The sequence below is a fragment of the Pan troglodytes genome, chromosome 15 (assembly GCF_028858775.2).
Source record: "Pan troglodytes isolate AG18354 chromosome 15, NHGRI_mPanTro3-v2.0_pri, whole genome shotgun sequence".
Classification (NCBI taxonomy): Eukaryota; Metazoa; Chordata; class Mammalia; order Primates; family Hominidae; genus Pan; species Pan troglodytes.
In genome coordinates, this window is record NC_072413.2 from 19,350,784 (window position 1) to 19,411,731 (window position 60,948).

Sequence of the window (60,948 nt, forward strand, 5' to 3'; positions counted from 1 at the left end):
TAGTAACTAATCCAGTACTAGGAAAACTAACCCAGTCTTCCAAAAATGCATTCATTCGTTTATGAGAGTGGGGCTCCCATGACCCAAATATTTCTTAAAAGATCCACTACCTCTCTATACTGTTAAAATTGTAATTAAATTTCAACATGAGTTTTAGCAGGAATAAACCACATCCAAACCATACCAACCTCTCCCTCTATGTGGTCTCTCCAGTAACAGAGCCCAATCTTCCTTTACATGCTGCTCAAGGCTCCAAGGCAGCTTGGAATAGTCCAAGCAGCAGCAAGGACTATACTTAGGGGTGTACATGGTCACCCTTTACTGAAGTCAAAGTAACTCCAAAGTCTTTGGGTCCGAGTAAGTCACAAAGTCAAGCCAGGGTCACTGTAACAAGGGAATTACAGAAAGGGATGGATGATAGGAGGCATTAATGATTGGGGCCATTCTGTAATAATTTGCAACAAACTAAGTCAACTTCATGGATGTGTGAACAGTGAAGTCACACGGGGCTCCAGACTTAGAAGGAGCCCATGCTTGATTTAATGTTTCAATGTCATCATCTGAAATTTCGAAACACTTTTTGAAGAAGAGAACCCACATTTTCATTCTGCACTAGGTCCAACCAATTGTTTAGCATGTCTGACCACGGATATGTTATTATGCATTACCCTAGGTGCACCCCACCCCTACATTATGGGTCCTTCTCAACACAGGCTCTATTCATGGTTCTCTTGTCAATGAAGGATGGATGTAGCATAGGGCAAGAATACTGATTCTGGCTGCAGGAACCTGGAGGCCAGCCTGCTTGAGTTCAACTCTTGTCACTAAAGACTCCACCCTCACTTTTTTGATCCCAGTCAAGCAGGAGATTCCTATTGACAGATGCTCTGAACCACCTGATGTTACAAGTTATAACAGGGCTGACTCATCATATAGAAAATATATTAAAATCAAAGCCATGATTGAAAAAGGGAGCATAGGCTGGGCACAGTGGCTCACGCCTATAATCTCAGCACTTTGGGAGGCTGGGCGGGGGTGGTGGATCACGAGGTCAGGAGTTCGAGACCAGCCTTACCAACATGGTGAAACCCCATCTTTACTAAAAATACAAAAATTAGCCGGGCGTGGTGGTGGGCATCTGTAATCCCAGCTACTCAGGAGGCTGAGGCAGGAGAATCAGTTGAACCCGGGAGGCAGAGGTTGCAGTGACCTGAGATTGTGCCATTGCATTCCAGCCTGGGCGACAGTGCCAGACTCTGTCTCAAAAAAAAAAAAAAAAAAGAAAAGAAAAAGAAAAAGAAAGAAAGAAAAGAAAAAGAAAACAGAAAAAAAAGAAAAAGGGGGCATCATAAATGAGATGTCTCTCATAGTTAGAGATGGCAGGGCAATAACAGAAAATACTTCTGTGGATCTCAAATCTGCAGTTTGCTAAAGGCAAACGCATAGGCAAGATTCACTGAGTTGGACACAAGAATGAGGCATCAGTGATCACCACATAGGCTTAGTTTCTTCTAAGGCATCTTAATAGACAACACAGAAAATCCTCACTCAATATGACCTTATGGGACTGCTCAGTACAAGAGCCCCATTCTGAGATTCTGAGGAATCATTCTGGGTCATTGATTGAGGGACCAAATGTAGATGTTTTGACATGACAAATCAGCTCCAACCAACATCCCCTTCCCACTGCCTAGGATATTAGCCTGATACTGGGACAATCCGTCACAAAGTCAAAGCACAGCAGTAGCTGCAGGGTGAGTAAGAACTCTGTTTCAGCAGGGGACAAACCCCATCTCATCCACACACCCTGACCCTCCACCCAGTGTTCTTTAGGATCAGGTGAGTAAGAACTCTGTTTCAGCGGGGGACAAACCCCATCTCATCCACACACCCCCACCCTCCACCCAGTGTTCTTTAGGATCACTTTACCACCTGAAAGTTTCTAAGAACCATAAAAAACCTTTGTTTATGTTGATTATTCATATTTATTTATCTCATTAGAAATTAGAACTAAAATATTTTTTAAATAACTATTAATCATAAACCGGTTAATACAATCATTACGTGTAAATATAAAGATCATACTTTTTGAAAAGTAACTCTGTTTTTTAAAACAAAAAAAATTAAAAGGAATGGCATTGTTTTACATTTTCAAAATTTCTTTAATGTCTGAGTCTATATAGACATCTGGACACTCATGTCTGCCTGGCGTTCGGTCTGTTACACTATGTTGTTTTGCTGAATTGTATAAAGAGAATCTAGCCTCACACAAATGGGTGGTTAGGGAGGAAACACCCCATGGATACCCCAAAAAGGGTTTGAAGACCACCAGCATTCTTGGGCCACACTTGACCTAATCAGAGCATTCATCCCATTTCAGAGGTCCTGGTGGGTTATGAGATGGGCCCTCGAAACAATCAGACATTGGCTGGGAATGTTGGGGGAAGAAGGCAGGAGACTTTTTCTCCTCTGCTTATTTCTGAGATAATATAAGGTTTTGGGGCTGTTGCAACCATCTTGCCAATATGTAAAGGACGTATGCCTGAAAAGTGAACTAAGATAGAGCATAGAGGGGTATGGAGAAAGAGTGTATAACTGGTTTCTCTTTTCATCATCTGAGTTCTGATAAGCTGCTCATTAAGCCATAACTGTCCCGTATTGTTTATAACAGTTTAACTATACTTTCAGATTCTTAGATCATGAGAAAGACCAAGTACTTGGAGGGAAGGTGTTTCAGGGTACTAAAAAGCAGCAAAGAAATTATAAAGAATTTAAGATATAAATCCATGCTCTGTTATTTGTTCATTTTAATATGACAATCATTTTATATAGGTATCCTTGAGAAAATTACTTTTGAGCAAAGACAGGGGATGAAGAACTTAGCCCGGCACATGCAGGTGGGGTGGGACTAAAGTAGCCATGAAGCAGGCACATGCCAGGTGTCCTCAAGGAACAGTAAAAGGTCAGGAAACTAGAGAGGAGTGACTGAGAGGCAAAAGAGTAGAAGGTGTGTCCTGAAAAGTGCATAGGAGGACACATTACATTAGGGCACAGGAGATTGTAGGGATCCCAGCTTTTACTTAGTGAAATGTGGAAGCTCTATGGGGTTCTGAGCACAGCAGCAGGACCTGAGTTATGGTGTAAAAGGATCACTGTGCCCGCTGTGGTTGATGAAGGTGGAAGGGCACAGTGACGGGGTTTTGCAGTTCTGCCAGTGGGAGGTGTTGGTGTCTCAGACTTGGCGGTTGTAGGGGAACCAGGAATCAGTAATCAGATCCAGGCATGTTTTGAAGGTAGAAACAACAGTATTTTCCCATAGATTAGTTGGAGTATGTTAGAGAATGAAAGCGTAAAGAATTATTTCAAACCACTTTGGTTTTCACTGAAAACGATGGAGTTATCTTCAACTGAGATAGGAATTCCGAGGAAGGAACTGGTAGATGAGGGGATCTGGGGAGATGATCAGTGTTTCCACTTGGGATGTAAAAAGTCTGCAACATACATGATACATCCATGTGGTGTTATCAAATAACAAATTGGATGCAAGAGTCTACAGTTCAACCAAGAGAGCTGGGCTGAAGACTGGTTTGGGAGTTGATGGCATTTCATCTATTGATCCCACTGATGAAAACCAAGAGATGTCATGTGGATCAAGAAGAAGCCCACCACTGACCCTTAGGGAGCTCCAACAACAAAATTCCAGGGGGAAGAGGAGGGACTCACATAGGAGACTGAGAATGAAAGCCCTTGTAGGGTAGGGGACAGGCCAGGAGACAGCAGTGTCCTACACACTGAGAGGCAGCCTGACTATCTGCCTTGAGGGCACCACGACTGAACTTGATGCTTTTCATCCCTGTTTCTATCACAGGAAGCTCATTCCCAGATCATCCCAGGTGGAAGCAGTGATACTATGTTAAATGCTTCTGATAGATCAGTAAAGTAAGAGTGGAAAATTGACCCAGACAGAGGCTGGGGCTGTGGGGAATTGTCTCATTCCAAATGTCAGGGATCCCCATGACCCAAACTGTTGGAGGACAGGAGTCTGGGCAGTGGATTGAGGAGACTTTTCCAAGTTCTTGACCTAGAGAAGACAGTCTCCTCCAGGAGGTGAGAAGAAAGAGCGTCCACACTGGAGTCATATTTTCCTCCCAGAGGAGGGAATGAAAAGGAGGAGAGTAGAGCATGTATGTCTCCCTTCCCCTGAGACGCTGGTCCTCCTTTTCCATTACCCCGGCCCTCCATACTTCACATGAACTGTTTTTGTCTCCATCTCTCCTCACTCTTCTACAGACTCATCAGATCAACTCACTTGACAATTCCTCCCTCCCTCTGAAGCACCCATCTCCAGTACCTTCCTTCTCTCTAATCCCCCTCTTCTGCCCTGCCCTTTCTTGTGGAGACCTCTACAGATTACCCATTCTATTTCCTTCCTGGGGCTGCTAGAATGAAATACCACAGACTAGGTGGCTTATACAAGAGAAACTTATTTTTTCACAGTTCTAGAAACCAGAAATCCAAGGTGTATTAGACAGGGTTCTCTAGAGGGACAGAATATTAAGGATATATATATATATTTATGTATATATCTGACCCACCCCACCTTCCATGTCCATGCTAATGGCAGGGTGACCTACTCAGAGCAGTCTTCAGTAAGTGACTACTTGAAATGCCTTACTGCAGTTCTCCTCAGTGACCTGTAAGAGGGATTAAGGGACTCCCCTGTGGCTGCATCCACAGCCATCAAACCTACCTTCGCTGGGCCTCACCAGTCTCTGCTTGGCCTTTCCAGATGGTCATGGCCCCAGGCTTGTGAATCATGTCTGAGTTCCTCTGTTGTTTTTCCAGGAAGCTGGCATCCTAAGGCTAGTCCCTGTCTGACAAACTAACCCCTCCAGTCACCTCCCTGGATATGCCTTTCCATCCCTGCACTGACATCCCAGGCCCAGACCAGAGCTTCACCCTCAGTCCGTTGCACCCTACCTGATTATAAAGGTTGACTAACTGACTTGTATCATACACTTAGAGTTAGGACTGGTACCCTCAAAATGCTGTCCGCAGTCTAAGCACTGTGCCAAGGAACTTTTGTTTACAGAAATGCAAACGTACAGATGTACGAACTCTCAGGAGAGAGCTCGCTGTCCCGTGAGCTCTCAGGTCTCAATGGCCACCTTCAATATAACTGTTACATGCACTGGGAAACAAAAAAATGTGTGTTTTAAAAAATAAAAATTGTGGCCGGGCGCGGTGGCTCACGCCTGTAATCCCAGCACTTTGGCAGGCCGAGGCGGGCAGATCACGAGGTCAGGAGATCGAGCCCATCCTGGCTAACATGGTGAAACCCCGTCTCTACTAAAAATACAAAAAATTAGCCGGGCGTGGTAGCGGGCGCCTGTAGTCTCAGCTACTCAGGAGGCTGAGGCAGGAGAATGGCGGGAACCCGGGAGGCGGAGCTTGCAGTGAGCAGAGATCGCGCCACTGCACTCCAGCCTGGGCGACAGAGCGAGACTCCGTCTCAAAATAAATAAATAAATAAAAATAAAAATTGCAGTGGTCTAGTACCAAACCCACAACATCTCTGAGGTATGCCTGTAGTATGCAGACATCAAAATAGAATGAGGTATACTCTTGCTACTAGCGTGAAATATGTCTAAAATACATTGTTAGTGGAAAAGAGGTGTAGAACGTTGTGTATAGAATGTTACTATTTGTGGGGGGGGGAATAGGAAATAAACACTCATGTATACACATGTCAATGAGCTTATGAATATAACATGTAGATATGCATAGACAGTAAAAGGATATAAACAAACTGCAAATTGTTGCATCTGGAAAAGAAAAGTAGGATGTCTTCATCCTTTTCGCTACATTTGCCCTCCTAATATTTGAATTTACCTCTGCCATTTGCATTTACAACGTATCTGTATATGTAAAAGAAAAATCAAACAGCCTACCTCATTGTAGCCCTTTCTGAGCCTACTGAGGAATGGTCCCTGGTAATAGAAAGTTTAAGAACGAAGCTGTGAATTTCAATTTACAGTTGAATTTCACAACTGTAAACTACTCTAGCGATGCAGCATAGACTTGACCTCCAAACCCCAAGCCTGCAGCCCGCGGCAGACAGGCCGAGAGTGGGGCAGCCGTCTCTCCTTCCTCGCCCTGCCCTCCTTCTGCACATCCAGCCACCTCCGCAATGGAAAGCTCGTGGCATAGAGCAGGCGCTCATTATTTGAAGCCTGTTCATTCTCCTGCTTCCTCGGTGGTTAAGGAGGCTTTTGGAAGTTCAAGTCCGTCTCAGCTAAGAACCAGGAGACAGGGCTTTGGTGCCTCTCGGCCCGCTGCGTCTCGGGGGCGCAGCGTCCCCTGCCGGCTACTGTGGCGGCGGCTGGAATCAGCCTCAGCGCTTAAGGTGCCGCGCGGGAGGAGTTGCCCCACCTCGGCGTCCTCCCTCCAGGCATCTCTTTCCAGCGCAGCGAGGGCAAGTCTGGGGATTATCTCCATAAAGGAAACGAGGTGGCTCGGTGGAGGGGCTTCAGATCCCCTTCCCAGGAGCCTGTGACCCGCCATCGGAAGAGAGTGGACCTCATTCTATTTCAATGTCTGCATAGTACAGACATTTGCTGTGGGCAAATCGGACCCGTGAACCCAGAGAGCATCATCCCGGGAAAGCTTTCCCGAAGCACATGCTTCCCTGCACCACCATACACGCGCACACCCGCACGCGCTCACTCCCCTAGCCCTCCTCCCCTCCCTCACTCCCGCCCTGGAAGAAGCGGGGAGCTGAGGGGAGAGGTGGAACCAGCAGAGAAACCCGCCGGGCAGGAGCCCGCACGAGCCCGGCTTGGGACACCGCAGCCGCTCCTGCCCTCTGCTGGCTGGAAGGCGCACTTACACATTGCGGTCATCGCGGATCGCCGAGGGCCGCTGGTGCGGCTCTGCCGCCAAGGACGCTCAGCCATTGGGGTAGCTGTGAGAGAGGCCGCGGGCTGAGTAGAGAGGGGTGAGGATTCCGGAAAGGAAGCATCGTCAGGAAGGGCTGAAGTTCCCACTGATAAAGAGGGGTTGGGCCACCAGCAACTTGTCACATGAGGAGTGGGGGTGTCTGCACACCTTAGTGAACCTATCAGCCTAGGACTCGTGGATGGAGACTCGGCCACACCAGCAGCTGGTAAAGGCTGTCCTGGGGCCCAAATCCGTCAGTGACTCTGACATCTCAGGGACAGTGTGTGGTGGCTATAGTGCTTTGCGAAGTTGCTGCCGGGAGTTAGGCAGAAACCTCTTAGGCTGTTCAGATCCCTCTTAACTAAGGGGTTTTAGTGCTGTGAGTATTCCCACAAATGGGTCCCTGTAGTACAATTATCTTGCAGCATTCATACGGCCTACTGGGGCTCTTGATTTGAGGAGCCTTATTCAGCAAACATTTCTTGAGTACCTATGTGCCAGGCACGGTTAGAGGTATGTGGGAGTCATCAGAGAACGCAGGACATACGTACAAAAAAAATCTCTGCTTTCACGGAGGTCACATTCTAGTGACCTAGACACATAATGTATACTCACAGACAATAAACATGTATGTAAATTACACAGACTGTTAAGGTGATAAGCTCTATGGAAAAAATAAAGCAGGAAGGAGAATGGGGGAAGCAATGGGTAGCTTTTTTTTTTTTTCTCTTTGAGACAGTCTGGCTCTGTCACCCAGGCTGGAGTGCAGTGCAATCTCGGCTCACTGCAACCTCCACCTCCCGGGTTCAAGCGATTGTTGTGCCTCAGCCTCCCAAGTAGCTGGTGTTACAGGCGTGTGCCACCACACCCAGCTAATGTGGGACATGTTAAGTCTGAAGGGTCTATTAGACCTCCAAGTGAAGATGTCAAATAGACAGTCCGATGTACTAGTCCAAAGCAAAAGAGCTGGGCTGGAAGTATGTATTTGGGAGTTGTTAGAGAATCAACAGCATTTAAAACCTTGAGACTGGATAAGATCACCAAAGGATAGTGTGCAGATAGAGAAGAAGACCTATGACTGACTCCTGGGGACCTCTAACATCAAGTTACCAGAGGCAAGAGGAAAAACGTGTGAGGAGCCTAAGAATGAAAGGCCTGGATGGTAAGGAAAGAGCCAGGAGACAGGGGCATCCCAGAGACCATCACGCAGCCTCGACATGACTGCCTGCGTTGAGGAACCAGGACTGATCTCACAACGCTTTTCGTCCCTATTCCTGTCACAAGAAGCCCCATTCTCAGGTCATCCTCATCAAAAAGAAGGGAATTATCCACTGTGCCTAATACTGCTGAGTGGAAAATTAATCTGTTTGGGTGGGAGGTGTTACTTCCAGTGCAAGGAGTGCCCCCATAACCCTCATAACTCCTACTGATGGAGCTGAGGAGGCTGAGGAGTCCATTGAGAAGATTTTTTTTTCCAAGATGGAGTCTCGCTTTGTCGCCCAGGCTGGAGTGCAATGGCGCAATCTCAGCTCACTGCAGCCTCCGCCTCCCAGGTTCAAGTGATTCTCCTGCCTCAGCCTCCCCAGTATCTGGGATTACAGGTGTGCGCCACCATGCCTGGCTAATTTTTGTACTTTTAGTAGAGATGGGGTTTCACCGTGTTGGCCAGGCTGATCTCCAACTCCTGACCTCAAGTGATCCACCCGCCTCGGCCTCCCAAAGTGCTGGGATTATAGGCATGAACCAACATGCCCAGCCTGAGAAGGTTTTCTAAGTGCTGGGCCTTAGAAGAAGAGAATCTTGTCCAGGAGATGATTAGAAAGAGGGTCCACCTATGAGCTGTGTTATTTGTTCTAGAGGAGGGAGTGAAGCGATGGACAGGAGAGCATCTACATCCTTCGGATGAAAGGAAGCTCCCTTCCCCTGATCCCAGACCCCAGATCCTCAGGATTTCACATTCTCCCCATCTCTCCTCACTCCTCCAAGTACTCACCTGAGGAACTCACTCTGTCACATCCTTCTTCCTCTGACGCACCCAACACCATTGCCTCCCCGCTCTACCCTGAGTCTGCACATTCTCCTGAAGAGCTCCACAACTTACACACAGACCCACCTCATTTTTTTAACTGCCACATAGTACTAAGGGAATCCCAATAGTAAGGAATTATATGTTTAATTCCCAGTTCTAGCACTAATTTTCTATGAGGACTACCATTCTGGTCCTCAGCTATGAAATGTAGCTTGGAATAAAGGACCTCACAAATTCCTTCCAGCTCGGACTCTTGTAGTTCTTTGAAGCCCTCATAAGGAGTGTGTGTGTGTGTGTGTGTGTGTGTGTGTGTGTGTGTGTGTGTGTGTGTAGAGGAATGTCTACGGAAAATGCAATCTACATTTCTGAAATTTTTTACTATGTAGATCTGTTTTTCTTAAAATACTATACCTAAATCCAGAAAAAAATCACCTGATTAACTAAAATAAAATTATTGTCCTATATATACATGTATGTATGTATGTTATTATTGCTGTTGTTGCTACCTTAAGACTATCAAGAAAAACATTTAACTATTACATTGCAGTCAACACAGAAATCCCTATTTCTTTTCCCTTCTTCAATAGAGCAAGAGAAAATGTTAGCACAGAACACAGTAAGATGATCTTACACCTCTGAGATTATTTAGGTTTGAGGTTAGTACACTGAGGGATATCAATCAGCAAACAGTAATGTGGTCATTCCCATCCTTAGCTGTCTCTATCAGCTTCACCTACCTCATCTAATAGGAAAACAGGAGACCTAAAAGTCATTAAACCTAAGAGGAAACTTTGATGAGTGCTTTACTGCCTAAAATATCTCAGCATCATTCAAAATGTTTATCCCTCATGGTTTTGCAAGGAGTGCTGGAAATAAGGAAGCCACTCCCTCTTTGGCACACCTATTTCACATAAGGTAATTGGGATTAAGCCTCACAACATGGTCCAGTAGGTAACACTCTACATACTTTTCTAGAGCTGTTACAGGCTTTCGTCTGTGTCCACGATCTAAGGTCACCCACCATCAGGCTTATGTTTGCGTATCATGCAGGGTTTTAATGTTTCCCTTGTAGAAAAGAGAAAACGCCAGGCGTGGTGGCTCACGCCTGTAATCCCAGTACTTTGGGAGAACGAGGCGGGTGGATCACCTGAGGTCAGGAGTTTGAGACCAGCCTGGCCAACCTGGTGAAACTCCGTCTCTACTAAAAATACAAAAATTAGCTGGGTGTGTGGTGGTGGGTGCCTGTAATCCCAGCTACTCGGGAGGCTGAGGCAGGAGAATCATTTGAACCCAGGAGGCAGAGGTTGCAGTGAGCAGAGATCACCCCATTGCACTCCAGCCTGGGTGACAGAGCGAGACTCCATCTCAAAAAAAAAAAGAAAGAAAAGAAAAAAAAAAGAAAAGAGAAAACAAGGGCTGAGTCTGAGATCACAAGGTTGGTGAATAGCAGAGCTGTGAGTCAGACTCTGATTTTTTTTTTTTTTTTTTTTTTTGAAACGAGGTCGTGCTCTGTCACCCAGGCTGGAGTGCAGTAGTGGGATCATAGCTCACTGCAGCCTCAACCTCCCAGGCTCAAACAATTCTTCATTTAACCACAGATTTGATGTATTGATTATTCATTTACATTAAAATACATATATAACAATGAACACTTTAAATGTGTATCTGCATACCCTAACATCGGTTATCTCACTTACCATCAGCTGTACACGCTTCATTTTTTCACATACAGCTTTATCTTGAACTTTAACTTAAAAAATTCCACCTGGAAAATGCTTTCACAGTAAAAGACCCAAGGACAGTATAAAAAAATGAATCCCAAGGCCAAAGATTTGGTCATATTTATCCAATTCTGTTCAAAAGAGAGGCCGAACAGGCAGGCTCTATATACTCATCATTGTGAAAATGACAAAATTGTTTACTAGGACAGTTCCTCATATTTTTCATGGAGTTAACAAAAAAAGTAATTCTTGTTTTTTCTCTTTGCTCTGATTCCTTGAATAAAGTAGTATGTTAAAATGTGATTTTCGGCAGGGCATGGTGGCTCGTGCCTGTAATCCTAGCACCCTGGGAGGCTGAGGCAGGAGGATCACCTGAGGTCAGGAGTTTGAGACCACCCTGGCCAACATAGTAAAACCCCGTCTTTACTAAAAATACAAAAACTAGCCGGGTATGGTGGCGGGCGCCTGTAGTCCCAGCTACCTGGGAGCCTGAGGCATGAAGATCACTTGAACCTGGTAGGCGGAGGTTACAGTGAGCCAAGATCATGCCACTGCACTCCAGCCTGGGTGACAGAGTAAGACTCTTTCTCAAAAAAAAACAAAAACAAAACAGGAGGTGATTCTCTGAGAGTCTCTCTGAGCCCACTCTGGTTCAGGAGGCTGCCCAGTTCAAAAACAAACCAAAAAAAGGTGGTTTTCTGTGTCTCAGATTTAGTAAGTGTTCCCAATAAACAGGGCCCAATGGCCGGGCGCGGTGGCTCACACCTGTAATCCCACCACTTTGGGAGGCCGAGACAGGTGGATCACGGGTTCAAGAGATCAAGACCATCTTGGCCAACAGGGTGAAACCCCGTCTCTACTAAAAATACAAAAATTAACTGGGCATGGTGGTATGAGCCTTTAATCCCAGCTACTCAGGAGGCTGAGGCAGGAGAACCACTTGATCCTGGGAGGTGGAGGTTGCAGTAAGCCGAGATGGCACCACTGCACTCCAGCCTGGCAACAGAATAAGACTCCATCTCTAAATAAATAAATAAATAAATAAATAAATAAATAAATAAATAAATGCCAATGACTAACCTATCTCAAGTCAACCAAAGCAGGACTTGGTAAAAAGGAAGGAGATGAAATCTGTTTTGTGACCTTTGCTTGCTAGCCACCCCCAGTCTATAAAAGAGCTTACAAAGGCCTAGACAGAGGTATGATTTTCCTGTCATACCTGATTACATGATAGTTACATTCCCAGCAAACTCTTTGCATTTTAAAACCATGCAAAATAAAAGGAGTTAGGGTAGAAGCTCAGATAATTCTAAGCTGTTTTCTTACCTACATCAGCAGCCAAGAAAACAGTGATAAATTGTGTAGGCCATGCACTAATTCTTTATTTTACTTTGCTATACTCTGAGCACACTTGTTCCCTATCCATTAAATACTAGCACTGATCTCCTCTCCACTTATTATAGTTACCAAAAATATCTCTAGAAATTTCAAAACCACAAAATCACTTAAAAAAAAAACTGTTCTAGAAGTAAGATGAAAATCTGTGTAAAATTACATTTCCATTACTGTGTCGTTATGTGATGAAATAGGAATAGTTCAAATTGTATGTTAGCCATATCCTCACATCCGAACAGTATATATTTGATATCCTAAGTCTTCCTCTTTTTTTTTTTTTTTAAGAGATCGGGTTTGGCTATGTTGCCCAAGCTGGTCTCAAACTCCTGGCCCCAAGCCACCCCTAACCCTGCCCCACCTTGGCCTCCCAAAGTGCTGTGATTACTTGAGCCACTGTGCCTGGCCAATCTTCGTTTACTTTTAAGGGATTCTAACAATGTTCAACTATTTATTTATACAACATACATATTCCAAGTTTAACAATATGCCTGGCTTTCCTCTAGGCACTGGGGATACAAATCTGAATAGGGACAATTTGTGCCCTCCAGCCCTCTCTAATTAGAGGACTGGAAGCTTACAGGCAAATATGATACACAGAGATAAGTGAGCATTCATAGAGTTTTTTAAAACCTAAATGGCATAACACACACAAAATGTTCCTGTAACACAGCGAAGTGAGTTCCTTCCCATTACCTTTTGAATTACATAAAACTGGCAAAGAGATCCCCAGGACATCTCTAACAAGGCCTCCTATGCAACAGCCTTCCTCAATGAGGCCCAGCCACCGACCCATCCCACCTGCCCTGTGCTCAGGGCAGGGGTGACCTGCTCAGTAAGTGATAACCTCAAATACCTTGCTGTAGTCTTGCCTCAGAAGCATCTAAGATGAGGAGGAAAGGACCGCTTTGTGGCCCAGATAGAATCAGACTATCAGTGTTCTTTGGTAGAAGGTGGTGTTGAAGACATTAATGCCTTATTTCCAGAAGAGAGTCCATGTCAGCATTGTTTGAGAGTTGAATTGACACTAGATTGAGGTAGAGCCTCATTTGGCAGGAGTGGAGTCAGGTCATTTGCCTGTTAGTGGGCAACAGAAACACAACTAACACTGATTGGAAGGAAAAAGCAGGGAGAACCAGGACTCTCCTTTCCCCTCTGCCCATTATCCTGATCCTGCTGTCCCAAAGGAATGTCTGATAAGTCATCTTCACAGCAGCCAGACTCAGGGCAGTGAGAGTCCATGAGGGATTCTAAGCTCCTTGTCTTTGAAGGGAGTGTGGGTAATCAAAGGAGAGTAAAAGTCCCTCCTGGAACATATTCTTTCTTGTCAATAACCAAACAGAGGACGCTTCCCCTTTATCACCCCGGCCCAGCTGCTGCTACTCTGAAAAGACCTAGGTGCATCCAGAAAGAAGTCTTTCAATAAACACGGTTTAAATAAATCTCTGATGTTATAATAAGCAGCCTGATGCAGATATCCCCAGTTCTGACTTGTGGTGCTTACTACAATATTATGAAGAGTCTGTAGCTTTGGAAAGGTGATGTGATCCCATTAAGATGTCATGAACTACGGAATTCTTTCCCCTATCTCTTCAGACATCCAGTTCTACAATTTTGCCTTGTTTTTTTGTCTGATGTCCCTCACATCCAACCTGGCCCCCCACAAGGTACTTCTTTCCACTCGGATCACACCAATTAGCCACTGAACTCTACATCTAACTATTCACACTGAGATATAATCAAAGGTTAACTTTTACATGCTTGATTTTACAAGGTCAAGAGGAATTCTTAACCTAGTGATGGCTCGAGTAGCTGAAGTATTTTTGAAAAAGTAGGAGGGAACTTACAAACTCTTCCATTGTCTGCCATATCCATTCACTCACTTAAATTGTTTACAAGACAATAAAACATATAAAAGCAACATTTTCACCAGGCCAATCACCTCTCTCCAGCCTCATAATGATTAGCCTACATCCCTGTATCCAGATTTCCCTAAAATTAATAATGTTGCATTTTTACATTCACCTCTTGATTTTACTCAGCTCCATCCTGGAACATTAAATCTGCCTTGGCTTAGCTATGCTAGTTTGCACTTGGCCCTTCCTGATGGCCATGGTCCAGGCTTGTAAATTATGTCCAAGTTCCTCAGTTGCTGTTCCCGGGCCTGGCTGGCATGGAAGGTCCTGATATCCGCATCAGCCTTAGCTCATGCTGCTCCACATTGCCTGACTCTTTATCTTCAGACCCATCCCTTACTGTCAACTTTCCTATTTAATTCCTGAAACATCATCAAACAGGCCAAGATATGCTTTCATTTGGTACCTTCAGGGAAGATATGCAAAAGGCCCCATACAATAAGGGAGGTCTAGGATCACCTTGCTGAACCCAAGAGACTAGGGAGAAGTCAGTACACCAGGTGTCTTTTTTTTTTTTTTTTAAAGACATGGGGTCTCATTATGTTGCCCAGCTTGGACTCAAACTCCTGAGCTCAATTGATTTTCCCGTGTCAGCCTCTTGCGTAGCTGGGACTAAAGGTGTGTACCACCATGCCTAGCTCCCAAATGTCTTTTGAGCTAAGGTTAGTCAGCTCCCTCCATTCATTGCAATTACATTAACCTGTACCATGTTTTATGAAAAGCCTTCATATGGTACCCGCAAGTAGTATGTATTTGTCATTCCCATAGATAGCCACTGCATTAGGGAAAGCTGTGTGAAAGAAGGTATTGACCGTTGGTACCTGCAGGTTAAGGGCAGATACTGCAAGGGTACTTCACAACTGAAGAAATTTCAAGTGGCAGACATCAAGGTGGCTTTGAGCAACCCTGTGGCCAATGTCCTCAACAGTTGTTTTTACCATAATGCAGAAGATCTTTTCCTGGGACTATATCTTACCATGTCCCTTGATTATAAATAATGGCGTAATGACATTATCTAATAATTTAGAGGCTGCTGTGACACTGATTTGTTGCTAAAGCTAATGAAATAATAGAACAAGCCCACATTTAGCAGCCTTTTGATATTAAAGACAAACTCATGCTGAAAACCCAGGGTACTCTCCTGGGTTTTCAGCATGAGTTTATATTGATTCCTGTGTTTATATTGATTCCTGATTTAAACAAACAGGTCCTTAGCCCAAGATCTTTCCTATCATTTGGATTTAATTTTGAGGCAGTGGAGGGCAGTTAAATATATGCAGAGGGACCTATAAAAGAAACAATCAGCCAGGCAAAGTGGCTCACACCTGTAATCCCAACACTTTGGGAGGCCACGGTGGGAGGATCACTTGAGCCCAGAAGTTCAAGATGAGCCTGGGCAACATAGCAAGATCCTGTCTCTACAAAAATAAAAACTGTAAATTAGCCATGCATGGTGGCATGCACCTATAGTCCCAGCTACTCAGGAGGCTGAGAGGAGAGGATTGCTTGAGCCCAGGAGGTTGAGTCTACAGTGAACCATAATCATGGAACTGCACTCCAGCCTGGGTGACACAGCAAGACCCTGTCTCCAAAAAAAAAAAAAAGGAACAATCAAAAAATCTGTTTGGAGGTGTGCTTTGAACACAATTCAAAGAAGAATGGTCAAGGATCAGGGAGAGTATTATCTGAGTCATTTCTCAGGATGCTATGATAAAAATCTGATGCATCTGGCCGGGTGCGGTGGCTCACGCCTGTAATCCCAGCACTTTGTGAGGCCGAGGTCAGGAGATAGAGACCATCCTGGCTAACATGGTGATACCCCGTCTCTACTAAAAAAACAAAAAAATTAGCTAGGCATGGTGGCGGGCACCTGTAGTCCCAGCTACTCAGGAGGCTGAGGCAGGAGACTGGCGTGAACCTGGGAGGCAGAGCTTGCAGTGAGCCAAGATCACACCACTGCACTCCAGCCTGGGTGACAGAGCAAGACTCCGTCTCAAGAAAACAAAACAAAACAAAAAAAATCTGATGCGTCATAAACAGAAATGTCTCCAGGAGCCAGGTATGTGTTGTCACTGACTGAACGGACAGGAGAGAGGAGTGGAGTCAGTGGAGACCCCTGAGCTTTTGTCTTAAAAGCAGCAGTGGCTACTACTTAAGAAGACATGACTGGCCAGGTGTTGTTGCTCACACCTGTAATCCCAGCACTTTGGGAGGCCAAGGCGGGCAGATTGCTTGAGCCCAGGGGTTTGAGACCAGCCTGTGCAACATGGCAAAACCCCATATCTACAAAAAAATTACTAGTTGGGTGCCACCACACTACATGCCTGTAGTCCCAGCTACTAGGGAGGCTGAGCTGGGAAGATCACTTGAGCCTGGGAGGTGGAGGTTGCAGTAAGCTGAGATTGCACCACTACACTCTAGCCTGGGCAGCAGAGTGGAACTCTGCCTCAAAAGAAAAAAAAAGAAGAAGAAGACACGACTTAAGAAGTAACTGCTATTCAGCTTTAGTTGATCATCACACTGAGCTAATGGTGGCCCAGTATGGCCACATTTTTAGCTATTTTAAAGCAAGTCAGGAATCCAAATTTTTTGGTTTTTTGTTTTTTTGGTTTTTTTCTTTGAGATAGAGTCTCGCTCTGTCCCCCAGGCTGGAGTGCAGTGGCACAATCTCGGCTCACTGCAAGCTCCGCTTCCCAGGTTCACGCCATTCTCCTGACTCAGCGTCCCGAGTAGTTGGGACTACGTGCGCCCACCACCACGCCCGGCTAATTTTTTGTATTTTTAGTAGAGATGGGGTTTCACCTGTTAGCCAGGATGTTCTCAGTCTCCTGACCTTGTGATCTGCCCGCCTCGGCCTCCCAAAGTGCTGGGATTACAGGCGTGAACCACCACACCCGGCCAGGAATCCAAATTTTTTATGTGAAAATCTCCATTTGGAAAGGTTGCCACCACATCCAAAAATTATTTTAAAAAATAAATAAATAAAAGCAAACAAACAAAAAACACTGCATAGGCCAATCAGAATAGGTCTTGAGCCAGATATACCTGCTGTGACTGTAATATGTGAGTTTAGCCTCATGTTATAAACTCTTGAGTACAGCTCGTTCTACCCATTGAGACTATATGCATCACAGAGGGACTACATACACTACACCTCAGTCCTGTTTACATCCTCATCACCTATAAAACTGCATCCCACACAACATATATTTTCAAACTTGCAGCCAGGCATGGTGGCTCACACCTGTAATCCCAGCACTTTGAGAGACTAAGGCAGGAGGATCACTCAAGGCCAGGAGTTTGAGACACACCTGGCAACAAAGAAAGACCCCATTTTTACAAAAAATTAAAAAATTATCCTGGCATGGAGGCATGTTCCTATAGTCCCAGCTACTTGGGAGGCTGAGGCAGGAGGATCACTTGTGCCCAGGAGGTTGAGGCTGCAGTGAACTATGCTTGTGCCACTGTACTCCAGCCCAGGCAACAGGCTGATACCCTGTCTCTAATAAATAAATGAACGAATGAATAAACTAATTAATTAATTAATTAAAACTTGCTTAATAATTTAAGGAATTAAGGAATTCCACAGAATGAGATGGCTAAGTCCTATTAGCTCTACCTTCAGTCCTGTTCAGGTCAATATTTGTGTCCATATTCATTAACAACAACATTGCATTTTCAGATGACAAGAATGTAAAAATATAGTGGAAAATATGTGAATTAATTTTGTTGGAAGATTACATACAGTTCAAGGGTCTAATTCCAATGTTTCTCACCTAGAACTTGACCCAGTGATTTAACACCTCTAACCACTCATGCCTTCCCTACCTTCGATCACAAAAAAAAAAAAATAACAGACTCTGTTTTACTAAACCCTCAGCTGATGTCCCTCCTTCCCAGCTGGGGCTGTGACTGGAGCCCTTTTCCACAGCCTTGCTGCATCTTCTCCTTAGCACCTGTTCCACCTGCCAGGAAGTAGCTAGTTTCCATGTCTCTGTGCTTCAGTTTATGGGCTCCTCCCAGGTCTGACCATCAGCAGCCTCCTCCTCATCTTCCTTTATACATAAGTCCTCAGGAAAAGGTATGCTGGCCTCTGGTTCTGAAGCCACCGTACCCTTATCTGGCTTGCTATCTTGTAGCAGCTTCACGGTTCGTAGCTGCATGTTCAGAAGCTCTTCCGGGGCTCCAGCCAGAGTAGTCACACACTCAAAAAGGGGGTCCAGTTGGGCCACCAGATTGTCCAGGTGCTGCTCTGCCTGGATCAGCTGTTGCTCCAACTGCAATGGGTGCTTCTTGCCTGACTCCTCTTGGAGAACTGCAGCTTCATCTTTCCCCTGTTGTGGAAGAAAAAAAGGGCAATACTGCAGCAAAATTGTTCTGCCCCATCACCTCAGTCTCCAAAGCCAGTAAAGAGAGGGGTGTCATTTAAGGTAGAGAATGCTATTGGGAGTTTACCTCAGAGAATCACAATTACTTCTAGTCTAGTTCCTCACCCAGCACATGAAGCAACATGTCATTGTGTCCCACACATGGTCATTCGGTCTGCTGAAACACCTCCAGGAATGAGCAGCTCTCTCGCGTTTGATTGAGCTCTGGTTGTTAGACAGTTCATATACAAAGCCAGAATTTGTCCTTCATGTATCTTCTTTCCATAGCGCTGATTAGAGCCTTCCAAAATAATGGCTCTTCAACGTGATAGTTCCTCAGGAATTTGAAGACAATGGGCATACCCTTGCTCCCTTTCCTGAGTTTTTTCTGGTTTAATATCTTCGATCTTTTCAGTCAGGGCTCATTTTGCATAGTTTTCTCTGGTTGCTTTACTGAACATATAGTGCTCTTAAGGCAGTTCCGGGAGACGAAAATTCTCCAGGAATGTTCTGATCAGTAGATAAAGCACAACACCTTGTTCCTACCATTGATTTGGGAAGTAGGTTGTCACATCACACCATAAACGTATTAGTCAAAGGGTAGGCCTAAGTCTCTCTCATAAGTGCTGCTGCTCAGAAATATCTTCTTCCAGACTGTGCTCACGCCGAAGGATAGAATTTAGTAAACTATCCTTGTTAAATTTCATTATTAAATCCAGTCACTCATCCTAGCCTGTCATGTCTACCTGGGATCATTATTAGCTATCTCTTCTAGTTTCATACATCAAAATTGGTTCAATTGGTTCTATTTTCTAATGCAAATAAATAATAGGGTCAGGGCTGAAGATACTGTCCTGGAAAGTTTACTTTCCAAAATGTACCGTCAACTCATATTTAAGGGCCTCTCTCCCTAGGAGAACATGAGACCACTTGATGTCTTGAACTCTAGAAACACTATGGTTGCAGCAATCAACCCCCTGTGCCACAGTTGGCCACACTTTAGTAGTATGAACACTAGCTGGGTGTCCAGCTCCACCAGTTGCTGCTCTGGGTGACCTCAAGCAAGTGGCTACTCTTTATTAGATTGTAGGAAAATTAAATGTGATGGTCATTATTCATTTACAGTTTACCACGTGCCTTTCACATTCAGCCTTACCTCGCTGAATCCTTAAAATTACTCTATAATGTTGGAGGCCAATCAACTATTATCTTCATTTTACAGGCAGCGGAAACTGTATCTTGCTCTCAGTACTATGGTGCCCCCATGAGAGATGCAGACTCAGGGCACCCCCACCCCCAGCCATCTCTGCATCTGCAACACTTATACAACACAAAAGCCACAATGGCTGAAGTGTACAGCATTCCCAAAAGCAGCACCCTGGCCCTGGCCCCCTCATGCTGGTCCTTGAACAGCAGTTGCCAGCATTCTGTGGCCCCAGGGCCCACGTGGGCCGGGTTCCCTGTGGAAGGAGGGCAAAGTAGATATTCATTCTTTTACAGATTTTACATAAAGATCTGTGTGTTTTTTTTAGGTTTATGTTAGTTGACATGGAATGGAGGCATTAATCAGGTCAAGACTAAAATCTAGAGAAGATAAATCCAATGCATATGGAGCAGTGGAATCATTTCAGGAGGAACTGAACAGACTGCTTTAATTCACTGCAGAATTTTGAACAGCAAGAAATCCAAAGACTCAAGTCTCCAGCATAGAGGTGTGATGAGATGTAGAATGTTTGTATGAAGAGAGAAACAGGGGTGTTGCTAAAAACAAAAAAGAAGCTGGGTTCCTCCTTGAAATGGCCCTCCCTTGCTCTACTTGTTTTGGGTTTTAGGCCCCCCTTTATACAACATGGCTCTTTGGCGTGCTGGAGTAGGATTAAAAAGAAGAAAGAGGCCAGGCATGGTGGCTCACACCTGTAATCCTAGCACTTTAAGAGGCTGAGGCAGGTGGATCGCCTGAGGTCAGGAGTTCGAGACCAGCCTGGTCAACATAGAAAAACCCCATCTCTACTAAAAATACAAAAAAAAAAAAATTAGCTGGGTATAGTGGCGCACGCCTGTAAACCCAGCTACTCAGGAGGCTGAGGCAGGAGAATCGCTTGAACCCAGAAGGCAGAGGTTGCAGTGAGCCGAGATCATGCCATTGCACTACAGCCTGGGCAACAAGAGTGAAACTCTGTCTTAAAAAAAAAAGAAGAAGAAGAAGAAAGAGGAGGAGGAGGAGGGAGAGGAAGCTGAACTGGCTTGTAGAAGATTTCATAGATGTCTGATGCCCACAGTACTATCAGAGCTTGAACAAAAACAACTCCACCAAATTCAAAGTAGAAATTTGGAACAAGATTTGAACAAGAAAAAAAATACCACTTCCCATAACACAGTCTCCTCCTCTCCTAGCTTTAGCCCTTAACACAGAGTGTGGCACATCTAACATGGTCAGTAAAGAATTCCACCAACTCAAGAACGAAAAATAAACTCCCTATCATGGATAAATGTCTTTTCCCATTATATAACTTTCTTTTCTCTTTATCTTCTCTTTCTTCATCCCTTTCTTCTCACATTTTTTCTTCATTTTCTGTATAATAGCAAGTCTCCTAGGCCAGGTGGCTGTGCTGGCCATTCCCAGTGGTTCTCAAAAACACAAACAGATCCTTCTGGAAAGTTCTGTCTCGAATTGGTCCCTGTTGCAGGACAGTACATTAGAAATGGTATTTCTAGAAGGCTTGGAGAAGTAGATGATAAGCCAGAGTTTCCTTCTTGGGATTCCTCTCCCGAGTCTGAACTGGAAACCACTGACCTAGTTGTTAGACAATGGAGGCCCCCAACCGAGAACATTTTAATGGGATAATTTTTCGATTTTCTTGAGAAACATGAACTGAGAATAGAAAGACTTCTACATTCTCTCACTGCCCTGGCCATTCTGGTCCCTATTTCAGGGTCTCAGTCCCTCAGGAGAGATATACGAGACCCCCAATGGGTGTCCAATCCTTGGATTTTCCTCTAAGACTTTATCCATGTGTTAAGAGTCCACAACGCACCTCCAAAGAAGCTCCTGTGTGACCGCAATTCATCTTCTGAGGATATCAGCGATCCTTTCATGCCATCCCATGCCAAGACTAACACTGCTCTGTGGTGATCCCCCATCCTATATCTGTAGGAAGCCATGCTGGGTCTGCCCGAGCCAGAGTTTTCAAAATCTATAATCCCTCCAGAACCTCCTTGCTTTCCTCAACATAGATTTTTGCCAAAGGAGATCAGATCCAATTGGAAGACCCCTCCCCCGCAGCAGAATACTTTGTAATTGGATTAGTCTCAACAGCAACAGTAGTTCTGGCCTTGAATATGAGTTAATCAGCCAAGTCACAACAGAAGGAAGCTGACTGCACCAGAAAACCCTGTACAATCCGTGAGTTTCTTCATGGTTGAGACTCAGATGAATCATCATGTTGATCTGACTCATGCCTCTCCCTGCCTTAGGCCAAGAGACTGAGGCTTCACCTGGGATCTGCCTCTTTCCCACTCAAGAGTCAAATGAGCCCCCAAGGAGTAAGAAAAAAATGTGATTGATTCTGATTTGCACCCCAGTCTTTTTTAATTAATCATAAAGAATCAAATATTTACATTAGAATATATCTTGTGCTGTGAAAAAAAGGAAGGAATAAAAGAAGGGAGGAAGAAAAGAAGTGGGAGGGTGGGAGAGAAAGGAAACAATAGAATAAGGCAGGCGCGGTGGCTTACGCCTGTAATCCCAACACTTTGGGAGGCCAAGGCCAGAGGATCGCTTGAGCTCAGGAGGTCAAGACCAGCCTGGGCAACATGGAAAGACCCCATCTCTCGAAAAAAATAAAAAATTAGCCAGGCACAGTAGCATACACCTGTCGTCCCCGCTATTCAGGAGGCTGACGTAGGAGAATCGCTTGAACCTAGGATGTGTGGCTGCAGTGAGCCATGTTCTCACCACTGCACTCCAGCCTGGGTGACAGAATGTCACCTGTCTTAAAAAGAAAACAATAGGCTAGAAAAAAAAGAAAAGAAAGCAGTAAGTGACATAAGACCAAGAGGAAAAAGGGAAACTTGAGCATCATCTGTCCTCCCAGTGGCCTACAGAGGGAAAAGAGTAGACACTTAGCTTCACAGCCCGCAGCAAATCAGGCAGGGTCACTTCTGCAAACACTGATAACCTACTAAAACCCAAGCACAGAATAAGACAGACACTGAGATTCAGAGATAAAGTCAAGATGGCTCCTACTGTTGCAGGGGAACTAGAATGACTCAGAATCCCAGACAGGTCATGTTTGAAGAGGCCATTCATTCACTCCCAGTGAGGTGAAAGTTGCATCCCTTTCTCCCTTCTCTCCTTCTCTTATCCTGGAGCGCATACACTGTGTGGAGTGCAAACATTGTGTGGAGCACAAACATTGTGTGAAGCCCCTACGTAGGCGCAGTGGGTTATGCGTTGGAGTTGAACTACTATGAAGGTACGTGAGATCTAGTGATTCCCTTGGATAAATTTCCTACAAGGAATCATTTCACAAAGCTTTATGGGCAGCAAATGCCCATAATTTGGATGGTGGCTTTTGGAGCCGTGACATGATCTCAGCTATATGAATAGAATTATAAGGACAAGATGCTGAGGGATTTACTCAAGAGCCTGACTAGCTGACAGTAGAATCTTGGCAGATCTTCCAACACACACATCTAGTATGGCCCAATCTTCAGAATTATCTTTGCATTTGGGCAAGAATAGGCCCCATCGCCAGCACCCTGGCATTTGGGCAAGACTCGCACAAAAAATGAGGGATGACTTCAGGAGTAAGAACCTTTGAGACGGCCTGGGTTGTAGACTTAATAGTTTGGAGCGATATCAACAGGTATCAATTTAATGGTTCCACTCCTCAGATATCTCTAGGGCAGAGTCCTCAGCCCAGGGCACACACAGAATCACGACTCTGAACGTGAGCATTCTCACTGGAGGGGTAGAGGTCACTGTGGTGACCCTTTTGAGCACCCAGGAAAGATTCCCAGGTAAAAGGAGGACTGAGGAAAAGCTGGAAAAGAGGCAAGTGTCAGCCTAGGATGTGTCAGTGGGCCATGCATTCATCTACAGGAAGGGCGGTTCCGCATGGAAGAGGCAGAGCGGCCCTTCTCCCCTTGTCCACCCATGTCTCCTCACCCCACCTCACCCCGAGATGAGGAGCCCTGAGAGAGCTGGCAGGCTGCAGTCAGTGAGGTCTGCAGATTTGGGGAAGAAGTCGAATAAGGTAGAGAACCACAGAAGGGAAGTCCAATTAGGGCGCTGGGGCCTGAGATCATCAGGCCCTAGCCTGATGACCCAGGAGTCTAGCCCTCCAGATGAACTGGCTGGTTCCACACACAGGTCAAGTGGATGTGCTGGGAGAACATCCTAAACCTGTAACGGAAATTAGGGGGCCAGGAGCCCACAGAAATCACACACTGGGTGAGCTCAAGTGTTTGGAGACTGAGGTAGCAGTTGTCCACTGTCAGATCCCGAAAGTAGATATCGCCTTGCATATGCCATTTATCCTTCTGATGCTCTAGTGAATGAAGGTGTTGATGAGCTTGCAGACTCTGGAGACCATTCCCCTATGCTATATTATCACGTCACAATAGTGGCTGGACCCACCTGAGATTCTGCACCTCAGGTAATCAGACGGCTACTGTCTAAGTCCTGGGCCTGGGGGAAACACTCTGACGTAGCAGCAGACACAGGAGGGTCCCCATCAGAACCATGTTTTCTGTGAAGTGGGGATCAGTCCTTTTCCCTGAAGTACCTAGCACATAGGTGTTCTCAGTGTTATGTTAGCTTACTAAGAAGACTGGTCTCATTTGAAGAGAAATTAACAAATGTAAAAAAATAAATAAACCTATTAACTAGGTTTAATATTTATCAAACTATTAACTATTCAATAATCATTTAACTATTAATTTCTGTTATCTTCAGTCGCTTAAATCTGATTTTTCTCTTCTTTCCGTTACTGCAGTCTCCCTTTTTCACACAGGGAAACAACCCAAGACTCAGAGTTCTCCGCGGAGGAATGCAAAGAACACAGGAATTCAGTACTCCCAGAAACAGTCTTTGCTGGCGCGCTCACACCCAACTCCATCCCGCCCCCGTCCCGTCCCGCCCCGCCCCACCCTCTTGATTTCCGGGGCCGGTGACCAGGCCCAACGCAGCCTTCAAGTCGGCCCAAACACGCTTTCTGCCTCAAGGATTATTTATATAACCATTGCTTATTGGCTGCTGGCAAACACTCGCTCTTCTCGTTGGCTGAAACTGTCGGGAGAAGTTCTGCGAAGGCTGCTCCTTGCGGCGTTGGGACTGAGGGTCACAGGCACCTATATTTCCGTTTCCGGTTCGCCTCCGGAGCCATGGCGGCGGCACTGAAGTGTCTACTGACATTAGGAAGATGGTGCCCCGGCCTTGGAGTAGCTCCCCAGGCCCGGGTGAGTGCCTACATTCCCTGCTGTCGGAGAGACTCTGGATCTGCAGAGACATCTCCGCGCAGAGGAGGAGCGCTCCTGGCAGCCCCCGCCCTAGCGATTGCCAGCAACTTTCCTTTCTGCCAGGAAATCAACCTACCTTTCTCTGCCTGCAGGCGCTCGCCGCCTTAGTACCCGGAGTGACCCAGGTAGATAACAAGTCCGGTTTCCTGCAGAAGAGGCCTCATCGCCAGCACCCTGGCATCCTAAAGCTGCCGCACGTGCGGCTGCCACAGGCACTGGCTAACGGTGCCCAGTTATTGCTACTTGGTGAGTAACGGCGGGAAAGCGAGAAGAAACGGGACTGGACCTACATGCAAGTGATTCCGCTTTTCATCTTTGGCCCATAGGGAGCGCTGGGCCCACTATGGAGAATCAGGTGCAAACACTGACCAGTTATCTCTGGAGCAGACATTTGCCTGTAGAGCCAGAGGAGTTGCAAAGACGGGCTAGGCATCTTGAGAAAAAATTCCTGGAAAACCCAGGTAGGACTTAAGAATAATTAAAAAGCGGGCGAGATTGAAATATCGGTTAGAAATGAAGAGTAAGAAATAATTCTACAATCTCTCAAACAGATACTGAAGTCTCTTATTTGACTTTCTAACCAGAGCAGCAGTTGTTACAATGATGCCTTACTAAAAGAAGGCAGATTATTTTAGAGATTGCTTAGGTAAAGGTCAGAATGTCCCAGTATACTGTTTTTTGTTTGTTTGTTTGTTTTGTTGTTTTGTTTTTGCTTTGAGATAGAGTCTTGCTCTGTCACCCAGGCTGAAGTGTAATGCTCGATCTCGGCTCACTGCAACCTCCACCTCCCGGGTTTAAGTGATTTTCCTGCCTCAGCCTCTTCAGTAGCTGGGATTACAGGCGTGCACCACCACACCCGGCTACTTGTATTTTTAGTAGAGACGGGGTTTCATCATGGTGGCCAGGCTAGTCTCGAACTTCTGACCTCAGGTGATCCGCCCACCTTGGCCTCCCAAAGTGGTAGGATTACAGGCATGAACCACCGCGCCTGGCAACCAATATACTGTTAAAATCTAGATATTTATTTTTTTCTGCAAGTCCACTGGATTAGGACCTTCTAAGTTTTTATTCAGGTAAAATAAAGTCCCTGGATGGTCCCTGCCCAGTACTGAAACCCTCTTCTGGGATAAGAGGGTAAATATAATTCATCAAGTTAGTTTCATGATTGTGAGCTCCTTGACACTACCATTTATTCATCTTGCATTCCCTGCACACCTCACAGTACCTGGCTCACAGTAGGTCAGTAGATACTTGCTAAATAGTACTGAACTGAACAGTCATGAGACGTAGATTTTCAGATTTCTTTCCTCTCCATAGGAATAGTGGAGATCATCAAAACCTTAAATTTTGGAGAAGTGAAGAAATCCAAAAAATAATGTCCTTGGCCTACCCTTTAAAAAAAAAATTTTTTTTTTGAGACAGAGTCTTGCTCTGTTGCCCAAGCTATAGTGCAGTGGTGCGATCTCAGCTCACCACAACCTCTGCCTCCCGGTTTCAAGTGATTCTCCTGCCTCAGCTTCCCAAGTAGCTGGGAATACAGGTGCACGCCACCACGCCTGCCTAATTTTTGTATTTTTCGTAGAGAAAGGTTTTCACCATGTTGGTCAGGCTGTTCTCAAACTCCTGACCTCGTGATCCGCCTGCCTCAGCCTCCCAAAGTGCTGAGCTTACAGGCGTGAGCCACCGCACCCAGCTTACCCTTTAAATTTTTATCACACTTTCCTTTAATGTAAAACAAACCTGTGGGACAGGATTGGTTAAGCTGAATAAACCATTCTTATAAGCAAAATGCTATCTGATACAATCTGTTAGTGGTAGTTGTTACTGTTAATTCTTGCCTGAAACTTTTCTCTAGGTTTGTTGTCTCTCTTGAGCTTTAAGGCTTTTCTTAGGTGGAGTCGGGGAGGACTGGGTGGGCAGTATATTCAGATATTGGATCTGAGCCCTGTTCTCCCTAGGTCCTGACTTCCAGTCCTTGTTCTCACCACAGACTTATCTCAGACAGAGGAGAAACTTCGTGGAGCAGTGCTACATGCACTACGTAAAACTACCTACCATTGGCAAGAACTGAGGTAAGGGGGCCCAGAAGAGGTGCACAAGAAAGAAAGGGTAGACTTTAGAAAGAGAGTTGGGGGAGTAAAATTACACAATCAATTTAGTATTTTCTTTTATATCACCTGACCTTAAAAGGATCAATTTAGTATTTGAAAAAGCTAAAGTACAAAGTTTTGAACACTGAAGTTTGAAAATTTAGTGTTTGTAAGTCTCCCCAGGACCCTTTTGTATTGGGGAGTGAAAGGCCTGAGCTGGAAGAGCCCTTTCCAAGATGTCATTTTCTAAATCTAGAAGGTAATTATGGGATTAAGGTTATTTACTAGTATGTACAACTCTGTGATTTTAATGGCAGCTACACTGAGGGACTGAGCCTGGTGTATATGGCAGCAAGACTGGATGGTGGCTTTGCAGCAGTCTCCAGAGCATTCCATGAGGTGAAAGTCCCTTAACTTCCAACCTGAACTTTTTGACCATCAGTTCCCTATTCATAAAGTAGTTTTCTAGGATGGGGATTCTTGGGACATTGCATATGCATTTTTTTTTTAAAGAGGATCTCCGCTGGACATAGTGGGCTCCTGCCTGCAGTCCCAACTGTTTGGGAGGCTGAGGCAGGAGGATTGCTTGAGCCAGTTTGAGGCTGCAGTGAGCTGTGATCTCCACTGTACTCCAGCCTGGTGACAGAGTGAGACCTCATCTCTTAAAAAAAACACAAAATAAAGACGTTCTCTTTATCCTGTGAAAGCTTTCTGTGACCCAAGAAAGGTTTAGAATCACTATTTTAGGAGATTCTTATCCCATAAGGTATTTGTATTGAATCTCAAAAGGCATTCACATCTCACATCCTCTGTGATAGCCTCCTGATTCACATTTATCAAGGTCCTAAATAAGTATCTAATTACCCTACTGTGGGATGTTGTATATTTCTTCAGATCCGGGCTCGAAATCCAGCATTTCAGCCACAAACTTTGATGGACTTTGGCTCAGGTACTGGTTCTGTCACCTGGTGAGTAACTTTCTTCAGCCCTATCTTGGTCAATTTTAGCTCTAGAAAGCCATACTTACACCACTCCAAAATTAACAGACTGGAAAACCAGAGGGAGAATAGGCAAGTTGGGAATCTATAATGTTTCTTCCATCAGATTAGGCAAGGCAGAAGAAGGTATATGGATTGGGGCCAGAACTTAAAGAAATGTCAAGTAAAAAAAGGCGCATGTGTAGAAAAATTAAAAAGAAAAGGAATTATCAATCAAAGTTGTTTTTGCCTACAAATAGTATTTTGAGTCTACCTTTTTTTTTTCTTTTTTGAAACGGTGTCTCACTCTGTCGCCCAGGCTGGAGTGCAGTGGCACAATCTCGGCTCACTGCAGCCTCCACTCCTGGGTTCAAGTGATTCTCCTGCCTCACCCTCCCGAGTAGCTGGGACTACAGGTGCACGCCACCACACCCAGCTAATTTTTGTATTTTTAGTAGAGACGGGGTTTCACCATATTGGCCAGGTTGGTCTCTAACTCCTGACCTTGTGATCCGCCCACCTTGGCCTCCCAAAGTGCTGGGATTACAAGCATGAGCCACTGTGCCCAGCTGAGTCTACCTTTTTTTTTTTAGGAGTTGTAAATAAAACAAGAAAATAACACTATTAGTTATTTTATTACTAACTATACAACTACTTTAACATAACACTCTCTTTTCCCAGGGGTGGGGTTGGGTGTAAATGGGCCTCTTGTAGAGATGACTCTTGGTCATGGGAATTGGTGATTTATAATAATTTTGCCATCTTAGGGCTGCTCACAGTATTTGGGGCCAGAGCCTACGTGAATATATGTGTGTGGACAGATCAGCTGCCATGTTGGTTTTGGCAGAAAAACTACTGAAAGGTGAGTGCAAGAGCACTTCCAAAGTTGAGGGAGTTAAGAAAGCAAAGGGGTACTAGTAAAAGTGTTTTACTGGGAAGTAGAGAAGAGGGTAAAAATTAAGATGAATCTGGTTTACTTTTAAAGTTATAGTCAAGCAAAGGGTGGTATTAGAGGTTTCTGCTGGACTGAGGATGGGTTGGGTAAGAATCAAAGGACAGGAGGCCTAATATTCTCCCTGCCTTTTTTTTTTTTTTTTTAATTAGAGGTAGGGTCTCCATATGTTACCCAGGCTGGTCTCAAACTCCTGGCCTCAAGCCATCCTCCCACTTCAGCCTCTAGGGTAGCTGGGATTACAGGCACGCACCGCCATACCTGGCTCATCCCTGCCCTTTTTGATATACACTTTACCTATTCTTGGGGCCATGTTTCTTATCTGGATATCTCTTCAGTTTATACCTAACTTCCTACACACTCACAGTTGCCTCTTCTTTTCTCCACAGGTGGTTCAGAATCTGGGGAGCCTTATATTCCAGGTGTCTTTTTCAGACAGTTTCTACCTGTATCACCCAAGGCAAGTGGCAGTGTTTAGAATATTCTAAATGTGGAATGTGGCAGATGGAAAACTATGGCTTGAGCTTTGCAGCCCAGCACTGAGTGTTAGAAGATAAAAGAAATTTAGCGGCTAGGACTTTGTTGTATTCTTGGGATGTAGAGATGTTGAGTCTGTCATGTTCCTTGTCTTGGTCCTCAGGTGCAGTTTGATGTAGTAGTGTCCGCTTTTTCCTTAAGTGAACTGCCCAGCAAGGCTGACCGCACTGAGGTAGTTCAAACCTTATGGCGTAAGACAGGTCATTTCCTGGTGAGTTAAAATTCCTTGTTCTCCTTAAGTCTTGAAGCAGCTTCATGGATTTCATGCCTTTGCTCCTCTCATTGTCTTTATTCTTCACCATTTTTCTCCTTCATGGGTTTCTTTATCCCTCTTTGAGGGTCTCCATCCTGATTATGTAATGCCTATTTCTTTTTAGGACTCCTTCTCCCTCTATGATTGCTCTTACACAGCTGCTGACATTTATACTTTCGTGTAATTCAAGTCTTCTGCATATTTTCCCGTTTTGTGAACAGGTACTGGTGGAGAATGGAACAAAAGCTGGGCACAGCCTTCTCATGGATGCCAGGGATCTGGTCCTTAAGGTAAGGCTTCTTCTTCCCTCACTCCCCCACCCATATGTCACCAATTACTGTTACTCTCTTGAAAACGAAAGAGACTGTCATATATTGACAAGGGTGACTCTCAGGAAACTGGGCATATAAAGTCATTATGATACAGAGCAGTGGTTGGCAAATGAGAGCCTGTGGATCAAATCCGACCTGCCACCTTTTTTATATAAGCCATGCTTAATTGTGCCTCTGTTGTCTGTGACTGCTTTCACACTACAAACAGCAGAGTTGAGTAGTTGGGACAGAGATAGATTTTGCCTACTCTCTGGCCCTTTAAAAGAAACTTTGCGGACTCCTAATCTAGGGCATTGCTGAGCTAAGAATCTTGTCACTGGGGGAGAGTATGAGCCAGTGTATAATCATAAATTTAATTGTCCTGGAGTGGGATTTTTTTGAGAGTGGAGGTTGCTGACAAGGGAGAGCACCGTACTATGTGCCAAGTTCTTGCCTTTCTCCTGCAGCAAAGAGAAAGTTCTTTGTTTGGAGTATTAAAGATGCAGCCAGCTTAACTCAAAGGACATAGTCAATCGTTATTAGAATTGAGTGTTAAAGGAGTCCTCAGTTTACTGAGTGCAGAGATTGAATTATGAAAATAGACCCTTGGCCCAGCTTTATTTCTTTTATTTCCTTTGATTTCAGGGAAAAGAGAAGTCACCTTTGGACCCTCGACCTGGTTTTGTCTTTGCCCCGGTGAGTATTACTTCTGCCTGTCCCACCACACAGATCTGAACTTAGTCGTGGCCAGGAAAAGTAAGATGGTAAAGCTAAGCCACTCTCCACTACTTTGTGTTCCTATCCAGTTCCTACCTAATAATTCCCCTGGCTCTTCCTACCCACTGCTCCTGTCCTCCCTTCTCCCTGGCCCCTTTTGACTCTATTATTCTCAGTTTTTAAGTTTTGTGATTGATGGCTCTTTTGTCTTACCTCATTTTTTTATGTATTCACAGTGTCCCCATGAACTCCCTTGTCCCCAGTTGACCAACCTGGCCTGTAGCTTCTCACAGGCGTACCATCCCATCCCCTTCAGCTGGGTAGGTACCTGGGGATATTGCAGCAGGAAGCAAACATCCTGGAAAAACAGGAAGAAAAAGAATCAGAGTTAGGAGGAGTTGGATAATTCGTAGAATAACCTAGAGACTTTAGGGCCTACATGTATATGATTTATACATTGTAAAAAAGGACTGCAGGAATGGGGAAGAAGGGACTGTACAAACTTTTTTCCCATATCTTTTTCTTCTAAACAGTCTCTATGTTCCTTATCTTAGAACAAGAAACCAAAGGAAGAAAAGTTCTCTATGGTGATCCTTGCTCGGGGGTCTCCAGAGGAGGCTAATCGCTGGCCCCGTATCACTCAGCCTGTCCTTAAACGGCCTCGCCATGTGCATTGTCACTTGTGCTGTTCAGATGGGCACATGCAGCATGCTGTGATCACAGCCCGCCGGCACGGCAGGTATGGGGGGTGTGACCAAAATTAGTGGGATGTGGCAGGAAGCTGCAGCCCACGCTAGCATCTCGTTTCCACAGGGATTTGTATCGTTGTGCCCGTGTCAGCTCCTGGGGAGATCTTTTACCTGTGCTTACTCCGTCTGCGTTTCCTCCATCTACTGCTCAGGATCCCTCTGAGAGTTGACGAGGATGTGTAACAAGTATTTTCTTCTATCATGCCTGCCAGGGCTGAAGCTGCCTGGTATCCAGGAGGGGAATGCTGGTATCCCCATATGTCTGTGTTTGTTTGAGATTTTTAATAATAAATAATAAATTTTTAAAGAATGGAAGTGGATTTTGTGATTCTTAAAAAGTGTAGAAGCTGGGCACGGTGGCATGTGTCTGCATTTCCAGCCACTCAGGAAGCTGAGGCAAGAGGATCACTTGAGCCCAGGTGTTAAGGCTGCAGTGAACTTTGATTGTACCACTGCACTTCAGCATAGGTAACAGAGCAAGACGCCCTCTCAAAAAAAAAAAAAAAAAAAAAAAAAAAAACGTAAAAGGTATAGTTAATTATCCTGGCCTATCCTGTAATGAAGAGCTTCCTCAGATTTTTGGTGCCAGGCTTCCCACACAAATCTCAAGCTCGCCCTCTCCTATTGTGGCAGTTCAGAGCTCCATAAGCTCTTCGCTGTAATGATGAATGTGTAAGCTGATCATTAAAGCAGAAGTAGAAAAACCAGATTTCCATAAGCCCTTTGCTATAATGATGAATGTACAAGTTAAACATTAAAGCAGAAGCAAGAAAAATGGATAAGGAATTGGGGGAAGCTGGTGCCTGAGTACGAAAGCCGGAATACAAAAAAAGCAAGCCCTTTAAAGCCCCACCTATACTTGCTCTACCTCAGATCTAGCTGAGTGATAAAAGCATTCCTGCACATACAACCCATACCAGGACCAACTTAAGATTAAGAAACTTCTATCTGCAAGTACTCACTCACTATGGTGGGATCAGCTGCAAGGCGAACTGTCCCATGCTCATGTTGATGGTTTTCTAGATACTGCCAACATGTTAGCTCTTTCTGGTGCCAATGAATTTCAAACGCGAACAGACACCCTTGATGTGGGTTTGCTAAGCAAATAGAAGAACAGGAAGAAAAGTTGCCAGGTTCAGACATCCCAGGGAAAAAGAAGCGTAAACAGCATTAGCAATCAGTGACTGATGATAATGCTGCAATAATGGGAATGGTTTTATTTCTAAATCAAATCATTTATTGCTTTGTTTCTAAAAAACAAAAAAAAACTTCTATCTGCAGACCCCTAGTTTAGATTAATTAGGAAACATTCCCGCAGGTAGTCGTAGAGCTTGAATTGTATATAAAAGCTAAAGAAAAGCTTGTAACTTTGAGTTGGTCTGGTGTGCTACTCCGACCTCCCTATAATCAGTTGCAGAAATAAACTCCCGTCTTTCCCAGTCTGTCTGTCTGCATCTCATTACTGGACCACAAGAACAAGCAGCAGGACCAGTAACACTGTAAGAATCATCCAGTAACACTGTAAGAATACTGCTTCTACCAGAGGCCAGGACTTCCCTAGGAAGATAATCTGGAGTAGCAAGGAAAGCTGCCTCCAGAGCTCTGAGAACTGGCTCAACAGGTCTCAGGGTTGTTATGTGGGCCACCTGAATAGGGGAATCAGCAGCTGCCTGGCCTCTTGTACTAACGCCTTCCCTTCTGTCTTTCCCAGGGTCCCTCAGCTACCCTAGAGTATGTATGGGAAATGCCCCATACATTTCCATCAAGAGTGATTCCCATCAGAACTGAATCTTCTACCCCCACCTCTCTATATCCAGGTAGAATCCTCCCATTTACTCAGTTCATTTCTGTTTTCCCCTAAGCCTTGCTGTTTCAGGGCTAGAGCAGCTTCCTTTGTCTTAAACCTTTAATGTCTTTTTTTCCACAGTTCTTACCACGAAACAGGCACAGTCAGAAGTTGTAACAGTATAAATGTTGTAATACCAGAAATCTCAACTCATTCCTCTCAAAACTGATCCCAATCAAAAGAGAAAGAAAAAAACCAAATCAACTTACCACTAGACATTTCCATGCCTGGAGCTATTTTTCTGGGGTTATAGGAAAGGGTAGTTCCCTCATGTACTAGTTCCCACAGAGTAGCACCAGCACCACCTCTCAGCCCCACCTCTTTACCTCCAGGTGGCCCCAAATCTCCTCTGAAAGCGGGTGGTTCAAGTATCAGCATTGCAACCTATAAGACTTGGGATGAGGTGGAGAGCGTATGGAAGGCTTAGATCAAATGTCCTGAGTGAGACAGGACCAGATTGTCCCCAGTACAAAATAACTGGGAAGCAGCTACCATAGACTTTCCTATTTTGGATTAGACCAACCCCAAGCACATGAACTAAGACTATCCGTAGCTCTTGGATTAGTCATGCCATTGAAGAGGAGGAGAAGACGCCACTGGGCTGTGCCTGGCAGGGAGTCTGGAGTTTCTGGTTTCCAAGCTCAGGAAGGCGTGAACCAGGGGAGGGGCCTCCATGCAGGGGGAGGGCTAGAAGCTGGGGCAGGATCTGTCAGCTCTGCAATGTTGCAGAAGCAGAAGCAACACAGAAAGAAGATACCAACAGCCTCCTGAAACTCACGAGAGTGGACACTCCAGTGTTGACCACCTAAGATACCACTCCTGCTCCAAAGATTACAGCTCCCTTGTCATTCTGACTCCTGGGCTTACCCTACACCCCAGAGATGGAGCAACTACTAGGAATAAAACTTGGCTGCCTGTTTGCCCTGTTGGCTCTCACTCTGGGCTGTGGCCTCACTCCCATCTGCTTCAAATGGTTCCAGATTGATGCAGCCAGAGGTATAGCCCTACCCCATCTTTGTTCCATAGCCTGAGTCTCACCTCAACCCTGTCCTGATACCTTGCTCTGATTCTCTACCATCCCCAACCTTGGGATATTGAGTGCTGCCTGCTGCTCTTTACTCACCTTTGTCTCCTCAGTGTCAAGTGGGTTGTAACTTCTGCTTTTTATTAGGTCATCACCGGCGAGTCCTCAGACTCCTGGGCTGTATTTCTGCTGGTGTTTTCCTGGGAGCAGGATTCATGCATATGACTGCTGAAGCCCTGGAGGAAATTGAATCACAGATTCAGAAGTTCATGGTGCAGGTGAGAGCAGAGATTTCAAGCCGCAGGTCTATGAGGCCAAAACGATAAACAGGACAAAGGGAAGAGAGCGGGAAAGTGATGGAGCCAAGGACATGGGTGGAACGACAAGGAAAATGACAGCTCTTTTGTGGGATGGTGAAAGCAAGTCAGATTAGGCTTTAAGGAAAACAGAATTGCTGAAGGGACAGCACAGGAAGCTGTGCTGCTCCATCCCACATCTAATTTCTGCTGCTTTCTTCTTAGAACAGATCAGCAAGTGAGAGAAATTCTTCTGGTGATGCTGATTCAGCTCATGTAAGTACCTCCCACCATCCCCTATCTGGAGAGTGAGGAGAACCAGAGAGGCCTTTCATATCCAGACCCTTTTGAGAGGAATACATGAGGAGTACCAAGAATCCCTTCTGCTCCCTAGCTCAGACATCGTAGAGGAAAAGAGGAGCAAATCCAATCCTTTTGAGTTTATAGAACGCCAGGGAAAGCCCTTGTTTTACTCTTTCATTCTTTCCCTGGATCCTCTGATATACCTCACATCATTTGCCCGTGTTTTTAACTCTACTGAGATTCTGTCCCTTAGCCCCTCTGGCAATCTTTTGTTGTTGTTGTTTTTCGTTTGTTTGTTGAGATGAAATCTCTCTGTCGCCCAGACTGGAGTACAGTGGCACAATCTCGGCTCACTGCAACCTCTGCCTTCCGAGTTCTAGTGATTTTCCTGCCTCAGCCTCCTGAGTAGCTGGGATTACAGGCACTTGCCAACACACCTGGCTAGTTTTTGTATTTTTAGTAGAGACGGGGTTTCATCATGTTGGCCAGGCTGGTCTCAATCTCCTGACCTCAAGTGATCTGCCCACTTCAGTCTCCCAAAGTGCTAAGATTACAGGCATGAGCCACTGTGTCCGGCCCACTCTGGCATTCTTGTTGTTGCACGGCCATGTCTACTCTTGGCTTCATTTCCCCTACCCTTTTATGTGTTCTGTTACCACATTTTCTCATTCTCTTCAATCTCCCAATTCCATGTCCATCCAATGTATTGCCTACCCTTCCTTTTCATCTCACAGCCCTTCTTTTTGTTTCTAGATGGAGTATCCCTATGGAGAGCTCATCATCTCCCTGGGCTTCTTTTTTGTCTTCTTTTTGGAGTCGCTGGCATTGCAGTGCTGTCCTGGGGCTGCTGGAGGATCGACAGTGCAGGACGAAGAATGGGGTGGGGCTCATATCTTCGAACTCCACAGCCATGGACATTTACCCTCACCCTCAAAGAGTCCCCTCCGAGCCCTTGTCCTCTTGCTGTCACTCTCCTTTCACTCAGTGTTTGAAGGGCTAGCTGTGGGGCTGCAGCCGACAGTAGCAGCTACCGTGCAGCTCTGCCTTGCTGTCCTGGCTCATAAGGGGCTTGTGGTGTTTGGTGTAGGAATGCGGCTAGTGCATTTAGGTACCAGCTCACGATGGGCAGTGTTCTCCATACTATTATTAGCTCTCATGTCCCCCCTGGGCCTAGCCGTAGGGCTGGCTGTGACTGGAGGGGACTCTGAAGGAGGGCGGGGCTTAGCCCAGGCTGTGTTAGAGGGTGTGGCAGCTGGTACCTTCCTGTATGTCACCTTCCTAGAAATTCTTCCACGGGAGCTAGCTAGTCCTGAGGCCCCTCTAGCTAAGTGGAGCTGTGTAGCCGCTGGTTTTGCCTTCATGGCCTTTATTGCCTTGTGGGCCTGAGAGATTCCTGGCTTTTCTGATGGACCTATTTAGGACAACCTCTCTATCCCCAGGGAGACCTCCCAAATGGCTTTGGCCCTCAGACATTTCTTTACTCAGACTAAATAGCATTCAATAGGACTGGACTGGACCCCAGGTTTCCTTTACATGAGATCCCATTTCTCACCCTGGACTAAGAAAAAGATATTTAGGTTGAGCAGCTATTAATTGGAGAATTGGTACAGAGACGCTCCAGATTTTATTCTTGTCCCGTTTATGCTACTGTGTGTAATAAAATGCCCATTTTACCCTCCTTCAGCCATTCTGGATTTCATTTCTCCTGGTTGCCTAGATGCTACCTGGCACAGGAAGTGGTGGAATGGGGAATGGGAAGGATGAGTGTTGAATGCAGTATTTTATTCTGCAATTAGGGCTCCTAGCCATCCTGTCAGTTGCAGCCACACCCCTAGACATGGCACCTTGCTAAAATTCCCCTCCCAGCTTACCCACTGTGGTTGAGAAAATGAGCCAGTTCCCAGCATTTAAAAGGAAAGAAAGTTAAAAACCGAAATGACGTGGATCAATTATGTTCCTACACTTACCATAACCACCCCATTCCCAGTACCCATTATCAGCCACCCATAACATGTCCAGGCTAAATGAAGATCAGGCAGAATGGAACCTATCTCCATTAGGTTCCTGTTTTTTCACACTGAGCCCTGTGTGGCCTCAGGGACACTATTGCTCTTCTTTGAGCTTCTATCTCCTTCCAGCTGCCTTGTGTTGAGGGATTAAAAAGCAGTGTGCTTGGAGAGGGAGAAAGGTGCTAGATATTAAAATAAATGCCTGGGGTGATTACTTGGCTCTTGCAGGACTCACTGGCTTTCCTCCTGCCTGTCTTACCAATTGTCTTTCCATCTAAGTAACCCCTACAATGTGTTGTTTCTCTTAAAAACTGCTGAGGACAAATACGAAAGCAGGTTAGCTGGAATTGGTAGGAACAGGATGGCTATTGCATAGCCCCCAACTCATGAGATGGAGGAATATCTCAAACTTAGTGGAGAAATGGGGAAAGAGAAAGCGTGCCCTGTGAGTTCAGTTACCCTCACAAGTTGGCCCTTTCTAGTATTTTCAGCATGGAAGCCCAAGTACCTTAACATGGACATTCATTCTTCTCAGTCTCTGTCTCCTTTCGATCCTGTTCCCCTTCCTACAAAGTAAGAAATACAAGCCTCCTCATAGGCCCAGTTTACACACCCAGAGATCAGTGAGAAGGCAAGCTTCAGGCAAAAATGATAGAGAGAGAGAGAGGGAGAGATGATAGATATGTCTAACGCAGGAAATCATTTCCCTAAAGCACCATAGTATTGTGTTTTCTTTCCATTTAGTGTTAAATGCAGTAACATGTAATACACTCAGAACAGTTGTCCAGTGTGTAGTAGTTTCTACTGTAATAGTTTCTACACTGAACAACGGCTGTGTGCCAGGTACTATTGTGGCAGGCCAGGTTTCACTAACGCAAGACTCCATCACATTTTCGTCTCACAGCCCTTCTTTTTGTTTCTAGATGGAGTATCCCTGTCACCTGCTTATTTTGTTTCCAGTCAAGCAAAACAAGGGGCTTATCTCCCTCACAGATCAGCATATGAGATATGCTTCAGATATGTTTGCCTGTCAGACCCATAAACACAACAAGATATGCCAGCTGCAATGGAAGAGAAGCCCTGTTTCAGTTCGTGGATTACAGACGGCAACTGGTTAGGTTAAATACTAAAAGCTAAGAAAAAGCCAGTGCCTATACAAGGGCCGTAATGTAACAAAAGCCCATCAAGAGTTTTGATTAGACCTTTCCTGGCAAAACTTAAAGCATGACAAAATAACGAAGGAATTCTTAACAGGACCCATTTAGGATTAAACAAGTTTTATTGAGGGTCTGAAGAAACTCCCCAGGCCTCCACAAACAAGTTTACTGGGCATCTGAAGGAACTCCCCAAACCTCTGTGATTTAGCAGGAGACAAGATAAGGGCAACCACCCCAGCATCTAGACCCGTTTAGATTAAGCTTACTGAGGCTCCAGGAGTAGGTCTGCCGGACTCAGACCTTAGTTATAGATGAAAAGAAGTTAATCGCTTATGTCTTTAGACGAATGCACCGCACTCACACGTAGACATATAGCTTAGAAGGTATATAAGCTCTGAAAAACTTTGTAATTTTGAGTTGGTCTGGTGATAATTTCCAGGCCTTCTCCCTGTAACCGATTACAGAAATAAAAACTCTCTTTCTGCCCAGTTCATCGGCATCTCATTATTTGGCCATGAGAAATAGCAGCGTGACCCTCTGTTTGGTCTGGGAACAAAATTTGGAGAGCCAGCCAGGAGATAAGGATAGTGCTGCCTTCAATGGCCGGCAGCTTGCGACGAGACAGTCTTCAGGAGGATCCCAGCAGCTGTGGGGTGAGGTTTCCCCCGGGGACCCTCCAGAGGGCTGTTCCATGTGCAAATCTGCACATCCCTTTCACTACTGGGGAAGAACAGAGGTCAGGAGCGGAGAGGCTCAAAGGGTGAGTTAACTGGATCATATGCCAGGAGCCTATTGTTTTCCTATCTGGGCTTGTGAAGCCATTTGTCCGGTACCACCAAGGGAAGCAATAGGGCTCGTTCATACACCTGCTTTGCATTTTGGTCGAGATCAGGTTTTGAGTTAGTTTTGAGTCTCTTTTGCCTGACTGCACTCCCCCTTGAAATCTGTCTCCACTTGTTTGTGTGTCTGTCTTGTTCCTTTAGATACCATGTAAACTTGAAAACGGGAAGTATTGGGTCCATTCCTGCTGGGAGGCCTCTGGGAAGGAGAAAGGTTTTTTTAGAAGCTCAATAGTTGAGAGTCAGCTTAATTAAAAGCTACCATCCAAAATGTGTATGCGTATATGTGTGTGTGTGCATGTTTGTATTTAAAAGGCCTTCAGGTTTTTGTTTATTTCTCACCTAGGACCTTGTTTTTTTTGAGCAAAAGTTTTTTCTTCACAGTTGACTGAATCCTGTTTTCTTCATTAATGGCTATTACAACAGAACCTACTCTGGGGTTTTTAAGAAAACGTGTAATTTAGATGCTTAGAAATGTCTTTGTTTGGAAAAAAAAATTAAGTGCACTGTAAAAGCATCAAATGGTCTAGCCTCATAATAATTCTCCCCTTTTGAAAACCCAGGATTCAGTGTGGGGTCTGCCCAGAGCTCAAAGGTCCAGTTAAAAAATAGGAAAAGGAAGGCTTATGAATTTATAAAATATACTTCTATTGGCATGCCTAATACGTCTAGGTATTTATGTCTTATGTACACCATGTTTCACTACTGAAAAATATAAAAGAGTTCTAATTTACTGACTCAAAGAAGAAATAAAAGCACTTACAAACTTTAATAGAAAAAAGGAAAGACTAGTCAAGTGCTTTTTCAAGTTTATGTGACTTAAGTAAAATCCTTAATAAATAAGCTAGCTTTAAAAATTATTGGTAAAGTAATGTTAGAAATGTCTTAAGAGTTGCCAGCATACATTTTTGTTTGCATTTATTAACCAAGCAATTTCATACTTATCTCTGCCAAATACTATAAAGTGTCAAAATTTGGCATGGAGGCTACAAAACTATAACCCAGCCCAAAACAGAATGATCTTTGCTTGTGTAGTTTTTAAGAATAAAACATTAATATTGGTTTAATGAAGATAGCTACATCTTGAATTATTTAGTAAAATACTCTAACTTCTGATCTTGTGGCCTTAGGTAGTCTAGTCCACAGACATGAAGAAAGTTTGTTCTGGGAAAGGACTGTTATCATCTTTGTTTCAAAGCTAAACTATAAACTAAGTTAATAAACAAGAATAGCTTGTAGATTAGACGCAAAATGGAGTCAGGTCAGATCATTTTCACTGTCTCAGTTATAATTTTGCAATGGCGGCTTCAAAACTTTGAATGATGACTATTGTAGTTTTCATAAATAATCCAGGTAAATGATTAAAATAATTAGATAAATGCAATTGGATAAATACTTGTAAATAACTTGTCAAAATTTAGAATCTAAAATTATATTAAACAACAGATATCTCATTATTTGGGTATTTTCCAATAACAATATATTGTAGGAAAACATTCTTTCTAAAGATTGTGTCTTTTTTAAAGGGTAACTAATTTTTGTCTAATTCAAAGCTTATTTAAAGATTATATACAAAACAAGGTAAAAGAAACCAGGGAATAAAAGAGATATAAAGAAAGCTATAAAAATAAATAGAGTTTTAAAGATTATTGGTAAAATAAAAATATCTTCAAAAATGTAAGCCTTTGGTCTAAATTATGCAGGTCAAATATTAGGTTTGCGAAATGCTTTAGTCCATAAACTGCTTCTTTGACTTAAAAATTGTTCAATTTATTTTGGCGGGTTAAATTCTAGATAAGGCCTGGGGACATGTAAAATTAGCCATGCCCCCTAGCTGTGCAAAAAGGTATTAAAGAAAAGAATTTATATAAGAAACGATCTTGTTCGCGCCACTGCACTCCAGCCTGGACGACAGAGCAAGACTCCGTCTCAAAAAAAAAAAAAAAAAGGGATCTTGTATGGTACATTCTTGTCCTAAAGTAAAATAACTGCTTGTTTAAAGAGAGGGATGTTTAGGACAAGTCAGAAAGTCAAGACATGTCAGAGATTGTCTGTGTAAGTCATGAAAGTTTTTTTTTTTTTTTTTTTTTTGAGATGGAGTCTTGCTCTGTCACTCAGGCTGGAGTGCAATGGCACTATCTCGGCTCACTGCAACATCTGCCTCCCGGGTTCAAGTGATTCCCCTGCCCCAGCCTCCCGAGTAGCTGGGATTACAGGCACCCGCCATCATGCCCAGATAATGTTTGTATTTTTGTAGAGATGAGGTTTTACCATGTTGGCCAAGCTGGTCTTGAACTCCTGACCTCAGGTGATCTGGCCACCTCAGCCTCCCAAAGTGCTGGGATTATAGGCATGAGCCGCTGCACCTGGCCTGTGAAAGAATTTATGAAAGGGAATTTATGCAAGAAATGTTGTACAATTTAAAGGTGATTAGGCCTCCTAAATGCTTTATAAAATGCTACTATGACTCTTAGCTGTACAACTTGCCAGCTTTACAGCTAGGTAAGGCCTGGGACACATGGAGTTAGATGCTGGAATAAGTCAGACCTTATCTGCATTTCTGTCTAGGTCCTAGGCTCCACACCTAGTACACAGTTAAAATCCCAGACTTACCAAGGTTTTCACCAAAAGTAAAGGTTGCTAAGAGTTAACAGTGTAACATGTATTTTAAGACTACTGAAGAAAGAGTTTACATGCCAGGTGTGTAAGGAAAGTAAAATATACTTTTGGTAAAAGATTATAAGGATGCATGAGATTGTGGATTTTTGCCTAGATTAAAAGGTTAAAGGATTGTTTTAAATTGGATACAATAAAGATAAAGGTTTAAGCAAGTTGTGGAAGGTTAATTGTAGAGGAAATTCTGTGTGTAAAATATTGGCTAAAGTTAAAAGGGAATCATCCAGTTTTTTCTGTAAATCGAGCATTGAAATAAAAGCACAATGGGTTTCTCTTAGAGCACTAACTTGCTCTTTAACAAAAATTGTAAAGGGTTATAAAAAGTCTATAAAAATCTTACCTTGTGGTGAAACATTAAAATTGGGTAAACATGTCTATAAGGATTTATTAAGAATTGGGTTTAACATCCATAGTACACTAATGTAAAGGTAAAGTTTGACTTATTTGGTATGAAAATTATACAGGAAGCATTGTCAAATATGAAATGGTGTTTGGCTTTCTTTGGGTTATATTTGTGTAAATATGTTATTGGTATGTGTTCCAAAGTTATGGGAGACTCCTATAATTCTGATACATCTTAGTGTATGTTATCAGTAATAATTATAATTGTTATGTTAAATTATTGTGTGACACAGAGGTAACAGATTTTCTTGTCAGTTGTGTCTCTTTTTTTTTTTTTTTTTTTTTGAGGCAGAGTCTCACTCTGTCACCCAGGCTGTAGTGCAGTGGTGAGATCTCGGCTCACTGAAACTTCTGCCGCCAGGTTGAAGCAATTCTCCTGCTTCAGCCTCCTGAGTAGCTGGGACTACAGGCACGTGCCACCACGCCCAGCTAATTTTTGTATTTTTAGTAAAGACAGGGTTTCACCATGTTGGCCAGGCTGGTCTTGAACTCCTGACCTCATGATCCACCCACCTCAGCCTCCCAAAGTGCTGGGATTACAGGCGTGAGCCACCGCAGCTGGCCGTCAACTGTGTCTTTAACTATGGCTACCCTAAAAATTTTTGTTATCTGTAAGCAATTGTTGTCTTGTTTTCATCCTCTTTTGAAGGTGGTTTTATAATCAGCTATAAAGCTCTAACAAGGCTGGGCACGGTAGCTCACGCCTGTAATCCCAGCACTTTGGGAGGCCAAGGAGGGTGGATCACCTGAGGTCAGAGTTCAAGACCAGCCTGGCCAACACGTTGAAACTCCGTCTCTACTAAAAATAACAAAAATTAGCCAGGCATGGTGGTACATGCCTGTAGTCCCAGCTACTCAGGAGGCTGAGGCAGGAGAATAGCTCAGGAGGCAGAGGTTGCAGTGAACTGAGATCACACCACTGCACTCCAGCCTGGGTGACAGAGTAAGACTCCATCTCAAAAAAAAAAAAAAAAAAAAAAAGCTGTACTAGGTGCTCTTGATTGCAGATTTCTGATAACTTTTGAGATTGTGACATCAGAATAGAGGAAAAACGTTCAGGACTCTTGAAGAGCTAAAATTTTCATTAATATCAAGCAGGATAGGAATTAACTGCATGAACTGAACTAACAGGAGACTGGAGTGATCTTGTTGACATTTTGCTTAGAATATTGCTAATCTTTTGTTTTGCTTTTCAAAGTCGAAGAAACTTTTCTTTTGAGCTATTGACAGCTTTTAACAATTTAGTATACTCCCATGAACAAAATTTAGAGCATACTTTTTTCTCTCTACCTGATTTTCTCCAGAATTTGGAAACTGTCTGTGATCATTCTTAAGTTATGGCAATAGAGTTATTCGCATAAGTGCAGTAAGAATCTGTTTTCTTTTGTAACGGGCCACAGTTGGAAAAACGTTATTTTTACCAAGGCTTTGACTGGAATGATGCGCTTTCCTTTAAGGAATCAAACCTGACTTATGAACCCAATAAAGCCCTTGGGAAACTGGCCTCATATTCTGTGTACACAGTCCCTGTACAGGGTTTCTGACCTGTAGTAAGTAAAAAATGTCACTTTCTGACAGGGCAGGAACCCTAAGGTATCTTGGAACCTCAAGAGGAGAGGAATTCACCCAACTCATAGGTATTTGATGGTACAAATCCATGGCTGGGCTTGGCTTTAAAAAGGTCTTATGTCAGATTCCTTCTATGGAACAAAGTTCCATGAAAGCCAGTTCAAAAGGCCTATGTGAAAAATAATTATTCTTGCTGCACTTTATGCAAATAATCTGGCCAAGTATAATAAAGCTCACCAGTCCTATCATGATTTGTCTAATAAAAATGGGAAACTGGAGAAGGAAAAATTGTTTCAAAACTATAGTACACCTGTTGTTAAATTCTAGTGTTGCCTGATGCTTTTCAGTTTTTATTATTTTCTACAGTTTGGATTAAATTCTAATTTTTCTGACTACAAGTCTGCAAATAATGTTTTCAATTTTTTCCTTTTGCTTTTCCTTTTTCCCCATTTTTCCTAACTGAAAATCATTGAAACCTAAGCTGTGCTTTCTTAAAGCCCTGTGAACGGAAGACTAGACAACTTACATTTCAGAAGAAAACAGCAGCAACCTATTTATATGTATTGCTGTTGCATACTATTATGTTTCATCGGGCACTGCCTCTAATCCCCCCAAACAGAGAGTGCTACTGGGAACAAATCAACCTCTTCCACCCCAGTGCTGCGTTCGGTGCCCCATAACGATGACCCTCTCTCAGCAGAAAGTAGCCAGAAAGATTGCAATGCCCCATCTCCCTACGATTCTCATGATAAATAAATATACAAGCATGATAGAAATCATGCACAAATTGACAGTGGGGATTGTAGCAGGCCCCGCTTCACTAATGCAGGCCTCCATCACAACTGTTTCAGCACTGACTGGGTAGTTAAGTTAAATATTAAAAGCCAGTGCCCTTATACAAAGGCTGTAATATAACAAAAGCCCATCAAGAGTTTTGCTTAGGCCTTTCTTGGGCCTTAAAGCATGACAAAATAACGAAGGAATTCTTAACAGGACCCATTTAGGATTAAACAGGTTTTATTGGATGTCTGAAGAAATTTCCCAGGCCTCCACAAACAAGTTTATTGGAGGTCTGAAGGAACTCCCCAAACCTCTGTGATTTAGCAGGAGACAAGATAAGGGTAATCATCCCAGCATCTAGACCCATTTAGATTAAGTAAACTTACTGAAGCTCCAGAGGTAGGTTTTCCGGACTCAGACCTTAGTTATAGATTAAAAGAAGTTAATCACTTATGTCTTTAGACGAATGCATGCTTACACGTAGACATATAGCTTAGAAGGTATATAAGCTCTGAAAAACTTTGTAATTTTGAGTTGGTCTGGCGATAATTTCCAGGCCATCTCCCTGTAACCGATTACAGAGATAAAACTCTCTTTCTCCCCAGTTCATCTGCATCTCGTTATTGGGCCACAAGAAATAGCAGGCCGACCCTCAGTTTGGTCCAGGAACACTATAGTATTGCTTTCACATACATTATCATTGAGAATGACACCAAACCAGGTGCTTATTTAAAGAAAGGAGGAGGCTGGGCATGGTGGCTCACGCCTGTAATCCCAGCACTTTGGGAGGCTGAGTTGGGTGGATCACTTGAGGTCAGGAGTTCAGCCCCAGCCTGGCCAACGTGGTGAAACCCTGTCTCCACTAAAAATACAAAAAGTAGCCAGGCATGGTGGCGTGTGCCTGTAGTCCCAGCTACTCAGGAGGCTGAGGCAGGAGAATCGCTTGAACCCGGGAGGTGGAGGTCACAGTGAGCTGAGATCACACCACTGCACTCCATACTGGGCAACAGACAGAGTGAGACTCTGTCTCAAAAAAAAATAGAATAAAAATAAAATAACGAAAGGAGGGGATGACCCCCTGTGTATAGAATGCTAAATACCACACAGCTACACACTCCCATTTGTTGCTTCTAGTTCTAGTCAAAGACTACTTGAAACTCCTAGAAAGCAATAATTTCCTTAGACAATCCACAATCCCTGGGGGCTTGGAATGTAAATGGATGAACAAATGCCTGAAGGTACCTGATTAACTCAATATTTCATAACCTCAACAGGTAGACATTATCTCCACAGTAAGTCCATGGAAACTGGCATTCAGAAAAGTTAAATAATTTGATCACAGAGCTAGCTGGGTTTCAAGCCCATGTTTCCGTGATTCTAAGAAAACTTCAATGTATAGATTCTCTTCTCCCTCATTATCTTTTCCTTACCACATCCGCCCATCTCCCCAGCCTATATGTTAGGATCCCAGAAGAAAGCAGATAGTACATTAGATGATTGAGGTGATATTAATAAAGGGAGTATTTAGGAAGGTGTGGGTTTGAACAAAGCAACAAATCATGGGGCAACACCCTGGGACTGAATAAAAACAATGCTATTACCTAGGCTGAAGAGAAGGGAGCAGTTGTCAGAAACTAGACAGGGCCGTCCAACACGAGCTGTGGCCTTTGGTGGAGGGATGCAGCCAACTTGCAGGGACCCAACAAGGAGGAACCAGGGGAAAAAATTTACTCTCCTACTCTTTGATCTCCTGCCAAACCCAAACAGAAGCCAGAGGACAAAAATCTCTGTTGGTGCATTGCAGCCAGGTAAGCCTCATGGGGCACAGAGCATAATACCCAGATGTAAACGGGCAAGCAGAAGGTGTTCCACATACCATCCATTCTCTGCTACTTTCAACTTGAGTGATCTTGCTAGGACTTTGGGAGGGATGAATTGAAAGGTACAAATGTATGCGAAAGCTAGAGAGCTATTTCTAGTACAGAGGATTTGTATGGCTGCAGAAAGGAGACTGAAGGAGAAGTACATTAGACTGTTGGAGCTCCTCACCATGTTCTGGGTCACTACCGGCATTTGAGGTAAATGAGGTAGAGCTTGGGATATGTCAGGCATAGGTGGATGAGTCCTGAACTTTCTGCCTCCTTCTATCCCAGGAGCCCTTGGATTCCTGCTTTAGTCTCCTCTGTCCTCAGCCATCAATGCTTTCTTTCCTTTCCATGGCTATTTCCTTTCCTTTTCCCAAAATTCTTACCAACCAGGAACAGAACCGTCTTTAGTTTGAACCATATTGTTTCAAGAGCTAGAATAAAACTAGAGAATGGCTCATGTAGAGAATATCAGGGAGAACATCAGGACTAGGAAACTGAAATAACCTTTTGATTGTTTTCAGAAGATATGAATTCCCAGCAAGGAGCCAGAGAGGGTTATACAGAAGAAGAAGATGAATGTGATTTCTGAATGAGATTAAAACAAGAAAGGCTGGAATAAGAACAGGCATAAGAACCCTAGGACAGGAAGGAGAGCCGAGATGCCCAGGGCATGGTGACTACAAACCTGATTCAGGAGTAAGCCTTGATTCACTCAGCCCTAAGAGATAGCTTATAACAAATGGTAACTAGAATGGTGAGAGCTGAAAAAATTAAAAAAGAAGGAAAAGGCGAGGCACAGTGGCACACGCCTGTAATCCCAGCACTTTGGGAGGCCAAGGCAGGCGTGTCGCTTGAGTTAAGGAGTTCAACACCAGCCCAGGCAATATGGCAAAACCCCATCTCTACAAAAAAAAAAAAAAATATATATATATATATATATACACACACACACAAAAAATACAAAAAACTAGCTGGGCATGGTGGTGCCCACCTGTAGTCCCAGCTACTTGGGAGGCTGAGGTGAGAGGATTGTTTGAGCCTGGGAGACGGAGGTTGCAATGAGCTGAGATTGCACCACTGCACTCCAGTCTGGGCAGCAGAGTGAGGCTCTGTCTCCAAAAAAAAAAAAAAATCAGAGGAAGGACATGCAGGATGGGAAAAGGGATGAGGGAAAACTAGTTGGAATAGTCAGGAGAGGATTTATGTAGAGCATTCTCAAGTCTCCCCAATCCCTGTCGTCTGTCCCTACCCCTCATTCTCCACTCCACACATGTACTTTGTATATACTTAAAGAGGAAGAATATAGAACAACGATACCTCCAACTGCCCTCCTAGAGCCAGCATTCCATTTCTGCCACCAGTACATTTTTCTCTAAAGTAACCCTTTGGAACTCATCTTTCCTTTGCTTTCAAGCTGAGGGTTTGATTTGAATATTGCAGTTGTAGGATGACAATGTGTAAAGAAAGAGAGATGGGGAATAGCATCAGAGAGAAACCAGAGTTTTGGGAGTAGTGTGGGAGGTCAGTCAGAGATCAACACACAAGCACAAGACACATCCAGGAACAAAAACCAAAGAGCTCCAGACAAACTCTTACGAGAGTTTGTGCCACTTCACCTCACCCTGAAGGACAATTTTAGAATGTCTTGCCACCCTCACCGCAAGAAACAGTCCCTTGCTCCTGCCTCTGGTCTGATAAGGTACAAGGAACAGCTGCCAGAGTGTGAGTGGGTTTGTATGTGTGAGTGTGACAACCAGCCAGACACCCTCTCGTTCCCCCCGACTGACCTGAGCGGGGAGCCCATTGCCACTAGCAAGGGGGAAGCAAAAGAGGTGCAGAGAGGGATGACACCTGAAACCCCAGGCACCAGTGTGGGAATGCTTATAAAATGCTGGTTGTTGATTTTTAAAAATTTTAAATTGTGTTCTTTGTTACTGTCTTCAGAGTTGTTGAATGTCAAATACACAGGACATTCTACTTTTACTATGTATTTATCCAATTAGTGGGAAATTCTGATATTAGTGAGGAGAGAGGGTACAAACAAATGACATTGCTCTGGGCACTATTTGCCCTCACCATACCCTGGCCTCTAGTCAGAACTGACTCTCACTTTCTAGTTAGTCCTAAAATTGCTCTAGAAAGGTGGTGTCTCCCAGCCAGGCACAGTGGCTCATGCCTGTAACCCCAGCACTTTGAGAGGCTGGGGCGGGTGGATCACTTGAACTCAGGAGTTTGAGACTAGCTTGGACAACATGGGAAAAACCTGTCTCTACCAAAAAAATAAATACACACACACACACACACACACACACATATATATATATTTACACTATATATACATATATACACATATATACATAAATACACATCTATATATACACACACAAAAATATATATATTTATATATACACAAAAAGCTAGCTGGGCATGGTGGCGCGCACCTGTGGTCCCAGCTACTCAGGAGGCTGAGATTGGAGAATTGCTTGAGCCCAGGAGGCAGAGGTTGCACTGAGCAGACATTGCACCACTGCACTCCAGCCTGGGTGACAGAGTGAGACCCTGTCTGAAAAAAAGAAAGAGAAGAAAGAAGAAAAAGAAAAGAAAGAGAGAAAGAAAGGAAGGAAGAAAGAAAGAGAGAGAAAGAAAGAGAGAGAAGGAAAGAAAGAAGAAAAAGAAGGAAAGAAGAAAGAAAGAAGGAAAAGAGAGAAAGAAGGAAGGAAAGAAGAAAGAGAAAGAAAGAAAGAAAGAAAGAAAGAAAGAAAGAAAGAAAAGAAAGAAAGAAGAAAGAGAAGGAAAAAGAGGAAGGAAGGTGGTGTCTCGCACTCCAGTATTTTCCCTTACCATTCATATACTGTCTTATGGCTAACATCCATCCCTCCTACTGCAGGTTCTGTGTACCATCAGAGACTCACCCTTTAAAATCTCTTCGTGAAATCCAGAATTTTCAAGCTGAAACCATAAGGCTCTTTTCACTCTGTTTTTGTTTTACTCTCTTTCCCATTGAATCTTCTCTTAGCTATCTTGGGATTTTGTCCCTAAAGTCTGGGAAATACTCACGTTCCTTGACAATAAGGGGAAGAGAGAAACAGGGGTCCTAAACCTGAAGCAGAGACAAAAAGTAGGGAGTCTGTGGTTCTGCTTCTGTAAAATCACCTCTCCTCTCCTCTAAGAGGAGACCAGCTCTGATCTTGAAAATCTTGAAAATGGTCAAGATCAATGGCCAATCATGATATTAGGACCTCCTTCCTATAGAGCTACTACACAGAACCACAAAGCACAATGGAGCTGTAAGACCGAGGAAACACCAAGGGACCTGGGAACTGGGGAAAGTTATTAAGAACCACGTCAACCACAAGGGGGCACTGTGACCCCATGGGCTAAACTGGAATGTTTAGCTGATTGACATGGAAATGGGACATGGAATACGCTCTTGATTCTTGAGCTTTTCGTCGCTCTCCAACAGAGTAGAGAGGTCAGTCAAGGACAAAACCCCCACCCCACGACTAGCTCCCAGCAGAGGGCATCTTTCTCTCTACCAAACTCAGATTTCTTATGCAGAGACATCTATGGGAAAGACACAGTCATCACCCATTTGACACACCCACCTACATGATAGATGTGTATGCACACACTCACCTATCTACACATACATGTAATGTGCTCCCATTTCTAGAGATTGCCCTGCTGACAGTGTTATCTATGTAGGCAGAGATGCAGAAAAGACTTGCCTTCCCATCCATAATACACAACAGCAGCTATTGCCAGTAAAGATTGATGCTGGTTATAGTTTTTTGCCTTTTCCTTGTGTTTTTCTGAGAAGCTAGTTGGTCCCCAATGATTCCAATTATGCCGCTTCTTTTCTTCAGTGTGGTGCTTCGCACTCTGCTGCCTGCCCTGCGTGTGGTCACCCAACACCCTCACCATCCAATAGCAATAACCCTGTTTGTTACCCAATACCTCCGCTTCCCCTTCTGACCCTGGCCTACCACATTTAAAATAGACCCAGTTCTATGAAGGAGAGTGATGAAATGCTCAAGAATCAAGGGCATATTCCATATCCTATTTCCATGTCAATCAGTGTGTCAGCACCAGACATCAAGTGCATTAGTCCTCAGCTCAGTTTCATTGAGGAAAGGGTATAATTGCCTGTGGAGTTTCTGTAAAGCAATCTAGCAAAAGACCTTGTAATAGTCCATCACAGTAGTGTTGTCAATAATGCTACAAGGTGCCTCCTCGTTTTTACTTCTTGTGCCTCAAGACCCTAAGAATCAGCCTGCAACAGCTGCAAAATAAGAATTCCTCTTGATTGTTCATAGTTGTTAAAAAGCTTCTTAATAAACCACAAACATAGACTTAATTAGCTCCCAGATCCCTTGGATTCCATGAGGGAAGAGGAATTCTCAAGAGAAATCCTCCTTTTTGCTGCACCCCTCCTGAAAGTCTTCAGATGAGAATGAACTATGAGCAGCCCACCCCTTACAGTTAAGTTCATGCACCCTGGTCTACTGATTGCACTAAAACATCCAAAATGGAATCTAGGTGACCCCCTAGGGAGGATCCTACAGGAAGGTGGGTCTCAAGATATCCTTGGGCACTTCTGTCATCAGCCTTCTTCAATTTTTTTTTTTTTTTTTTTTTTTTTGAGATGGAGTCTCACTCTGTCGCCCGGGCTGGAGTGCAGTGGTGTGACCGTGGCTCACTGCAACCTCCACTTCCTGAGCTCAAGTGATCCTCCCACCTCAGCCTCCCGAGTAGCTGGGACTGCAGGTGTGCACCATCAAGCCCAGCTAATTTTTGTATTTTTTGCAGAGACGGGGTTTCACCATGTTCCCCAGGCTGGTCACAAACTTCTGAGCTCAAGTGGTCTGCCCACCTCAGCCTCTCAAGTGTGTTGGGATCACAGATGTGAGCCACCTTGCCCAGGCTCTTCAATTCTTTCTTAAAGGTGGTGATGTTGGTGGTATCTCTGAAATCCTGTGGCCTTTCTCAGTTACCCATAGTTGATAAGGAAGTCTCCTAAGATCTAAATTGTTCCTCTCTCCCAGGCTTAAAAATACTATCAATATCAAGGCAACACCACTGTATTGGAAAAGAGCCAGTTTCTATGTGGTCATATTTTGTGAAGTGCCTATGCCACAAAGGCCCTCTCCCAGGGTTTATATCACTTTGAGAAGAGAATATGAGACGTGGACAGGGAGAAGATAGGAAGAGGAGCATGATGCAGGCACACCTAGACAAAGAATAATAACGGTACTCAGATTCCTCTACAGTTTATTGTTATAGCAGAAGTTGTGGGAGACAGGAGGGCACCCTCCACACATACTACAGTGTGGTCAGAGCCCCAGGGCAGCCCTTTCCACCCCTATGCCAAGCCCCAAGCAGCCCAGCCCAAGCTTAGCTCCCTCCCCAGTCCCACTCTAGATGCACACTGAGCTACCAAAGTTAGTGCAGCCAAACGGCCCCAGGCCCCTTCCTGTTGCCCCAGCACCAATCCTTCCCCACACTCGTTCACTGCCCGCCAACTCCCATTCCAACTTCCTTTATACACTGGATGTTTCTATCACATCCTGAGGACCACTAACCCACCAGCAAGTCTCCCCCTGACACACATTCACGTAGGTCCATACCCTTCAGAGTCCTAAAGGGTTAATGAGAAGCCATATCAGCTTTGGTGAATGGAGCCCCAGCCCCAAATCCCCTCCCCTTGCAAATATGGGATAAGTAGGGAGAGTGTGATGGAGGCACCAGGACAACTACAACAACCTCTTACCCCTCAGCTATAGACACCTAGATCAGGACAGAGGATGCATATGCCCTCTCCACCTTAACACCAAAATGGGGGAGGAGAAGAATTTAGGGGTCTGGGTCCCTAAGAGATATTAGGACATCTCTTCCAGGAGCTGGGGGGAATCATGGGTTAAAGGTCAAGGTTAGGGTAGCAATCAAAGATCAAGGTCATCTCCCCACATGATCTGCCCTTTTTCCCTTGCTTACTGTGGCCCAATGCCCCTTCAGCACCTCCCAGGTTAGTTCTGGGGGAGGTGAGGGCTGGGTCCCACACTAGGGCAACAAGGGTCATTCAACAGGAGACCTCCATGGTGTGCCCCAGGGGCCCCGAAGAAAGAGTTCCAGACTCGCTGCTCTGGGACAGGGTGCGAGAGCGGGACCGGTTGCCATCAACGGATGCTGCACTGGTCAGAGAGGCTGTACGAGACCGGGACAGGCGAGTCATGCAGGATGAGGCCACTGTGGAGACAGCACGATGCACAAGCAGTCAGAGAGAAAGTGGGGAAGGGGGGCTGGCGACTCAGGGTGTGGTCCTTGGATTACGACTAGTTATAACTAAGCCAGGGGATCAATGAGCTCGATTGGGCAGATAGTGGTGAGTCCAGGCATTCACCTAAAATGGTTCCACCCCGTCAGTGCCTATCTCTCCTCTAGTGCAGCAAGCTCTTGTCCCCATACTCACTGTAGCCCATGCCTTGCAGGAAGTACTTGAAGGCCTCGGTCAGCTTGCCTGGCTGCGGAAGTAAGAAGAGGCGAGGGAGACGGTGAGATGAGGTTAGAGGAAGAGCTGGAGCCTGAGGCTGCGGCATTGTGGGGACGGGGTGTGTGGCAAAGGGCAGAGCCCAGTGCCACCGGTATCCTATGTCCCTTCCCCATCCCATGGACGGCAGGGGCACTCACCTGAGTCAGCTGGGGCTGACCTCCGGAGTCAGCCATCTGTTCAGGAGAGCGCCACCCAGAAAAAGTGAAACACACATAAATGAGCCATGCAGAGAGGTGGAAAGGGTCTCTCTTCCCTAGCTTCTTCGCTCTAGCCCCTTTGTTTTGTTCTTCGTTCACCCCATTTGCTCCCATGCAGGGCCCTGGAGGCTTAGCAGCTGCATGTAGAGAGGATATATGACTGTGGACAGGGGCCCAGAACAGGTTACTGACCTTGAGGAACGAGGTCTGGGTGGGGTCCAGTTTTGAGTTACATTCCACCTGGAGTAAGCGGGAGGCTGAATGAATGAGGTCACGCCCACTGTGGCGCCTCCCCCGTAAGGGACCCAGGAACCCAGACCCCAGTCCCTTTTCTATCAGCTCCCTACCCAGTTCCTCCTTACCAGGAATCAAATTCTTAGTGCCCCAAAGTTGATCTCCCTGTGCCAAACAGGACATCCCCTTGGCAAGATACTCTTCTGACCACCACTTTAGGACCCCAACCCTCCTCCCTCACTCACCCCAAAATTCCCTACTAACCACTGCATCTTCATGAGGTGCTTGGTCTCCTACCACCAGCATCACAGGACACCTAAAGACACAGTGTTGGGGAGAAGGCAGTGAGCCCCTGGCACTCCCTCACTGGCCTCTGCCTAGGAGTGCAGCTAGAAAAATGTCTGGCTCCAAAGAGGAAAGACGCTTCTGTGTCTCCCTGCTGATGCCACCAAGAGGATTCAAAGGGGGAAGACCTAGAGGGAAGTGATTTACCAAATAGGATGGGGTGGGACATGACAAGGAAGTTCCCTGGCAAAAGATTCTCCTTCTTCTAAGGGACACAAGCTCCTAGGGAAGATCCAGGGAGACAGGCAATGCATTATCTCTTAAAGTCTTACTTGAGGGTGATATCACCTCCACGCTCAAAGTTCAGGTCTCGGCGGCTAGAAAGGGGTTAAAAGAGTAGGAATTTTAGGTGGGCAATGCTATCTAACCAGATATAAGCTATCTCTCCCATGATGGAACTATCTTTGTCTAAAAATTACGGTCTAATCTTGGTTATTAAAGGTGGAAACCAAAGGAGAAAGGGGCAGGCAGGCCCCAAGCACAGCCCCTATAGTCACTTGTGCCCTAGATCCCTGGTCAGAGGGCAACAAAAGGGCAGGAAGGACACAGGACACAAGATCATCTTACTTCTGGGAGTCCAATAATCCAAAGGAGGTAAACAAGAGAAGGGGGACAGCCCCTTGCAATCCTTCCCACTGACTCTGTCCTGAAGCTGCCCCCATTGCACACTAAATGCTGCATTCCTTGCACATTGCACACTACCCGGACTTCCCTCTCCTCCTCTGTGCCTCCCCCATGACGCCCAATTACTGCTTCTGCATTTCTCTCACATGCACACACACACAGCCCACCCACTTGTTGTAGCTGTTCCAGTACAATTCAATGTTATCCAGGTTGGGTGCATGTGTAATGATATTTCTGTACTTTTGTATCAACTCAGAATTTCCAGAGAGCTCTTCCTGAAGGAGAGAACAAGGAGAAAATTAGGGATGGAAAGAGAAAACAACAATTACTGGAGGAAAAGAGGTAAGCCTTCTTCCTTCCCCAAATCCTGTCCCAGCTAAGGAAGTTAGCCCAAGCATTCAAGTTCCCTGCTGCTCCCCTCGACTCTTCTACATCTCCTACACCCACTTACCTGGCTGAAAAGATGTCCAAGGATCATCTCCGGAATGGAAGAGGTGAGGCCTGTTAGCTATGAGGAGAAGGCAGGTGAGAAAGTTCAGGATATTGGCCAGGCACAGTGGCTCATGTCTGTAATCCCAGCACTTTGGGAGGCCGAGGCAGGTGGATCACGAGGTCAGGAGTTCAAGACCACCCTGGCCAAGATGGTGAAACCCCCATCTCTACTAATAATACAAATATTAGCCAGGCGTGGTGGCGGGTGCCTGTAATCCCAGCTACTTGGGAGGCTGAGGCAGGAGAATCACTTGAACCCGGGAGGCAGAGGTTGCAGTGAGCCAAGATCAAGCCACTGCACTCCAGCCTTGGCAACAGAGTGAGACACCATCTCAAAAAAAAAAAAAAAAGAAAAAAGAAAAAAAGAAAGTTCAGGATATTATAAGAGACTCAGGCAAAGTGACAGCTTCACTTTCCTGCCCCTTTATTCCCACCTTGAAGTTCAGAGTCCATCCAGTTAGGCTATCTACCAGAGCCTAACTGGATCCATACGAGGGGATCCCCAACCCTAGGTCTCAGCACACAGGCCCCTCCAAACCTTGTGGGCTGCCCAATCCATCCAACCCTTGGCATTGGGATCAATGTTGATGAGGACAAGACCTTCAACAGTGTCCGGGTGGTTAAGCTGAGGGACAGCAGAAGGAAGGAAATGAGAAACAGGGCATGGCCTTATCCCCTCCCCGCTAAGGTCTACCCACTCCTGGACTCCCACAGGGCCTGACTCCCCACCTAGTGCCCACTTCCTCCCCCAAACAGCACTAATAAAGAGTATTCTCCTAATCAGTCTGGACCCTCCTTTCCCTCCTCTGGGCTTTTTATTTCTTACAGCATATCTCGCCAGGATGTAGGCTCCAGCTCCAACACCAACTCCAATTATTGTAGAGAAACTGTGAAAGGGAAAGAAATATATGCCTCACGGGATCTGCTGTCCAAAACCTGCCACAGCCCATCTCTTCAAACTCTTCACCCTCCCTCCTGAGTCCACGGGCACAAAGAAAGGCAGACACGGACCTTTCTTTGGAGGACGCGAAAAAGAAGGGCCCAAGAAGCCAAAGGTTGGCACGGGTAGTCAGGGTAGATACCTGAAGTCTATCCCCAGCTTTCTGCTGGAGAGCTAGTGTCTTAAAAAACAAACACCCATCCACCAGCCAACCAACACACTGTTTTCCTATATAGATAGCTCTTTGTCCATTCTCAATTTTCAAGAGCCAGTTCAACTTGTTCTGCTTTAGTTCCTGGTTCCTCTAGAGGAACGGGAAGAATGGAACTTAAAGCAAATGTGAAAACAGACACAACTTTAGTGAACAATGGAGAGAATGAGGAAAAGAGTGGCAAAGTGGTGAACCAGAGCTGCTGAGCCCTGGTGCCTAGGAGAAGCTTAGCTAAGAACAGCACCCAGGGGCCAGCACCTCCCTCTGAATACCAAAGACACTTGGTCTGGCGTTCTCTTCCTTCTCTAACTCTCTCTCACCCGCAGAGCTCCCCATCCACCAGGTGTGGGCATGAAGGAGAGGGGAGTGGGAGAGAAAGAGACAGGTCTATCTGGTTCCTCAGGGATTATGTCACCCCCTTTCGTTCCTCCCTGACTTTCTGATCAGAGAAGGCCCTCCTTAGCCTGAGGCAGGGCCAAGCATAGACGCTTTTCCTTCCCTCCACCCATGAGGACTATTCTGTTGACTCTGGCCAATTTTCCAAACCCACCACCTTTTCTCAATAATCAAGGCGGGAGCATGAAGGAAGAAGATATATTGAGCTCAGAAGCTGAAACTGGCTCAGGAACCATGGTGAGCCTGGAAGTTCTAAGGGTCTCCTTGTGCTGGAAAGAGAACTCTGGTTTGGAGGGGTTCCCAGGCCTCTCACTTTAGGTACTGCAGGACGCAAGGGATCATGTCTGCAAGCTGGTCCAGAGATGGGTACTGATATCTGGAAAAGAGAGGCATGTTAAGGAAGATACCAACCTGCCCTCACACCCCCCACCTCAGGATGTCCTACTCATTCTCTCCCAGAATCACCACTGCCCTCCCTTTCCTCCTCCCCAGTCGAACCCTTCCCGCACCTGTCCTGTTCCTCACAGTCTAGTGAAGCACTAACGACCTAACTCTTACCCCAAAGGGAACACAGGGGCTCCCTCTTCCATTCCAGGGGCATCCACATGAACCCGCACAAAGTTCTGAATGATTTCCTGCATGTCCTCGAACTGAAACAGTGGCTGGAAGCAAGATTTATCTAAAGAGAACCCACATCACCTCAACAATAGAATCAGACAGGGACACGTGTCCCCCAGTCAGAAATCACCCTTCCTTTCATGTCACAGTCAGACCAGGAGAGAACTTCTCCTTCCCACACTGACCCCTCCCCTCCCTCTGGGTTTCTTTCTACCCTTCCCCCACAGCCTCTTCCCAGACAGGAGTGGGAGATGAATGAAGGTCCTTACAGTTGAGTCCCACATCGTGGTAGGTAAGGATCGCTGGGCGTTTGGGTTTGGGGGTGCCATAGACAGTGAAAGTGACAGAGCCGTATGGTGTCTCCACAGAGTGAGTCTGCAGGAAAACAGGGCACCAAGAGCTAGGCTCAGAGGAGACGAGGCCAGAAAAGGAGCAACACCAAGGTCAGGGAGCTGGGAGTGGGTGGGCAAGGGGGAAAAGGGAACAAAGAATCAAAAACAGGATCAGCAAGAATTGAGGAAAACATGATACTGGAAGATGAGTTTGAGGATAAGAAAGAATAATGAAGATTAGAGAGAGAAGAGGAGGGGAAGGAAGGAGAGGGGAGAGATAGGGAAGGGAAAGGACTAGAATAGAAGGAAAGAAAGCAAAGAGAGAAGAGAGGGCCAAGCAGAGGCCATCCTTCTACTGGGGAAGAGGACAGGCCCTCCTCCCACCTTGGGACTGCCCCCATACTGTTACCTGTCCCTGGTCCAGGAGGATTCGGGCAGCTAACTCAGCCTCCTGGAGAGACACACACGGATTCACACAGAAACACATGACCATGTGGCGTCCCAGATGGAGAGACAAACAGACAAAGAGAGGCAAGTAAAGACAGACCAACAAATGACCAAAGACAGAAAGAGATTGACAAAGAGAGACACGGAAAGGATGAAGTTTAGTGTAGTGACGAGACAAGGTCCTGACTCCCAATTATAGTGTATGGGGAGAGAGACTAGGGTAGTGGTGAAGCAGTGGTGTGAGTTAGAATAAGATCAGTAGGCTTGGGAAGTTAGAAGGCAAGGGGGATGCTTAGAGGTCTGGAATTTGGGCATGGGAGTCAAACGGTCTCTAATAACCTTGGCCGCCTCAGGCGTCTGTCCTGGCAACAGTGGCTTCTCCTCTGTGATCTGCACCTCCTGCAGCTCCGCCATGGTGGCCTGGCAGGATGAGGAAATGAGACTGGGAAGTTGTCTCTACATCCCCACATCTCCTCAAACACCAGGCTTCCTCTCTCAGCACAGGAAGACGCAGGGAACAGAGGGACCCAGGGGTTGAAGACTACTCTAGAACACACAGAGGGCCTTTCCTGCCCCCAGCTCCGTTTCCAGGCTGATCGGTGGAAGCTTTGGAAGAGGAATCAGGACAGCCCTTCTCTTGATACTCACCATCCCCACTGCCACCCTCAACACCCACACCTCCAGACCCCCTCCCTCCTCTGCCCTGGACCAAAATACCAGGGTGGGGCAGAAGTGTAGCTCAGATTTCTCAGGCTATATTTAGGGGCCACCCCACACTCTCAGGTAGGGAGTGAAACTTGTAGCTCAGTGACTGAGTATTCTAAAGGACAGGGTACCAAAAGACGGGACTGTGAGAGTTCACAATTGACCATGACCTTCAATTAAAGCCCCAAAGTCGGCAGCTCAAAGGGGGCTAAAAATGACCAAAGCAACATGACCAATGGGGGAGGTGGGGAAAACAACATAAAAGGGACATCTGTCCAACCAACCCAATGCCTCCCTTCCTCCCAAGACTCTTCCTCCCAACTCTGAATAAACTCCGCAAGTTCAACATTAGTGGGTGAGGAGCAGAGCACCTGGACAGACCTGCACAGGAAGGAGCCTGCAGCCTGCGGGGTGGGGTCACTTACTGGGCTCCTATTGGCTGGATGCAGTGGGATTAGGGGTCAGGGTTCTCACTCCTTCTGACTCTGGGGTCTGAGAAAACACAGCAACGAGGTGAATGACATGGGAGACAGACCTGGGGTCTTTTAGGGACGGAAAGCCTCAGCCAAGACCCAGACTCCCAGGGTCATCAACCTCCTCGGGTCACTAACCCTCCCCAGTGTCTGTCTACCCCTAAGTCCAGAGAACACGTCCTCTCTAGGCTCGAGCCGGAATCAATATAGGCTACAAGGGCATCAGTTCAGGCTGCCCGGAGGAGAGAAGGAAGTGCTGATGTGGAGGTAAGAGGGTGGCCCTGTCAGAACCTCCGGATTCGAATCCCGGCTCTGCCACTCCCAGTGTGACCTTGCCCCAGTTAGTTACTACATTTGGCCTCAATTTTCTATCTGCAGGGGGGACTAAACGCGGGGGAATAGGGGATCCCCAAAATTTTTGACAGCTCTCCAGTAAGAGGAGGGTAGCAGAGCATGGCTGTTTCCCTCCACAATTTAAAAACAAACACAAAGATTGGTGCCGTCGCTTCTCTCCTTTACTCAGTCTCCGTGTAGGTCCCACGAGTGGAGAAAGGGAGAGGAGAGCGGTCCCACAATCTTCTCCCGTTCTCCCCCGACGGCCCGCGAAGGCAAGCGCCATCGGGAAGGGATGGGTAGGACAGAGGAGACCGGCCGGGCCCAGCACCCGGAACCCGTCCCTACGAGTCCCTACGCAGCCCGTCCGCGTGGAGACTGACACCCTTGCGTGGCCGGTGCCAAGCGCCCCGGACCTTGCACACAACCTCGCGCGCATCCCAAACACGCCCTGCCGCTCTTGGAGCCTCAGCCTTTGTGCGCAGCAACCGAGCGCCCCCTCCGTGCTGGCCCTTTCCCCCGAGCCTCCAGCTCCAGGGGACGCGGATCAATCACACCGCCCACCGGCCCGGCTGGCGCCTTCCAGGCCCTACGGCCCCTCGCCTGCCCCTCCCCCTACCTGCTGCCGCCGCGGCCGCTTCCACCTTCACTTGCCTTTGACTCGGGCCCGCCCCGGCTCGGGCTTCCCGCAGACCCGCCCCCGGCCCGCCCCAGCCCGCCCACGGGCGCTAGGCTCCCCGCAGACCCGCCCCAGACCCCCGGTAAACACGCCCCCCCTTTCACCCCGCCCAGACTGCCGCTCAGGAAAGGGTTGTGCTGGGGCCGGGGGGCGAGGGGCGGGCGGCTGGACGCTTCCAGGCTCTGCTCGGTTCACCAAAACATTCCACCACCCCCTCCCCGCATTGGGGCGGTGTGGGGAGTGCGGGGAGTGCGGGGATCCCTCAGCCCTGCGAGGGATCCCTCGGCTGCCCTCAGCACCGCCCCCATCCACGACCTGGATCTGCAATTCGCACTCTGGCTCCTTCCTTCGCCCCCAGACTCAGTGGTGGGAACCGGTAGTGGGGAGACGAACCCGGGATACTGACACCCCACGAGTTCGACTCCCCCCGCCCGAACACAGAGAACTAGATTAAGAAAGGAGGAGGTGGGCGGGACCGCCGCTGAGGAGGCGGGGGTCTCGCCGGCTGGCAAGGGCAGGTGTGCTGGCGCCGAAAGGGGGCACGGGGGAACGTCGAGGGCGCAGGAGTTCCGACTCCCTCGTGCCCACAGTCCTGGTACCTCTCCTCTCTTTGCTGCGTCCCGACGCCTGCTCTCCGGCTGCTCCGGGAGAAGTTGGACAACAAGGCGGGGAGGTGGGGGCGGGGAATGCGGGGGGCCGCTATAAATAGAGGGCGATCGCGGGCGGGCGGGGGATGGGGAGAGGATGGCCAACAGGGACTCTGGGGTCAATGCCTCAAGGGGCGCGGGGGAGGGGCCAGGGACCCCCAGAGGCTCTGACTCCTGGGTAAACAGGCGCAGGGGCGGAGTTAACCCTGCGGGGGTGGAGTAGGGGCTTGGGGAGGACGCAGTGTCCCGGGCTGGGACCCAAGAGACCCTGTGGCTTCGCCGCTAACCCCTCCCAGTCCGGCCCAGAAAAGGAGACCAGCTCAGGCCCGCTGAATCGCAATGCCCAGGGGATGGTCTCAGGGTCTGCCGCGTCCCTCTCGGTGCCCGAGTGGGTTTGCCACTGTAGACTTTACACACACGCACACGCACACACACACACCCTGGAATGAGCTCTCCTTGTGCCCCTCAGAGGAAGGCTCCCTGG

The 60,948-nt window shown here is 45.8% G+C and overlaps 3 protein-coding genes and 1 pseudogene across 18 annotated transcripts; 2 read left to right on the forward strand and 2 right to left on the reverse strand.

The window, feature by feature from the left end:
- Positions 1-17,545: 17,545 nt before the first annotated feature.
- Positions 17,546-18,514, reverse strand: LOC100609805 (coiled-coil domain-containing protein 107-like; annotated as a pseudogene).
- A 5,516-nt stretch (positions 18,515-24,030) lies between these two features.
- On the forward strand, positions 24,031-31,782 carry METTL17 (methyltransferase like 17). Of its 3 annotated transcripts, none has more exons than XM_054665896.2 (15): positions 24,031-24,228; positions 24,364-24,826; positions 24,979-25,132; positions 25,213-25,347; positions 26,877-26,958; positions 27,294-27,375; positions 27,871-27,944; positions 28,721-28,815; positions 29,295-29,365; positions 29,546-29,653; positions 29,917-29,985; positions 30,652-30,702; positions 30,960-31,043; positions 31,278-31,462; positions 31,537-31,782. In XM_054665896.2, exons 2-15 carry the CDS (start codon positions 24,752-24,754, stop codon positions 31,640-31,642), a joined length of 1,371 nt encoding a protein of 456 aa, XP_054521871.1. In that variant the 5' UTR covers positions 24,031-24,228; positions 24,364-24,751; the 3' UTR covers positions 31,643-31,782. The 3 variants fall into 3 exon arrangements, with proteins under 3 accessions (XP_054521871.1, XP_009425685.1, XP_001142880.1); XM_001142880.5 differs by having other exon boundaries at positions 24,053-24,228; positions 24,382-24,826; XM_009427410.5 differs by lacking the exons at positions 27,294-27,375; positions 27,871-27,944 and having other exon boundaries at positions 24,031-24,826.
- A 2,329-nt stretch (positions 31,783-34,111) lies between these two features.
- On the forward strand, positions 34,112-36,619 carry SLC39A2 (solute carrier family 39 member 2). The gene is made up of 4 exons (XM_520676.8): positions 34,112-34,314; positions 34,490-34,620; positions 34,864-34,914; positions 35,695-36,619. Exons 1-4 carry the CDS (start codon positions 34,200-34,202, stop codon positions 36,325-36,327), a joined length of 930 nt encoding a protein of 309 aa, XP_520676.2. The 5' UTR covers positions 34,112-34,199; the 3' UTR covers positions 36,328-36,619.
- A 14,876-nt stretch (positions 36,620-51,495) lies between these two features.
- On the reverse strand, positions 51,496-60,654 carry NDRG2 (NDRG family member 2). Of its 14 annotated transcripts, none has more exons than XM_009427337.3 (17): positions 60,417-60,654; positions 58,758-58,824; positions 57,967-58,047; positions 57,590-57,631; positions 57,118-57,223; positions 56,789-56,909; positions 56,544-56,606; positions 55,510-55,570; positions 55,222-55,308; positions 54,643-54,699; positions 54,363-54,466; positions 53,840-53,884; positions 53,487-53,538; positions 53,181-53,228; positions 52,929-52,964; positions 52,711-52,762; positions 51,496-52,487 (listed from the first exon to the last, which is right to left on the reverse strand). In XM_009427337.3, the coding sequence occupies exons 3-17, from the start codon at positions 58,039-58,041 to the stop codon at positions 52,321-52,323; spliced, it is 1,116 nt and encodes a 371-aa protein (XP_009425612.2). In that variant the 5' UTR covers positions 58,042-58,047; positions 58,758-58,824; positions 60,417-60,654; the 3' UTR covers positions 51,496-52,320.
- Positions 60,655-60,948: the final 294 nt, after the last annotated feature.

Excerpts from the sequence above, each read along its gene's own strand:
- NDRG2 (XM_009427337.3), bottom strand. The coding sequence starts at position 58,041 with ATGGCGGAGCTGCAGGAGGTGCAGATCACAGAGGAGAAGCCACTGTTG. Across the intron at positions 53,885-54,362 it reads TACTGGAACAGCTACAACAA|CCGCCGAGACCTGAACTTTG; the intron begins GTGGGTGGGCTG and ends ACCCCTTTCTAG. Across the intron at positions 52,488-52,710 it reads CCTGCAAGGCATGGGCTACA|TGGCCTCATCCTGCATGACT; the intron begins GTGAGTATGGGG and ends CTGTCTCCACAG.
- METTL17 (XM_054665896.2), top strand. The coding sequence starts at position 24,752 with ATGGCGGCGGCACTGAAGTGTCTACTGACATTAGGAAGATGGTGCCCC. Across the intron at positions 24,827-24,978 it reads GAGTAGCTCCCCAGGCCCGG|GCGCTCGCCGCCTTAGTACC; the intron begins GTGAGTGCCTAC and ends CTCTGCCTGCAG. Across the intron at positions 27,945-28,720 it reads GGTACTGGTTCTGTCACCTG|GGCTGCTCACAGTATTTGGG; the intron begins GTGAGTAACTTT and ends TTGCCATCTTAG.
- SLC39A2 (XM_520676.8), top strand. The coding sequence starts at position 34,200 with ATGGAGCAACTACTAGGAATAAAACTTGGCTGCCTGTTTGCCCTGTTG. Across the intron at positions 34,315-34,489 it reads CCAGATTGATGCAGCCAGAG|GTCATCACCGGCGAGTCCTC; the intron begins GTATAGCCCTAC and ends GCTTTTTATTAG. Across the intron at positions 34,621-34,863 it reads TTCAGAAGTTCATGGTGCAG|AACAGATCAGCAAGTGAGAG; the intron begins GTGAGAGCAGAG and ends CTTTCTTCTTAG.